Genomic DNA, 67802 nt, shown 5'->3' on the forward strand with positions numbered 1-67802 from the left:
TCTCAATAATACAACAGCCCATATTTCCTTTTCCAGCAGTTCCTGAAATTTTATTTTTGTAAGATAGTTTTCCATCAAACTATGTCTTACCAGGAGTAATATATTTGAATATTTGTATAAAGGCCTTGTATATGTCGTATGTCTTTTAAATTTAAAAAATTTAAGTTCAAGAGCATATTGAGAACACATCTATCAATGTCAAAATAAATTTGCACCCATCGTTGTCGTTTTCATGTGATCACAGGTGAATAATATATGTCTGCAACTAGTGATCTACGTGACTAACATAACTTCTTTTTAACGGAGCTCTTTTTTTTGTGGCTGGTTTGATTGCTTTTCATATAGGTGGACTATTCATGTAATTCTTTTCAATTAGCGTACTGAAAATTCGATGGATCACGTTAATTATTTCCCACAATTGATTCATATTTGTGTAAACAACTGAATTTGCATTTTCGTAGTAAAAGTGTGTTAAATATTATTCTGTGTATAGTGTGGTATATCTGATGGAAATGTGTATTTTGGTACATCATGCAAGCAGGATAAATACGTCCAGAGAGTACCTGTCTAGTTCAGGATCATTAGGTTATGACAATTTGCAACGATCATTCAATAAGCTTAAAAGCATGAATCATATCAGAATTGCCATTACTATCATTGATTTTAAACGTTTATTTCATTACTGAGTCACCTGATATATATATTTTTTGTCGAGACACTGTAATCTTGTAAAGTTTTCGAGACCTTCATCGTGTGATGTGTATTCTTGTAAAAGAGGATAATTATCTCTACTTCATACCTCACTATTGTCTATCTTGATGTTGTATTGACTAAATACGATATGTAAATCAGCATATCATCTTCCACATTGTTGTATATTTGTTTTCATGTTGAATAATAAATTATGTGAATAGTTTTTTCTTCTGTTATTTTGTAATGCTACACACTTTGGTTACGCTTCTAAACTGGTAAATAAAAATACACATTATCTCTTGATTCATTGTTGCCTTCACGCTGAACTAAAAATAAACTCTACTCTTCTAACAATTGCTGAAATCAACAATATGTAGCACTGCGTCATAATTTAAGTTGCATAAACAAATTAAACTATTGCTGTTTTTCTAACTGCTTTTATGTTCTGGGTTGTCCAGTATTTGTTCCTTATGTTTACAATATCCCCTAGTAGTGCTACTATTGTCATTTTAAGTTATAAGTGTTAATGTTTGTTTCAGTATCAGTACACGAGAGCACTGAAACTCAAAGAATGATTTCCCATCTCCTCTATGCCATACGATATGTCATTAGCCACAGATTCACGGAAATTGTACAGTAGACAAAGTGATGTGGAACATTAACTATTGGACCTGACATAAATAAGATTTTCATAGTGCATGTAAATTCTGTTGAAATCCTGTACAAAATCTTGTGGTGCTATTCCAAAAACGTTGTACAAATTAACGCAATGAACGTTTAACTTAAAAATTAAGTTAAAAATGCATAAAATGTTTAAGGTCCATCAAAACCTTAGCAAACACTGTTTGATATAATCTAATCAGTGAAATTGAATTTTGCCTTCGAAACGTTCTCTTCGAAATGGCAAACGGAACGATGTGCATATGGATGACTGCTTTTTTCAAAATTATTCAGCATTTGATGCAGATATACAAACTTAACGAAGCAGTTTTTAAATTTAAACAAAGAAAACATATAGACACAACCTAGAACGTTTCATAAATACCAGAAAATTGTGCAATTACTGAATCTTTGACTTTGACATTTGATCTGTCCTTTCAAATTATTTTTGTCTATGCTCAAGTATCATTGGAAAGACTAGACAAAGTAACTTCCAAGAAAGATCACAGAAAGCCACTTCCAAGAAACTCTGAAAATATACAAGGGTAACTTTGACCATGACCTTACAGTTCTAAATCTCAAGCGATATTTTACATCTCATGGTATGCGACTATGCAATGTATGATGAAAATTCATCCCTGGGGAAAATTATGCAATCTTAAACCATTTACCTCTTCTTCCACACCTCTATAATTTACACATTGAAACGATTGCCCACAGAACATGATATCCTTAATAAGTTCTGATAACAAAAGTTAACTCCTACGGGACCATGTCACGGCTATTTTGTGTTTTCTTCTTTTCCTTCCATCGTTTTAGTAGTTTTTCTTTTCTTAATTTCTTCTCTATTGGAATTATATTGTAGAAGAGAACGAATAATCAATTCTTCAAGAAATCCAATTCCACTGGGTTTTAACATAAATTGTTTCTTGACCCGGGAATCCATTCTCAGATCGGCGAATTATGTCAATGACACCTTGTACGTTTTAAAGCAATCAGTAAATAAACGTGTGTCAAACACGTGGCATCGTAACATGAGAATACATTTAAGACCACGGCAATCCCGGTTCATTTAACAACACTTGTACTTGAGACTATCTCTGAGACTTTGAACAACACCATATTATGGACTATGAAATTGATAGTGCGATTTGGTTTGATTTGGCAAAATAAATTTTGTCCAACAGTACATCGGTCATGTTTTCATGTTACTGTAATATGATGAATATTTCACCACGTTGACTGCTATTACAACATTAACTAAATAATTAACGTTATAACTCAACTTCCGAGGACACTAACAATTATTCAATCCATTTTTCAATTATATGAGAATATGTATTTATCAGTACATTCCTACACTGAAGCTGATCTTTATGTTCAAGAAGGACGTTTGTCATCATGTACCAATGAAATGGTGATGTTGTTGTTAAAGGGTTTAACGCCATTTTTCAGCACACGATAGGCTATACATGGCGGCCAGTATTAATGGTGGAGGAAGAACCCGGGAAATACCCGGAAAGAACCACCGACCCTCGAGAAGCTACTGGCAAGCTTTCTCACATACCCACATTGGCCGATTCTGAGACTCGAACCCACGCAGACAGAGGTGAGATGGCAGTGATCCGTAACGGTAAGCGCTTTAGACCATTCGGCCACTCGGGGCCCCATGAAAATGGTGAATAAACATTCTTTATATATATCAGAATTATTTTTTCAAACTCTGACGACAGTGCTAATCAGTCTAAATTAAACTGATTTTAAAGAAATGTCCATAAACCTATATATTGATTCATGACAAACGATTTTTTAATAGAAAGAATCCGTCCTCGTTCAACCACTAAATCAGACAATTGGAAGGAAGCAGTGAATGAACTCTACGAGGTTTTCGCGTTTAAGCTGCTTCAACAGATTACACTCGCTGTTTCAATTCACTTTCAGCTTATTCTTGAGTCAACTAATTTGTTTAACCTTATCTGTAAAACCATACAATTAGATAAACATAATAAGCATACAAATATCGTATTTCCCGCACAATAAATTGAAATCATCTAACACAAAAACCGAGACGAAAAGAAAGATTCACTGAATTATCTATTCCTTTTCCTCAGGCGGCTCTTTCACTTATTTGGGAGTTCAGTAGTGTATTATGCCTGATAATCTAAGGTTTGAAATCCAACGTCTCGTTTATATTGGTGTATTCACCAAAAATTGTCAACAAAGGTTTAACAACATGGTAGTCCAATTTCTGTATCGCTTCAGTAGCCTAAGAGGTTGGATTGTCCATCTCTGGTGCGGGAGGTCGCGAACATCAAGATAATTATTTGACAAGGAGCAAATTACACCGGATCAGGCTGATAGACAAATGAACAATACGGTGGCAATTGTCGTTAAAGACCACATGTGGCAACGAAGGAATGAGCGTCTCTAGAACAGAGATTGTTCTTTAATATTGGATTTTGAGCGTCTACACACAGGTATATATATATATATATATATATATATATATATATATATATATATATATATATATATATATATATATATATAAGAGCTACAAAGAGAGATCGATCGATTCAGTACTGCGATTAAAAAAATAAAACTGACAATATGTAGAACTTGTAAAGATATTTTATTCCAAAAATGAAAAGAAAAATAGCCTAAATGGCCTAATGCGTGTTTGTTTTATGCAAGTGAATCTAGTCATGTACATATATATATATATATACTAACTGGCCACTAACAATGATGTAGATCTATGATTGGCACAACTTATGTGTACTATAAGCCTCACCGAGAAACAGGAAGTAAAATTATCGTAAATGAAGAGTATACGAAATATAATGTTTCAGGGGGATAATAAATGCAATAATTCAAAGTACAATAAAATGGCAAGGAAAACAAATAATGAAAAATGGAGTCAGATTTAGATCAACTTACTGTCAACATAAAAAATTTATTTTGCTAATCTCATGCACCTTTTTAAAGTACATATATTCATGCATACACGAAAATTTCCAACTTCATTCCTGAACTAAAAATAAATACGCCTTTACATAAACATGATTATATACAAAACCGCATACCTCGTACCTGAACTGGTACATAAATATAAACACGCCGACATGTAAATATCGTACCTTATTCCTGACCTACGCATAAGCATGCCTACATGTAAATCACATATCTCATTCCTGACGTATACATGCCTACATGTAAATATGGTACCTCATTAATGAATAATCGTAGAAAATGTATCTGGCAGGTAAAAGAAAAACTTTGAGGTACAACTGAATACGCTAGTAACAAACATCTGTCAGGAGAAGGTGACATCATAGAAACGAGTAGCAGCAACCTCGCACTAATAAATCTACCAATTACAATCACAAAACTTGCTTTGGAAGTCAAAGGTTTGAATGGTAGGCATGCATTTCTACATTATATGATATAAATATGAAATATACACGTGCGTATCATCACTTTTGTACTTTTAAATCTTCAAGAGAATTATTATACTTATCAAAGCCATTTGGTATATATAGTAATTGACAATATGGAAATGTGTACTAAAGAATTAAGCATTATAAAGAAGCATTCAAATGCCCGCGGTACAAAAAAAATGCTTAAAGTGTTTAAAAATGTTATTGAATATTAGATATGTACTATAAATGCTTTAACACAAATATTGTTTCATCTGATGACTTTCTATTTTTGTCAAAATAGTGAATGCAGAGCATTCTAAATAGAGTTTGTTTTTAGCACATTTACTTGGTGCTTTGTGGGAGGCTGTGTTTACAACGGTATCGGGGTTTCAGACGATGGCAAATCTTACAATAGCATATCTCATCCAGCGCTTCTATCCTCCATCACAAAATGCCTCGTTTGCACCAAAAACAACACTGTATTCAAGATGATTACAACTCAATTAGCATTTTTCCAAGGCTTTAGAGCCTTCCGCCAATTTAAAATGTCTTTCTTGTATCTGTCTATTATTTCTGTTCCCACCAACTGCTCAAGGGTTGCCTGATAAAAGTGTAAGAAAAAAGTGTTATTCCTTGACCAATCAAATATCAGTCTAATGATTAGAATGTTTAACACAAATATTTACATGTAATTTAGTCTATGCAATACTTTTGAAGATGTCATTGTTTTCTGCCTCACATCTCAAATATGAAATATCAACTAACCAAATAAAGCAAAATACAATATTAACAAAAAAATATTACACTTCTCTCTCTCATCACAATACGATCCAAGCTGTTACAAATAATTTTCAAATTGTGTGTCTTCCATGCAATTATGAAATCCCTCAAACTACATAAAAACGATTACTGAGAGAGATATGAAACTCGTAAACATAAATGCTACATATGCCTTTCATATAAAGCATATGAAACCTTATTTCCAGACAGTGTAAATTAGAACAATTCATGACGTTGTAATTCTTGAAAGTATGCAACTCAGTCTTTCCTCCTACTTTACTTGCTGGAATAATGGAACATACTTATCTATTTATCGTATAGTTGGTGTCGTCGTCCTATGGACGACTATTAGAACTCTGCTTTGCAATGTTATCTTATGTGCAAAACCGTATAAAACAGAGATCCATTTTAGAAATTACATAGACACTCACGCAATGTATATGCATGTATGTAAGCATGATGTTTATGCATACTGAATAGATGGCTGAAATTCGTGTTCTCATATTCCGAAATTCCTCTGGATGTTACAATTATACATATTTAAATGGTCCCCCGTTTTCGTTAAAGTGCAAACACCTTCATGATTAGATTCTTCTTTCATTTCGACGAATGATTTATAATTGTGCAGGTGTCACACTTACCAAGAACTCATGATCAGGCGTATCAAGAGTTTGTCGCACGATATCGTTCATCTCGTCTGCCATCTTATCACCCAATTCATCAGTAAAATACCTGTGATTGAAAGAATGAATTAGGTAACAATTTATTTTAATGTTCACTTTATGCGAACTATTATAATCATTTTGGAAAGATAATACCTGCACGATGTTATTATTTACATATACACTTCATACTTCGTAATGTACAGTTTATATTGTAGGTTTATAATTTATACAATTTTGCAATTTGTTTCCTTTGAAAAGGGTCAGAGACCAGAATCTGTTTCATGGGCGGATGCTTCTAATCTACTATACTCAGTGGAAAAATGTTGTTTTGAATGAATGCTTTTATACAGGAATTAGATCATACGAATAATTCTCAAAAAAATTCTCCTTCCATACTACAAATGGCTCATGCCAAATAAATCAAATTCAGTCATTTTAGAAGGTGCATTTCGATTGACGCCGCTACATTACAATGCACGTTAAAAAAATCTGTGAAAATGTACGATATTGTATTTTCACATAACTGTAATTATTGCGTCATGTACAAAGAACTCGAGAGAATTTATTTAACAAAAGTTATTTTTTCCGTAAGACTTAGGAAAATTAAAGATAAATCATCAGAAAATGTTATTTATAGGGCTTTTTCAAATTCTAAAATTGTTCTAATATAATTCTGCCGACCACAAATTAGAACTTGTGTATGATGTTACTTTTGCCGGTCCGATCGTCTGTCTGTATGGATGCGTTTTGCGTTAAGTCATGTTTTCATGCACTATGGTCGAACATCTGAGCTTGACGAACGATTCCAGTTTTATACGGACATAAAATTGGCGTGAATTAGACACGCAAGAGGACCATGAAAATATATTTTCTTCTCTAAGCAAGGACTGTAAAAATGGTCTGCAAAAGTCGTCAACCCCTTAAGACTAAGATCTCTACTTATTGTTAGTAATATCTTTGCAACTACGAATATGCTGCCGGATTAGAATCTCATTTCAGATGATACGGCTGTAATTGGTGAATTTTTAAGTGTTTTTGTTGTTGTTTTGTTTGTTTGTTTGTTTTGTTGTTGTTGTTGTTGTTATTGTTGTTTTTGTTGTCAGGCTGATTTCTTTTCATTGATATAATACTTCCGTAGATGCTCATCAATACCACCTGAAGTGGGTACTGGGGCTGGCACTGTTTCTCTTCTTTGGACTCCTTACTCTTCTTCCTGCAATACACAATCGAAATTATTATTTAAGACCAAAGTAAAGATAAATGTCAAATTATTATGTCTATTCTTCCTTTTCTATGTGATAAGAGTTCAACAAATAATATTAGTACATAGTTAAAGCAGATGTAGCAACTATTATTAACCTTTTACATTTTCAATGTATTAAACAGTCCAAAGTATACTTTTTTCTAAGTAATGATAAACTTTGAAAATTTCTTCCTATCCAAATTGGTGATATAACTTCGACTGTCTAGTAGCATAGGTTGAAGATGAGTGACATGTCATTGAACTAGATTAATATTCTGTTCTTTTATAGAAATAGGACAAATTTAGGAAATTTAAAATACTAAATAAGTATGTCAAAAAGGTTCTTGAAATTCAAATAACAACGCTCTTGAAAACTGCACTACTAAATTACAGGTCGAGTCAAACTTGGGTATTTTACACAAAGGGAAAATATATACTGAACCATCAATTCAAATTAAATTATTACAAAGGCATTTTCCCTTCGGGAAAAGATTTGTTGTTTGAATCGATAATTTCATTTGTTACAATTCTGCGAGCAAATAAATGTTCATATTAATTAAGGCAGTGAGCTTCTGAGGTTCTACCTAAGTACAAAAGTACAGAGTATTCTAAATGAGTTCCATTGGTGTTCCGATTAAATCCACTCTAGTTTACTGATGTACCAATAACATTGAATAATATTGATATATATTGATGTATCACAATGATATAATCCAAAACTTCTTTACGTGAATTCACAGTAATTCCATAATAGTTTCTTATTCATGAAGTTTATAAGCATCTTGTAATTCCAATGAATAATTGAAACAAATAAATCCCTTTAAATTATAACTGAATATGACAATTCAGAACCAGTATGAAGGTCATAAGTTCTTTTCCAAAATCATTATAGCTTTTAAACAAGGCCATGTCCTTTTACAGCCAGCCACTCAAACGTCAGGCGACCTGATTGTTCAAAGGTGAGAAACTATTGACCTGAACTCAGATACAATGAAATTGGTCAGGTAGATCTAAATGTCACGTAAACATGTTTGTCATACAAAATGAACTTATCCGGCAGTAAAATCCGACATAGGACAACATAATCTATTTAATATATATATATATATATATATATATATATATATATATATATATATATATATATATATATATATATATATATATATATATATATATATATATATTTATTTATATTTCAATAGAGCACCTCTGTTTGCTCTGATTGAGTATTTGGTTCAAGTTTAACTGATTTATTGGGAAAATTGGGTCAAGTGGTTAGTTGTAAAGCAATGTATGAAATGGGTGCAAGGATATGAGAAAACATTATCTTTAGTAATATAATAATTCTGAAGTGATTCAGAGATATTAAAGTTGATTATTTCAGCTCGAAAGCAAATTCACCATATGAATTATGTCCAATTCATTTTATGTAGATTTGTCTTGTTACTTATAAATTTCTCCAGTAACTGAATATATCGTAACAGAGAATATTTTCCTTTGTTACGTTATTACTATAACCATAATCATTTTATCCTCAAGGGTAATTTCAGACATTCAAAACAAACTTGTATAAGGAAATCGACTGTGTATGGGTTCAAATTCGAAATTTGTTGGAATAATCTACATTGATAAAGTCATGAGATTTAACGCATTTCATCCCGTAAAATGTATACAGTGTCCATCATTTTCAGTCTAATGGGGCTGCAGGATATTTCTTTAAAATATACAAGAATATATAGAGATTGCCTTTACATACTCTTTACTCACGTACCTTACATATTTCTACAATGAGATTAACTTAATACTAGATGTCATATTGTTTAGTGTACACATTTATAAACAGCACATTTTCCTTAACAATTACCAGCAAAGCATTAAGCCGTTAAAACCATGGTGTCATTTTGTTCCAAGCTGTATTTATTTCTGTGTTCTCTTTTGTACTGTATCGTGAAATCCAACAAAAATAATTATATTCCATTTTTTTAAAGCGTCTTTTGTATCACCAAATTAGACATAATATTTTCTGTGCTAGCATAGTGTAGTCTCCCTTGTAAATTACGTCATCATCTGCACATTCCTTGTAAATTAGTATATAATTATTATACTGTTAAAAATATATCAAAAATTGGCTTGATTATAGCTTTTTAAAGGATTCGATCCGTGTTCAATTTGTCGAGCAAGATACATTAACAAACATGATCCTTGAGATTGTATTTGTGAATATACCTACTCTTCAAGTTCTCTTGTCAATGCTTAGCTTTAGCTGTCATTGATCTCCGATTTAATCTGGTAAATTGTAAGATATGATGTCACTCTGTTCAAAATGTTTTAATCAATACCGTGAGTAATTTGAGTGACTTTGAAATCATAAATTTGTGGTTTTAAGAAGAGCCGTTGAAACGGAGGTAAATGTTTTCAAAGTAGGCGATTTGCACGTCGCATATGGTTTCGGCTCATTGAAACATTTGCAAATATAAATCTCTATGGTTCTGATTAATCATTCAACTAAATACGTGTCTTTTGTCTAAGTACATTCAAAGTGTTCGGAACCTTTTATGTTCCATCAGATCCGTAATATACTTGTCATAAACTCTTTTTTTCTTCACCAAAGTATATCTTTTCAGGTTTTCTCTTCTTTTTTTTAAAAAAGAAGTGTCTCAAAAATTATCTGTATGTCCTCACTTTTTGTCATTTTCATATTTTCAGCGCTTACGAATTTTGAGAAGACATATAGCACTGTCAAATCAATTGTATTTCATATGCTCGCATGTCAACAATCTCTACCTTCCACTGGACATCCTGTGACTAAATAAGTCCTGCATGTAAACTTTTCTCACTTACTTTTGTAATATGTAGACAGTCTGTTAAGTTAACTGTTCTCAATTCTGCACATTAATTATTTTTTGATAGCGACTAACTTCTTCCCACAGTTGATTGATATTTGTGTAAGCAGCTCGACTCTTTTGATCTAAGAATAGATTCATATATACCACTCTTTGTCTTATTCTGTAAGATCTCCGACTTGAGGAATTTTAAATTGTATGACGACATCCAGAGAATAAATTATATGCGATAAAATTGTCTTCATGTGTTCTGGAAACCCAAACGAAAAGCGTCTAAACATGTACTTTTGTTGTCAACAATTTTCAAAGTTTCTTCCGTCCTCTTTCCAACTTGTTAGTGATTTTCAAATGTTATCAAATTGTACTATTCATATGTTTCAATCGAATACATTTATTTTATTTAGAGAGTGAACACGTGCCCTCTTAACTGAACTTTGCTTTCAAAAATTCTGTTTTTCTTTTTCATTTCCTTTTCTCTAAATCATTGCAAAAAAAATCCCCATGTGAAATATACGATATCTCCCACGGGTACTGTAAAGGAGATCTTCAAGTTGTACTGCTAATTTGGGCAACCACATGTTTGCATGTTTCCTCAGATCTAACAATAGTGCAGTTCTTCCTCAAACTGCATCATTTCTGAAACACTGATGAATAATCCAGAATCATTTTGATGCTCGAAAATAATAAATCAGGATTTATATCCTCCTCTATATTAATTTGTGACACAAGTAGCTTGGGTGACATTTTTTATCCCGTGCAAACATAGGAAAGTATCTATAGATACCTGCAGGCTTATTTTTTATACATAAAATTCATGAAATATATCACCTGTCTGAATAGTGTTGAATATATACAATGCACCTTTGTGCCATTATTTTATTTCAAAAGAATTCAAATCAGATGTGTTCGCAATACCGTTGCCCCAGTGCCGGTGGTGCACGTGGTGCCTCTTCTAACACGACACGGCGACAAGGCCTTGCTACAGTTCTAGTAGTAAATCTAAGTATGACTGCAGCAGTAATTTGGAACACACACACAGACACACACAGATATATATATATATATATATATATATATATATATATATATATATATATATATATATATATATATATATATATATATATATTGCATTTGCTGATATATCATATTTGTAGTAAGTCAGTATTTAAACTAATGTTAATTTACCTCCACAAAGGTTGCATGATTATGCTATACTTAATAATGTTAATTTTTTATAACGATAATGTAGTTGACCGTCCTGAATCTATCTTAAGCGACTTTTGTAAGCCTATTCATTCCTTCAAAATGAGTTAATGACTTACGGCAATAGCAACTAGTGTTCATTTCCCATAGATCCCATACTATCCCAAGCAATAATGTTCATATCATTACAATATTGAATCAACATACAAAATGTCTCCACAATGTAGTAGGATGCTGCTATGCTTGTATGTGAAATCTAAACCTGTATGTATAAAGACATAACATTCATCAATTCATGCACGAATTCATAGATACTTACAAATATGCATGTGCATTACTTACGTTGTTTCATTTTTCCCTGGTCACTTTCGTAACCACTTGTTTCACATTTGTCTTCATCAGTCTCCCACGTGGATGGCAAAGTCCGACTATTTTTGTCCAATTGTTTCGCGCATTGTGGTGTATTTGGGTCGTATGGATCTCTGGGAGGAACATGAGGAATATGCAGTGTTGCATTCGTCCTTTGCACGCTGTCTTGTCTTTGAGAGTTTTGCAGGGAGTTCCTAGTAGCTGCATCATCGCTTGCAGGAGCTGTTGTAAACTTCTTCTGAGGAACATTCTTAATCCAGAGAAGCATTTCGACTGGAGTGGGTCTTTGGATGCTTTCTTTACGAAGTAATTGTTTCAACAACGCTACTAATTCCTTCGAGTATGGTAAGTTACTTGTATCTGGTTCCTACATTGTACAAAACATTTCTTCAAGTGCCACAATGCATAGAAACTAACAGTATTTACCAAGTAGATCAAAACATGATGTACGATTCATTATTTTGAGTAGACTGAACGCTATACAAGACCGAGAGTACAATTTATAAACCGAAGAAAAAATTGTAATTTTTCTTTTTTAAGAATTTTTTAAAACCTTATTTTTAGGGCGTAGGGGTCGGTTATAACTCTTCCATGTGCATCCATGCTCCACTTTCATAGCCCCTTGCTATCTCTTAAAATGTTAAAATTCAAAATGTTGAGAAACTTAAAAGAATACCAGGCCTAGGATCAAATGCGTAGATCTAGCATTAAGAGTCAAATATTTGATATAAAGTATCTAACATTAAGAGTCAAATATTTGATATAAAGTATCTAGCATTAAGAATAAACTATTTGATCTAATGTATATTTCATCTTCCTTTCGTCATTAAGATAGGAAGCAGCTAGAACATACGAGATACAGAGCGTATTAACTAATCAATATTTGACATGCTTAATCGTTGTAATCTAAGCCATATTTAACAAAATCAGATGATTGTTTTTCGTACACAAATAATCGATTTTATTCATGTGTGAATAGTGGTCTTTATATGATAAGGTATCCTTCTGTGTGATGTTGTGCTTGATTATCATTAAGTCGTGAAGTCACAGGGTAAATTGTTTCATTTTTGGAAAGAACGATACCGTTATGTCGATATTTCAATATTCCTTTTTTCTGCCCTCAGAGTATGCTAGAGCGCAAATGAAACTACGAAAATGTACATGGTTACATACGGGATATTACGAGCTTTTAATTCGTAACACACATCATCCGAATGTAAATGAATATACAGGTTCCAATATATTAGGTTTGCTTTATTATATCTTCAGTTTAGAATATGAATTATTGAAAGCTCTATGCTTAATTTACCTTATACTTGATCATTTTTTCCTTAAGTTCTGGTAGAGACTGAACGTCAAACAATAATTTCTTTGTCATCATTTCGTACAGGCAAATGCCTATTCCCCACATGTCCAGCTGTAATATGGAGATGTAACAAAGAAGGATTACCGGCGTTTAACAAGACCACGGTGTAAATGAAATAAACAAGAAATACAATAACATGGTCAAGGAAGATGATTTTACCATACGCAAGACCTCTCGCAACTAACTACAAATATAGGATCATAACCTTCATGTTTTAAAAAGGTTTCAGATTCGTAAGAAGTATTTTATGTCCTTTCATCCTGTGTTAGTGAAAAAAGTCAATACAAGAGAAAAAGAAATGTAAAATCAGATGAATATGTTTTTTTTTATATTAAATCTTTGAGTAATATAGGGGTTTATGGGAATTTAGCATTGCAAAACATTTGAGACTGTAGGGCGTGTATAATAATTTGACATTACGGTAAAAATGTGCACGGTATGGGTGCCTAACATTAACGCATCATGGAATGGTGAGGGGTCTATGGGAAAATGACACTAGTGTGTAATGGTGTATGGAACCCATGTGAATTTAACAAAATTATTTAGACCAGTACGGGTATCTGTGACAATTGTACATTAACGGTTCATAACATTCTATAAAAAAAAAATAACGTTAGCAGTTTATAGCGTCCCTGTCCGCCTCTCATGAAAAGTTAAAATCACGAATATCAGTATAGTATAGTATAGACCCAATTTCGTTTTACGTTATGTCTGAGAGGGTATAGAACCCTATGTGAATTTAACAATAGTAATGCTATCGTGTCACTGCTCTGGGCCTAAACATGTAACAGAAAGAAGCGAAACCAGCAATTTAGGTATAATTCAACCAACAAATAATTTCCCTAAAATACAAAGTGAAAATTTCAAAGACACTTTAAATTATTGATAAACTAAATCCCAATATAATCCCAAATATCCTTTCGTAATGTCCAAGAATATAGAATATTCCTCAAGAATATAAAATTATCCAAAGGAATTCGAATGGTCTTGAATGTCCTGATGTGCCAGTAGTGTTGAACTTCTTGATATACCTATGATGTAATCCGAAATATCTTTGAATAAATTCACCATAATCCTAAATTAGCCTTTGAGTTCCAAAAGTCACTGATCACTTTGTAATTCCCACTAATAATTTAAATAAATAATTCCTCTAAAAATATCTCAAGACAACTATAAATATTTTCAGAGACAGATAATAAGACAGGAATGAATTATTGTTTACCAAATCAGCTATAAAAATATACACTTGACTTGCGACGCAAAAAATAATTTAGGAAAACCCAAATTTCCTATGGAAGCTTCCACCAAATGTAAACAAGTTATTTTCCAGAACATTCTAAGCTCATAAAAAGGTGCATCTTTGAATTCAAATCTCAGTAGCCAATATGACCAAAATCCCATAGGCAAAGGCTCAACCCTCAATCACGGACAAAAGTCAATCACACTCTATAAATTAACTATATATAACAGTTCACGTTACCCTTTCCAACTTTCGTACGAATCTTGTAACTTTTTGCTGCTAAAGGTATGTAGGCTTTGGAAACTTGCGCTCTATGGCAAGGAAGATAACAGAAACATAAATTGGTGGATCGTTTGGAATTTGTATCTCTTTAAAACATTTCAGAACAATTAAAATTGCCTTTGAAATTTGAATTGACTTTGTTTCGGAATTCTCATGTTCCGTGAAACTGATTTTTAATTCACACATTTGAGAAATATTTAGTGAAGTTAGCAGGCATTCACAAAGTCAACTAAAATCAAGAGCTTCTTATTGTAAATCTTACCAAGAGAAGATTAGATTCTATAAAAAAGGATGATATGGTTGACCTTGTCAGACTTAATGATCTTTCTGAAGCAAATACTCCTTTAACAAAGCAAGAGATAAAGAACGTTTTAATTCAGTATTTGTTAGAAAAGGAATTTTTTTTGATAAATGTGTTTTGAAATTGATTAGTAAGTCTGTATCAGCTTTTGATAGGAAATTATCGGAATAGCAGTTTCACCAACAAATATAAATAAAGTTTGGAAAGCTTCAGCTTCATAAAGAAATGATGGAACTGCGGATGCAGAGAGAGAGAGAGAGAGAGAGAGAGAGAGATTCAAATTCAGACAGAGGAAAAATAGCAGAAGAAAATAGTGAAATGCGCATTAAGAGAAAGTAAAAGGAAACGCTAATGCAGAGAGAATGATCGACGAGACAGAGTGAGAGAAGAAGAGGAAAGAGAAAATACATTAAAATTATAAATAATTAGAACTAGCTGGCGGAGTACTCTCTCCCACCAGTTACACACAGGTTCAGGTTTTCATATTACCAGAAATATTAGGTTTGTATTCCTTTTTCAGGAAAACGAAGTTGATAAATACTTTCTTCACTTTGAAATAATTGCTGAAAACATTAAATGGCTAAGAGAGCATTGGACTTTTCTGTTATAAGCATTGGACTTTACTGTTAAAAGCGTGCTTATTGGCAACGCTCATGAAGTCTACACTTCACTGTCAGTAGAATAAAGTGCTGAGTATGAAAATTAGCATGAGTGGCATCGTCATGCGCATAATTAACTTCTGGAGACACCAATTGCTCAGCCAACAGTTATACTTAGGATTAATGTCTTGTCACGTGTTTAGGCTCGAATAAACAGTAACATAAGAATGAATGAAAACAACAAGCTTTGAAAAATATAACAAATTATTTATTTCCCTGGAAAAGTACTGTAAAAATGAAAATATATGAACTTACGGTTTTAAGAATCAAATCCAAAAAATTCCAAGAATAATCCACGAATAAAATTTTAGAAGTCCTAATAATAAAATATTTCAATGAATTCAAGTTCGAGTCCCGACGAAGAATCCAAGATGGAAGGCGATGATGTATGATGTATCCTGTTCAATGCTGTTGTCTACAGTACTTTGTAGAAACACGAAATACTCGTCCGGTTTTGGAAATCCAAATAATTTTTTTAAGAAATGTCTTTGTTCAATAATTCTATATGAGCACACAAATATTTCCAGAGAAAGGAATTAATCTTTTATACTCAAAATAATCTGAAGAAAAATTAACATATAACTCGAAAATTGGCTTCAACAGAAGGAAACGACTTGACATAAAGGTTTTAAGCCCAGACTGAGATTATTTCTCTAAAACAATGGTTATAAAGTAATTTTGAGACGCAGAATGCGTACCCGTATAAGGGTCACGTAATCATGTTTACATCACATGCTCTTAGCATGACCCTGACAAAAACTAATCATTTTACTCTAAGAATAAAAGTTGTTTACTTCACTAAAACTATTTTCAAGCCTAGGGTCACTTATCCAGTACAGCCTCGATCTGACCCTTATTCTTTCCACAATAAAAATAAAATTAAAAAGAACTTGTTGAGGTGAATGTTACTAAATTTGAATTAAGTTCGAGAACCAGGTTATCCTTATGTGTTTACAAAAATGAATAGTCAAGGTCGAACAATTTTCTGAAAAAGTACGAGTTCCTAGTAAACAGAACTACATTATTTTGACATATAATGAAATTCAAAAAAATAGAAATTTTTTAAAACTTACAAACAATTAAATCAGATATAAATTAAATCAAATATACATAACAGTCTAGAACGTTGAACACCACTACATAATGCGCATTGAGACTGATTGCGACGCGCATTGAAATCAATTTCGAGTAATGTAAATGATACTGGAGGGTATGTATATTTGTCCTTGGACTGTCACGTAATGCAAATCACGTCGTTTGACTATTATCACAGTTCGACATGTGTCAAATTTACAAACGGACGGAGGGATCCTGACGCTATAATCCAATTTTTGACTCAAAACATTGTCAAATACTCTCTCCAGCTTGTACTTTGATGAGTTGTTGAATGTTCTTCATATGACGGTCACATGACAACTGTACAGATCCTTCAATCACATTACCATAAAAAAATAATTTTCGAATGAGTGAAATCGCATGTAATTTTTTCCTCAGTATTAGTGGAATAGCTGATTATAATCTGACATAGTGCAGTAAATCGAAAAGGGAACAGGAGACAGGGTTATATAATTCAGCATCGATTTACAAGTTGCTAAAACTTGAATTTGTTGTACAGATCACCAAAGACCCCTTAAAGACTTGCGAGAAATACAAAGTTTTTAGTGACGTATCTGATAAATCTGCAATGTTTCATAAGAAGGGAAGATAGGATCCTAAATAACGCAACATGCAAATACAGGTTTAGGGGTTGGGGGACTGATTCATCGTGCTCAATCCATATGATCTTGACCTAAGACGGTTATACCGTAAAGTGCAATTTGTTTATTTGTAAGAACAAGTATAATAACAAGTGCTTGTCTGGAGAGATAGAGAAAGAGAGAGAGAGAGAGAGAGAGAGATCCTACCACCAGCCATTGCTTTTCTTATTTTTATTGAATTCAAGGAAAGCAATGATTCTTTTCCTTCTTCATAAGTAAATTTAACTCCCAATTCATTTAATATAAAAGTACATAACACTATACACTCAATTTATAGGGTAGAAATTTGCATTTTTTATGGAATAAAGTCAGCTGTAATCAGGCTTTCCTTCTAAAGAGTATTTAACAGTGTGACCCATGGCAAACCACATCGTTAGCATCATGGGCATTATTGTTAGAAACGGTGTTAGTCGGTCATACTAGATCTTGTCAGTCGGAATAGGCGTTGCTCAATCAGAATAGGTATTGATCGACTACATAAGGTAAAGGCCAGTAAAACTAGTCTTTGTTTAGTCAGAATAGTTTTGATTAGTCAGAATAGGCTTCGGTCAGTCGGAATAGGTGCTGATCAGTCGCATAAGGTGTTGATCACGAAGAATAGGTGTTGATTAGTGGGGGTAAGTGATGGTGAGTCAAATATGTTTTGATCAGTAAGAATAGGTGATCGTCAGAGAAAACAGATGTTGGTCAGTCAGAATAGGTGTTGTCTGTGTTAGATAGGTAGTGAGTCAGAATTGGAAATTATCATTCGGAATGAGAGTTAATTAGTCCGAATAGGTAATTTCTTCACAAAAGACTTAGGTCAGTAATAATTATATAATATTTATCACCCAGAAATGGTGTCTGCCAGTAAGAATATGTGTTGGGCAGTCACAAAAGACGTTAGTCAATCAGTATAGGTTCTGGTCGGTCAGAATGTGTGATGGTCACTCTAAATAGGTCATGCACAGTGAAAATATTGTTGGCCAGTGAAAAATTGATGTTGGGCTCACAATATATATTGGTAAGTCACAGTAACTTCTTGATCAGTCACAGGAGGTGATCGTTAGTCAAAATATGTATTCCTCAATCAAAATGGGTGTTGGAGAGTAAAAACAGGTGCTAGTCCGTTTGGAACGCTATACTTGAATCATAGTAAGTGCTCACAATAAGAGTATGTTAAATGAGAACAAGTGTTGTTTGTCAGAATAGGTATCGGTCTGTCATACTGAGTCCTGAGTGACTGATTTTGTATTTGTAACGTATGAAACCACTCTGCCTCCATTCACAAGAACTAATGTCCTTGTTGGATCATGTGATATTTATCTAAACTAATACAGTACATCTCAACCTTGAAACTTATGAGTGAAGCAATTTACTTTTTGATACATTACACGTCTTACAGTATGAAACCATTATTACGATTTGTCATTAGAAATATCATTAACTAAACGACCCTTACAAAAGTTATTATTTTGAAAATAATGGATCTAATATAGATGTAAATAACACTATACAGAAAAATAATAAATTTTCACTGACTACCACACCAATCCAATTCTTATGTTAAATTCATTTAGACTTCATACCATCCCAAAATCTACTGTTAAATCTTCATAAATCCTAGCACCGTCCCAAATCGTCCAAAATGTTAAATTCCAATAAACACATGCAGGCCAAAACGTATACACCGTAAATTAAATGATCACCTTTAATTAGTGTGTGTGTGCGCGTGTGTGCATGCGTTTATGTATGATTGTGTGTATATTGGGTCGATCTCATATGTTCCTTTCGATTATCAATGACAAATTTAATAATTTAGATTTTAAAATTTGCTTGTCTGTTCGAGCATTACGGTCTCCACCAGTCATATGTTATACTGACATCACCTTTACCCCAACATCGGAGCCGAACCGAATAATTAATACTAACTGCTTGAACAGGGCCGTGCAGAGGCCGAGATACCCGAGCAATTTGCTCGGGGCCCAAGGGGGCCCCCACACGCAGTCAAACACGGCAAATTCTGCCGGCCGAAAACTTGCGTCTTTTTTTCCTCTTTTTTTTTAAATAAAAAAGAGAACCAGTTATAACATGCACTACAGCACGATGTAACTAATGACAATGTGAGACAGGAAAAGAAAGAAAATAAGGAAGTGGGATGACGGGTTGAATCATTCAGCTATATAGTTTCTACCGGTAATGAGACTCACTTGACTGACGTGAGTTTTATATGACTTCGTCAGTTCGTCACTTTCTCTTGGTCTGAAACGTCAGTCGTCAGGCATATATTTTGCATGAAAATGACCTGTGAGCGGTGATCTGCCGATGTCTTCCAAATTGAAAATAATTTACGTGTACCGTATTTAAAAACGGAAATATGGAAATACTGCTGAGAAATCGTTCTCAAAATGAATTCATTGGACTCTGTGCTGCTGAAGTTCGGAGACGAATCGTTGAAGAGTGAATCTGCAAAGTAGTTCTTAATTATGGTTGATGCCACCCCTGATGTGAGTCATACTGAACAAACTACTTTTGTCATACGATGCGTACATGAAGAACTTGGGAAATTTTCCATCGAAGAGCGGTTTTTGATCTTTGCAGATTGTGCAAAAAAGACTGGATCTGATATTGCTAGATTAGTCCTGGAGACTTTGGAAACTTTGAAAACTCGCTTTTAGGACTGCCGTGGCCAAGGCTATGACAATGGGGCCAACATGTCAGGAAAGTAAAAAGGTGTTCAAGCAATTTTCCTAAAGAAGAACCCATTTTCTATATTCTCACCATGTGGCTGTCATTCATTGAATTTGTGTGGTCTGAATGCTGCCTCAAGCTGCACAGATGCTGAGACCTTCTTTGGAATTGTTCAAACTGTGTATACCATCTTCTCTGCTAGTCTACAAAGCTGGGAAAGATTACAAAGGAAGCTGCATGGTGTGTCTCTGAATGGGCAATCTGGGACGCGATGGACTGAGAGACTTGATAGCATTCGCCCCTTCTCTAATCACTTGTGTGGAATCATTGCCTCTTTGGAAGAAGTTCAGAGCTTGAATCTGACTGCAAAAACACGAACTGATGTGAAAGGTGCCATAAAATATATGAACTCCTTCAAATGTGTTCTCATGGCAGGCATTTGGATGAAAGTCCTCACATTGACTGATCGCTGCAACCAGGTCATTCAGGCAAGAAAGGCAACTATTGATGTTCGGGTGAAAAATATTGAGGCATTGATCAGTCGCCTCAAATCTGTTCGGGATGACTGGCCAGCAATTTTGAAAGAAGCCAAAACAGTGGTAGTATCTGCACAAATCAGTTCTGAATTTCCAATCCATCGGAAAGTGAAGCGTAAACATCTTGCCGGAGAACAAGTTGATGGCGACGAACATATCGCGATTCAACGGAAATGGAATCAGAAAAAGACACAACTTTTCGGAGAAATGTTTTTTCATCACATTATTAATTCAGTTATTGGTGGACTTACAGTTCGTTTCGCAGCCAATCAAATAATCTTTGCTACATTCTCTTTCTCGTGGGAGTTTCAAAAACAGTCTAAAGATGAAATTAAGAGTGCCTGTTCTGAGTTTTCGAAGAAATATTCATGTGATGTAACTGAAACTGAACTGTGAAGAATTGCTTCATATGAAACAAATTCATGCAGCAAATTTTGGTAAGAAACCTCTTTCTCCATTTGACCTGTTGAGCAAGATTTCAGAACTGAAGATTGGTGAACTCTTCAGAAATGTAGTGATGGCGCTGCGTATTTTCTCTTCAATACCAGTAAGCCTCAAGTGAGCGTTCTTTCAGTAAATTGAAACTCATCAAGAATTTCTTGCGCTCAGCTATGGGACAAGAACGAACTAGTGATCTTGCCATTTTGAGTATTGAGTGTGAATTAGCCCGAAAACTTGATTTCCATTATATCATTGAGGAATTTGCAAAAACAAGTGCAAGAAAAATGACCTTGTAACAAAAGAAAGCTGGACTTCTTATAATTGGCTAATTTTTTTTTTTTATTTTTTTTTTTTTTGGGGTGGGGGATCTGAATGATGCTCGGGGCCCCCACATCCTCTACACGGCCCTGTGCTTGAACAAGCAGTAACGTTGAACTCGAAGTACAACCAAATATATAACATAAAAATTTTTAGGACTAAATATTGAATAAAGTAGACAATAGAGTATCGTCATGCATATCTGCGCAGACATACGACATTTGATGAGTTATGTTGTACATGGTAACATTGCGTCATATCGATGTTGATTTATGACAATTTGTTCTCATATATCAATAAGAAAAGTGGAAAAAATATTCCACGAGTGACCTAATTTGACATGAACACATCATAATGACAGTAAAAACAACCATATCAACGTTGAGCATTACACAAAATAAAACTAAATTAAGTTCAGTTTAAGGGAAGACTCAAGAACTAGAGTGATTCGTGAAACGATTTTAAATTCTCTCTCTCTCTCTCTCTCTCTCTCTCTCTCTCTCTCTCTCTCTATATATATATATATATATATATATATATATATATATATATATATATATATATATATATATATATATGTATATATATATATATATATATATATATATATGTATGCATGTATGTATGTAAGCACGCACAAACCTTGTAATCATAAAGCTGTACCAGAACCATCTCTGGACTCATGTAGTTTGGTGTTCCTAGAAAGTAAGTCAACTTCATCATTTCGGGGCAATCCATGAGCCTGTAAAAATAATAATAATAATAATAATAATAATAATAATAATAATAATAATAATAATTTATTATTATGATTATTATTATTTTAATTTTATTATTATTATTATTATTATTATTATTATTATTATTATTGTTGTTGTTGTTGTTGTTATTGTTTTGTTGTTGGTGTTGTTGCTATCATCATTCTTATTATATAAAAGAATTGCAGTGATATGGAACATTCATTTGTTATGCATGACCGACTTTTAGTTAACGGGTAAAACTATGCCTTATGTCATTTGGAAATAAACAGTTTAAAACTTGTGCATTGATTTTAATTTTAGAGGTCTACTTATCGACAGCTTATTCGTTGTTTTCATTCTAAGCGTTTTGTAAAATTTTGAACCGGCACAGTTATCTAGCTAAATATAGTGTCAATTCTTTCTTGTTCTGATGATACATATAAAAGAGTTATATAGCAAATTATATTTTCTTTTCAGCTTCTTATTCGTCTCATTAATGATACGTAAATCTGTCAAGAGTGAAAATAATAATTATGGATTAGCAAAATTTGTGGAAAAGAGGGATAAATTCATCAGTAATAAATAAAAAAACGTAAAGGTAGAAACATACTTAGCAACCCCAAAGTCAGCAAGTTTCACAGTTTTGTCTTGGGTTAAAAGCACATTTGTAGTCTTTATATCTCTATGAATGATGGCTTCCTGATATAAAAACTGAAGAAAAGAAATAAAATATAGAAATCTTTAAATACATACACACACACATGCATACATACATAACTACATACATACATACATACATACATACATACATACATACATGCATGCATGCATGCATACAGTCAGTCAGTCCGACAGTCACATTACGTGCATAGATACATTAATATTTGTTCCTTATATGATGTACTTTATATATACACGAGTTTACATTTTGTTCGAATCATATTAATTCACCAATCGTGGATCATTTATGTTATATTTTAATTGTCAAACTGCAACTTTAGTATCATAACTTGGCAAGTGGTATGCAAATGAAAAACAAAGAAATAAATTCAACACATGATTTTGTTTATTTGTTTGTTTATTTATATATCTGCATTGTTGCAAAAATTAGGGCAAAAAGAGTCTAACCTGCACTGCCGTACACATTTGCCGTAGGATGCACAGACACCTATCCTCTTTTATGGGTCCTTCCTTTCTGTCCAAGTACTGTTTTAAAGTGCCTCCGGCACAAAACTCCATTACAATACACATTTGATATTGGTCGTCGCTAAGAAAACAGTCAATCATCTCGACGATGTTTTCATGTTTAACCCTTTTCAACAGATTCAACTCTCTGTTTAAATTATCCTTCTCTTTCGGATTCAGCCCTCTGACTTTGATTAGCTTGACCGCGAACGTCTTCTGTAGAGTCAAGATAAGAAATTTTATGTTTACTTATATAATGAGATAAACAAAACAAGCATACCTATGTCTAATTTTTTCAGAAAAAAATAAAGATGATATAAGACAGAAATGGGACAGACCGGGACGAAAATTATTAGGACAGAATTTTTGAGTAAAAATAATAAGATTGAAATTTTCTCTAAATTGTACTAAAAATAATTTTTCATTAAATTATATTGAAAGTAGTTTTCCACTCAAATATATTGAGATTAATTTTATTTATTTCTGTATTACTACTATATACTATTTTAATAAAGATTGCGCCCTTACGAGCAAGTGCAAAACTCCCTTGTACTATACATTTCTCATGTATCGATAAGTCAGCAACCATTACACTCGGTAAGTTGTGTAAGTTGCTGAACCAGAGAATTCCTAAAATACCCTGTGATTGAGTAAGCTATAAGATTCACATGAAACGAACAAGCTGATGCGGCAGAATTGTTTGTCTGATGACGTACTCAAACACGGACGGTTTCAAAGGGAAGAGACGACAGCCTCGTTCTGATTCAAAGTGAACGAACACATGTATCTAGATGTGTGTCAATATTTGGCCATGAGATTACGTTCACAATTGCGTATAAATTGAGAACAAGCTTGCGCAAATCAGTTCGTTCTATGATAATCAGAAAGAGTTTGTCTCTATACAGTATATCCCAACGTACACCATTCCCCAAAGATGTAGCCGTATCTACACCGTCATGAGTGATAACCTTTTGTTAAGAGAGCCTGAACCCTCCCCCCCTCGCCACGGGCAAAACTATTTTTTAACTTATGAGTTATTCCTTCTCATAGCAAGAAATGAGAAGGTTTTGATCAAATCTTATCATAACAAAATCATGATTCATTAAATTATATAATTCCTCTGGCATTCTTTCCATATGGCAGCTGTTTAAAGTTACTTGCTGACTTTCAATCGTTGGTTATGCCTGTAAATCAGCGGCTGGTAATTCCAATGCCTCATATTTTCAATAACATTGAACGTTTGATATATAGACTTATATGTTTGACCATTCATCAAAAAGTGTGAACAAAGATTTAAGGAGTTAACACTTCCATTATTTAGCTCAAACCATTTTACAAAAGTTAGAAAACAGTATATGTTATCAGAGAGGTGTATATGAGTTTTATAAATACAACTATTGATTATCATTGCCTGTGGCCTAGATAATTTCGTATGTGATCATTTTTACGTGCACCTGTGCCGTTGACACCCACCCCACACCACCAAACCCACATACACATACATGCATGTATAGATCTATCCATACATACATATTAAAGTTGATGTCTTTATATTTACGACCATCGAGCGCTTTAATTGCTCCGATAAAACTATTGTTACGTCTGTGTCATCTTCCATGTCTTTCACGATGATATAGCGGATATAAATGGATAGTGTAAACTATCCGATTATAGTCAATCGCCTTGAGATTTATTCAACATAACACTGGTATTGATTTTCTACCTTCAGTGCTCCTCGTGTGCTTTATTCGGGAATACCAATACAGAAATGCGCTGTTCCACAACTAGGCCAACAGCTATATTTAGCACTATTTGTGGTTAATCCCACATGGAATTCCAATTATATATATATATATATATATATATATATATATATATATATATATATATATATATATATATATATATATATATATATATATATATATGTCTGATTTTAAAATTTAAAAGTTATCGGTAAACATTCATGGCCTGCTAATCTTTTGGATCCCGGATGTATTTTTATTCAGTTGCTTATCAGATAAAGCGTCGTAATATCGGAGTTAACGGTTCTTTTCTTGTATAAACAGCAACAACCAAAACAGAATTTACCTTATGTTGATAATATTGGTATATTAGAATTTACCTGTAACAAAGAATTTTTTTTCTTAATGCTAGAAATATCAGCGATAATAGTGGAAGAAAAGTCGTATCTTTAACACTGGTATTCCAAGCTGTAAAAAATAACTTCTCTCGTAAAGCATTCGATCCATGTAAGTGGTCAGGGACAAACCCGTATCGATATAATCATGTAACATATGTACACACACACACACACACACACACACACACACACACACTTATTTGTGATTTTTTAACAGTGCGACACAATAACTGATAAAGGCTCTCAAACAGGACAACATGTCATCGCTAAGAAATGGCAGGAAGTTTGAGTCGCCGATCCAATTTTATTTTCGCCATTCTTCTTTACTCGTGATTTTAAAAAATCAAGTACGCAATAAACATGTAATAACAGATATAGATTTGAAAGCTTCAGACTCACGTTAGAATAGCATAAATGACCATTCATATATAAAATCAAATACTCGTTGAATTTCCCTCTTTGACACAATGGACAAAAAATATTTTTCAAAGAATATCGCCAGTGCCATAAACACCTCCACCCAACATCAGCTTTTTTTCTTCTAAATCCCATATAATAATCAAAGCATGCAAGTTTACAAATCAGTAGAACAAATTTTATTATCTTTTTGTAAGGAACGTTGATTTTTATTCTTGGATATGGCAACAAGAAAATCCACTAGATATGGCAGACGGAACGCAGTTTTGACGTGTTAACAAAATCAGAGTAAACTCAAAAACAGTCCTTTTAGAAAGTATCGAATATAAAGGACACGATGTGGCAGCTTACAGGCAATCTTATGCTCCAAATATTCAACATAACATTTGAATGATTCACAAAAATTCGGAACAAAGAAGAATTTATACAAACAACAAAACGTACCCCATCTTTGCTGCCTACTATTTTGCACTTGTGGACAATTCCATACGTCCCTGTACCGAGGGTCTCCTGGAGTCTGTAGTTCCCATATACTGCCATCCTAAAGGTAAGCCTTTAAATCGTCATATGTTTTTAATGGGCTCAGTGCTTGGGTCGCCTTCATTTCTACTCTAATGTTCTGCAATAATGACCTGTTGCAATCTTACCTAGTCAATTGCGACGCCTCTGTATATAAATCGGGTTTGTACCTGGATATTACGGGAGAGATATACTGAGAAGGGAAGTACATACACGTCAATAGGCCTACGAGGCACTGGAAATTTGGAAGATCTGGAGGGTCAAATCTCAGCATTTAACTTCATACCCGTTATCAGAATTCAATTAGATGCGCATTATAAAGTAATAAATAAGGCTAGATCTATACACAGGTAAAATATTTAAGAGTAATGAATCGTATCCATGTCTGTTAAAGTTTAATGACAACGTTTACTAGAATATTTGCTTGGGTTTGGGCCGAGAGAAGGAAGTCCCTGTCGATTATTTAATTATTTTTCTCCCGTGAGTCTCTGCCGAGACGGGCGACATATAATGTTGCCCCTGGACTGATATTTATGTCTCAGAGCAAATCCCACAATAGATAGTTGTCCTGTCGCACTTTTCTTCCTTTCAACTTAAAATATCCATTCGTTTTCGAAATACTGTTTAGCACATTATATACATACAGTTTTCTTCAGGAAATGTTATATCCTCGTATTTCCCTATAGGCTATTCGGTCTTAGAACGTTTATAAAACCTAATTAAAAATATCATCATAATCACACTATGACTGACTGTGTTACACAAACGAACCCCTCCATCTCCCAAGAAAAATAGAGACTATTTAACAATTATAATTTTGACGTGTTGCTTCATTTCGGATTACATATACATGTACATTCTGGTTGTAGCTAAGTCTGCGGTAGTTTTTGAGTGAGTTAATGTTACTCTGGCAAGAAATGTAGAAATGTATTTATCAAATGTAAACAGAATGTTATTTAATCTTGTTCTTTAATAAACTTGTAAACTACCGAGAAAGAATCACTTAATTTGTTTGTGATGTCCAAATATTTCTGCCCTTATGAAAATCTGTGGTATAGTCTATACTTTTGAACCTCGTGTATGTTTTCCTTTCTGTTCTAACGGACCACTTTCCAGATAGAAAATTCAGTTGGAAATCCATATCAAAGATAAGTTTAAAAGGAGTGTCCAAGAATGGTAAGAATATATCTAGTTCATGGGTCCAGCGGTTTTACCAATATAGAATTGCAAACTTTACCAAGCCTTTGTAAATAATATTAGACTGGTTGAGGTCGCATTATGATACACAGAAAACCAGAAGTTATTACTTGGTAGGACAAGAAAGGAATTAATGATATATTCATGCGCTCTTCTTGTGTGTTTAGTCAGTATATTACACGCTTTGCTACCACTGCGTGTGATCGATTTTTAGGCTTCATTACTTTATGAATCCTACTGACTATGAAGTTCAATTCATAAGTAACTGTTGAATCCTCTGAAATGTTAGAGATAAGTTCAAATATTATATGAAAATCATTATTCAAGCAATTATCCACAAAATCAAGAACATTCCTTTGTGGTTAACGAAGGCGTGATTGGATATTGATATAATTGAAATTTCTCGCAGTGGATGGCTTCCTCCGTTTTGCCACTGCTCTTCACTTCTACGTCCTTTGACTGTAAAGCGGAGTAATTCCTGTCAACTTTGTTGACTTAGCAAAGATAAATGCCTGAATAAATAAATAAAAATAAATTTTTCACATGAAATCAGAAAATTTGTTTTAATACACTTGATAACAAATAAAAAAGATGATAGTATAAGCAGAAGATGAGAACTGAAATGTTTAACCTCCAACTTTGTGATCAAAATGATATTTTTCATCCCTTAAGAAAGATGAAACAACTGTTTATGCTTTCACTTAAATGGTTTCAACGGAATGAGTTAAATGATTTTAACCTTGTGCCGTTGTCATAAAATAGTGTGAAAAAATAATTTGATGAACGATATGACATCTCGCAAAATAAAAGTTGCATCGAATGCTTCTTATCGAATGTCATCAATATTATTTCATGTTCTATGAAAGTTTAATCGTATAGAAAAAGTCAGTCAGTAAAGTAACTATACATTTCACTATAATAATAATAATAATACTCTTAATATATAATATATAGCAATTGTACATTAATCTCTAAAGCAATATCAAATCTTAAAAAAAAAGTGGTGAAATTTTTTTGTCGCCTTCTAAAATGTTTTGACTACGTCCACAAGTGTAGCATTTTCAGTGAAATATAATCTTTTGTGAAAAGGTATTCAGCTTGGAGGAGAATAGAACTTTCAACCAAAACCTCTATATTGCTGTGTCACGGAAGAATTATAGAATACCGTTGATTAATATAAAACTTGTCTATTTAACATCCGGGTAAATTCTCTACGTCTAAATGCTGGCACGAATCATCACCCAGGCAAGGGTTATAACAAATATAATGAGTGTTTAGGTCACACCCTCAGGATTTAACAAAGGGGTCGGGGAATGTTACCATTTGACCATTAAATAGGGATACCCACCTTTAAACCATATATATATGTATTGGTTCCTTTGGGATGAAATTAGGCATATATCCAACACAGAACCTGGTTCACACCTCTGGGTCATAGTTTTGAAACTGTTTATATACCCATCCTATATAGGTTTGAAGGACTTGATGATAAAAAAATAAGGCATATGTCCAATACAAACCCTGACTTATATTCTTTTGGTACTGGACTTGAAAACTGTTATAAGATTCCCGCACTAATACCATGTACATATTTAAAGTGCACGAGGAGATAAATGCAAAACTGCACATAATAAAATAATCCATCAAGAATGATTTCGTGTAAGGGGAAATTGGGTGAATGTCACTGTTTCAGAGAGTTTCGGTTACAAGTTTAAAATCAGATATAAACACCGTATGTATATTTAATATGAAATTAGGCTATATGACTTGAATACATATCTACAAAATACAATTTGTGCTTATCACTTTGGAAAGTGTGTAATTCTGTTATAAATAGAATATCACGCAAATATCAAACATTTATTTCCTGTAAAAAATTATATATATATATATATATATATATATATATATATATATATATATATATATATATATATATATATATATATATTACAAATTGGAAATCTGTTTCTCTTCAGTGTCATCCAATTCATTGTCAAAACGAAATAACATGAGGAAAATAGACTTTGACCCACCCCCCGTCTTTTAAGTTTACATTTCCTTGACATATTTCATAAAATATTTAGTGCCTACTTTATTAAGAAGCCCAAACGAATGCCACTTGGGGTGCATAATCGTATATAAAAAGGTGCAAAACGTAAATATCCATATTAATATTTCTTTAGTTTTGTCGTGAATCGATCGACGATCCGTTTATGTACAGATATTGTGTAGGGGTCATTTTCGATTCACAAAAATTGTCGCAAGTGCAGTTTGAGCATAAAATCGATCATAATAGTTTATTTGATACAGGTCTATGCTTTTGCTGATTAGGAATTCGTGTGAGGTAAAACAGATCAATGGGCCTAAAATCAATAGGATGATGTGGTTAGAAGCAACGCTGAAAATGTCCAGATATTGCCAGCATGTGTAAAATATTCTAAATTGATTGGGTTTTATTTATACCCGATAATCAATATATGTTACTGATTTCTGAACAATGCTTGCTATCGTACGGGTTCAGGTACGTATGTTGATATGTCTTAAGAATGAGACGATACGTCTGAAATATGAACCATTACTGAGTCACTTAAGCCTCTTCTTGGAACGCTTTTAATGTGTGATCTGACATGTTTCACCAGTGTAGTATAATGTTGTTGTTGTTGTTGTTGTAGGGTTTAACGCCATTTTTCAGCACACGATAGGCTATGCATGGCGGCCAGTATTAACGGTGGAGGAAGAACCCGGGAAAACCCCGGGAAGAACCACCGACCCACGAGAAGCTACTGGCAAGTTTTCTCACGTACCCACATTGGCTGAATCCTAGACTCGAACCCACGCAGACAGAGGTGAGATGGCAGTGATCCGTAACGGAGAGCGCTTATCTAAATGCAATGTATTTATTATACAACACGGGACCCCGAGTGGCCGAGTGGTCTACACTCGGCCACTCGGGGCCTCGTGTAATATAATAAATACATTGCATAGAAAATACAGTAGTCATTCAAAACTTTTGTTAGAATCGTCTACTTACACATTTACAAATTTTAAAACATATTAGTTTGGTGCGTTTCTGACGCAATCATCCCATCTTTGACTTTTGTAATAGAATTGTGTTGATCTGACAGCAGCGCAGAATACACATTGTGTTTGCCCATTTTAAGACCATTTTCAGCGATTCTTTCTTCCATTTTTTAACTATTGTTGTAGATACCCCTGCCACTCAAAAAATATCAAGCACGTAAAATTCTAGATTTCCAGATTTCCATTCTTTTCTGTATATAATGTTTCTTTTGTAAATTAAAAGCTGTTTGTTCTCCTGACAAAGAGCTTACTTAGTTCCAACTGTTTGTGATTTTGTATTTGTCGTGTTATTCACTTGTGTGTTTGTAATGACACAGATGGACTGAAAAGGTTCGAAAGTTATTGAGTTGGAAAAAGGTCAAAACAATAACAGACTAGAACATAAGAATGATCTGAATGTTGTTCAGTTCTTAGGTAAATTTTCCCTGTCATTTCCCTGTCATTTAAAATAAATACTTAGATTTTCCCAGTGATTTCCCTGTCAATTAAAATAAATACTTAGATTTTCCCAGTCATTCCCCTGTCATTTAAAAAAATACTTAGATATTCCCTGTCATTTCCAGGCCATTTTAAATAAATACTTAGGTTTTTCTTGTCATTTCAAATAAATACTTAGATGTTCACTGTCATATTTCAAATAAATACTTAGATTTTCCCTGTCATTTCAAATAAATACTTAGATTTTCCCTGTCATTTCAAATATATACTTAGATTTTCACTGTCATTTTAAATAAATACTTAGATTTTCTCATTACTTTGGTGTTACTTCTTTTCTTGCCCCGGTGGCCGACTAGTCTAATTCACTCGCCTTTACAGATCACCTGCTGCGTGAGTTCGAACCTCAGGCTTGCGTATGTGAGAAAGTTTTCCATTAGCTTCCCATGTGGCGGTGGTTTTCCCCGGTTCTTTTTTCCGGGTCTTTCCTCCACCATATATACGGTCCGCTACGTATAGCCTATCATGTGCTGAAAAATGGGTTTAAACTCAAGCTTACAACATTGGGATACCTGTACGTCGCTCCCCCCCCCCCAATCCCCGCCACACACGTTAAATGAGAGGGGTGAGCCGAACAGAGACTTTGTAATTTATAATAGACTCTTGTTAAGAAGTATTGGAACTAAAGGTAGTGGTGTTGGAGGTATTTATGCATTTGGCGGGGGAGGGGGGATATGATACACATTATATGGGGTGATTTACGTGCATTGGGTGTCACGCGTAAATAAAACAAGACAGGTCAGAGTGGAAATATGTAACGGTACACATACCACGTATAACTAACTGATTTGGCATAACTAAATAGAAAAATGCCAGTGTTGCTAACAGAAAACCGGTGCACAATATAACCTTGTTATTCCTCGAAAGTCAAAACTTAATCCGAAAACACTGCACGTTGCCAAACAAGATAAAGTAAGCCTTGTTTTCAAACTTCCTTTCGTCGCGTAATATTATTACAGATTTTACACTCCAACAGATCAACAAGCTAAGGAAGCTATACGATGTCAGAAAACTTTGCTAGTATGACACTCGCTTGAAATAGTTATGAACTTCGCGGAATATTCGGTATCAGCAATATTACAATCTTTGATTTCTTTAAATCACTTTGTATTTCTTTCTTTCTTTCTTGCTTGTGCAGATTTTCTTTTTCATCCTCCAGTCTTTCAAGTCCCGAGTGGCCGGGTGGTCTAAAGCTCCGCTCACCGTTACGGATCACTGTCATCTCTCCTCTGTCTGCGTGGGTTCCAGTCTCGGGTTCGTCCACTGTGAGTATGTGAGAAAGCTCGCAAGTAGCTTCTCGTGGGTCGGTGGTTCTTTTCGGGGGTTTTTCCCGGGTTCTTCCTCCATCATTAATACTGGCCGCCATGTATAGTCAATCTTGTGCTGAAAAAATGCGTTAAACCCTACAACAGCAACAGCAACTTTCAAGTTCATTTATTTGTATGACAGTGAGGTACTTAAGAATGTTTTCAGTATGACTTTTTCCCAGCAATATATAATTATATTGCATATAAGGGATGTTGTACAAAATAAAACCGAGATTTCTAGTTCAATCAACATCGCCTCCAGGACACAGTGTGAGATTTTCAAATCCCATTTTTACGAGACGTTTCCTATTTTGAGGTCTTTCCATATAGCGAGTGGCTTCATTAAAGGCAGATCATACTAGCAAGAGGAAATCCTTAACGTACCTTAATATTTTAATTGTAAGGAGCCAGAGTAAATCAATTGGGTCAGAGAGTTAAGTGGCCTAGACATACCTAACACAATATTTTTCTTCTTAGCTTTAAAATAAATCACATGTTCTCTTATTCTTGAAGATTGTAAAGTGTTTACGTGATGATTGATTATGGGTATATATTAGTAGCAAGTGATTTCCATGATGTGTTCATTTCCTTATGTCAAAAGAAAACGTTCATTAAATAGGTACAACGAATTGATGAACGTCATTGGATAGTTTATTTTATGCCGGGGGTCCTACGTTACCTTGCACTCAAAATAAAGAATACAATAATTTCCGGCCGAATATAAATTACTCCAAGCTGTTTGATCGAAAAATACACATAGCGACCAATGAATAATTTTATCGTTTCTTAAATAGCATTGCCGAGTAAAGCGTCTGATTTGCAACAATTTTAGTGAGCCCTTATACACAGTCGGTTGACAATTAAATCTACCAATTGAAATAAAAAGAAAACTGAGCAGCTACGAAGGCAACGTTGTACGTTGAAAAGCTTTAGAAATGGGACACACTATACTACAAAGCTTCAATATTTTAAATTACCATTACTATTTGGCAAGTACCACATATAAAAGCAACATAAAAGATAGTATTAGGTGAGTGTGGTTCCAATCCTGATAGGGTTTGAAACAGTTTTTACGCTATGTTACAAGATAGGTGTAACGAAATAAGTTCATCAAACTGTATTTTAAGGGACACGCAATGCGTAAAAACATGTTTTATTGAACTGCTGGAGTGAAGAGGAATTTACTCTCGATGAAGCCTAAATCTTATTAAATATAATCGCAAAAACAATAACAATTTTCAGGTTAATCATTGTTAACTATTTTAAAATATATGTGACAAAGGTGCTCATCATATGAAAATTTGTAGAAAAAGCCACAAAAACCGGTTGCTTAAAAATTTGTAAAGTCACAAAAACTGGTTGTAAATTAAAGGGAAAGTAATGATGATGATCAAATGAATGACGGATGAACTGACCGGCAACGGAAGTAATCAGCTTTAAGTCCTACCATCTGTAATCACATTCTGTTTTGAATCAGTGAAAGGAATTTGAAAATAGTATTTACTTTTGTCAGAAGTTTCTTCCTTTCCATTCGAACTAATTATGACTATTTGATAATTCAAGTGACTGTTTCTACAGCAATTGGTCGAGTTTTAACTAAAACTAAAACATTTTTGGTTGTTAATTATTGTATCAGTTGTCCCCAGTTTGAAGACAAATCTTTAATTTAATCATTCATTTTGCAGGCAGTGTTTACAAATCTTACGTATGAGGGCTTTATTCAACAACGTGTTCTGATGCGCGTCGCCTGTGCCATGAAAAGGTATTACAAAATAACGTGGGCGAAATGCATGCATGGATATATACATACTGTAAAATAAAAATTATTAGTGGGGATACAGTGTGTGTGTGTGTGTGTGATTTTGATTTTTAACGTAGCTTTAACAATTTTTCAGTCATATCGCTACGATGTCTGCAGTGTGACAATTTATAGTGATATCTAGCACTGGGGCATCATGCCACAGACATGTAGCATGATGTCCCAACCAGTCACATTATCCTGACACCAGGCCGACCAGTCCTAACACTAACCTCTTAATGCTGAGCACCAAGCCAGGCAGATGTTAGTATCATTTTTGTAAGTCTTTGGTACGACCTCCCGCATCTGAGGCGGACGCTCTAACCACTAGGCCACCGGAGAGGTCACTGGGGATACATTTTGAGATCTTGGGTGTAAAAGTCGATTTTGTGGGGATACCATTTCATAAGGGTCACACTGATTGTCCTGATGTTCACTATAACTCTTTCTCGTTCTGCATTTAATCTCTTTGGCATTTTCGTTTTTACGTACGGTAAAAAATAGTTGACTTCTCCACGGTTATTTCTGATGTTACTGTAAATAGATAGATAGGTACACCTATTTATTTATATCGATCGATCGATCAAGATAGAGACTACACTAATGATTAACATATTGGTCATTTAAATTCCCGAATCTTGTGATCTTGCATTTAATCCGTTGTTTGTTTTGATTGGTCGGTATGTTCTACACGTGTCATACATTACTTGTGTCTCAGTCACTGAGGTATATAGATTGCATTTCTTAGGGTAATACATTTTTTGTAAGTGCTTAGATCGATGGATCGATATCTACATTAATACATAGAAAGAAAACCAAATAGACGAATATATTCTTAGATGATAGATACATGTATATTCATTTTAAGGCTGGTTACTTCTCCCATACATAATTATTTCTTTCATATGTCATTGAATGTCTTTTCTTCTCAGAGGACACAAACTGACAATGCACACAATGTGTTTCACGAGGGCAGAGGACATTTTTCGCTTTCAGCTGAGTTCCGTTTTCCTTTTAGTAGCCGTGAATGACCCTGTAGTAAATAATGCGATGCTTTATTACATATTAAAAACGAAATTTTCTTTAATCAACATCGTCCCCTCCCCGTTCCTTATCCTAGTATAACATATATATTAAAGTATAGCTTATCCTAAGCGAGCACAGTTTGTACAATTTTAATACGATTATCGTAATAAATGTTTCTTGAAACAAATGGAAAAGATTAGGACGGAAATTTTGTAAGGTATTAAACTATATGATTGTCACGTAAAACTTACTCGACCTCCTTATTACTTTAAAATTGCAAGTGCCGTTCTTCTCTGTCTTACTACTATAAGAAAACATATTTTGTTATTACAATTTGTTCCTAAATGTATGTTCGCTGAATAAATCACTACCTAAAACAGACGCATGAAATAGGCAATTAAGACACCAATGCAAAGAAATACATTAATAAAGGGGGCCCCGAGTGGCCGAGTGGTCTAAAGCGCTCGCCGTTACGGATCACTGCCATCTCACCTCTGTCTGCGTGAGTTCGAGTCTCAGCCTCGGCTAACGTTGGTACGTGAGAAAGCCTGCCAGTAGCTTCTCGTGGGTTGGTGGTTCTTCCCGGGGTTTTCCAGGGTTCTTCCTCCACCAATTATACTGTCCGCCATGTATAGCCTATCTTGTGCTGGAAAATGGCGTTAAACCCGACAACAACAACTACATTAATAAAGCTAAATTTAATCTATCTATCTGTATTACGAAACGCCTTGCTATAAAATATATTTGTAATACAAAGCGCCTTGCTATAAAATAATCCAGTAAGCCGAAGCGACTGACAATGGCTGGAGGCAAGGGCAGGATAAACTGGGCCGTGTACTCCACGACAGAACAATTTTAAGGATATTTTCGCCCTTGAAAATCTGGAAACAAACCATGTGAAGACAAAAATATCCATGTGCAATCAGTTTTGTCAAAGGACATCTTAAAAAGCATAGTATAAATGGTGGAGGAAGAGCCCGGTAAAACCCCTGAAAGAACCACTGACCTACGAGAAGCTAATGGCAAGCTTTATCACAAACCCACATTGGCCAAGACCGAGACTCGAAACCATTTTATAAATGGAAACAATGAAGTAGATTCAGTCCTCTTTGATAAAACGCACATAAATACACAAAGGATAATACTTATATATATATATATATATATATATATATATATATATATATATATATATATATATATATATATATATATATATATATATATATATATATATATATATATTGATTTAAAAAAAGTGTAATAAATATATTGCATCAACTGGATAAAAGCTTGCACAAATGTTGTCTGAAAAACGTTTAGAAACTAGACATGGGTTTAAGCCTAGAAGACGAATCTGAAGATGATAATGTATATGTACTTAATGTATATCACCAATATGATGATCAGTCCTCGGCCGTAAACATTTATTTTGCGTACTGAAAAACGGAGATTCCAGAATTATACAGATTAACAGCATTATAATGCATCAGTTGTTTGTTATGCTTACTCTCGTCATAACATATTAAAGAAACAAATTTCAATGGATTTAAGAAAGGATACAAGCTTAAAATGATACAATTTGCTGTATAGAACTTACATTGGAATTTTACTGAATTTACTCTTTCGGTAAAGTTTAAAAGTTTTTATTAAAGCCTTTGAAAATTCCTGTGTTATTTAGCCTAGTTACTTTTATGTGATAGCAAATTTTCCTACTCCGCGCTTACTGTTAAACAGTGTCCGTGATAAAATATTTAGTTTTGCTGAAACTTATCCATCATTCCTGTTAACTGTCAGTGAAAGCACTGAAACCAATAATTACTCTTAATGATATCTTACATTGGAATGGTTAGAAAATAAAATTTAAAAAACCCCAACAACAAATGAATAGATAAACAATACTTCCAGATGCGCAGTACACACATACCGGATTCAAAATTTTCAACGTTTCAAGTAATTGATGATGATTCTCAATAATGAATACGATAGTTCATAATGCTACAGCATTAGTATATTTTCAGCAAATACCAAAATAATTTTTTTCTCACTGTTTGATTGCAAATGTTTTCTAAGCTAATTAGATTTTAACAGACGCAAATTACACAGTCTTTTAAAGACTCAAATGGTAAAATCTATTAGATGAGTAGATCACAATTTGCAATCGTCTTTCACAAACTAAATTGTGTATTAAACAGCACGCAATGAAACAGGTGTGTTAATATTTAGGAAACATTCACTGAAAATGACGAAAATCATTACATGATAGATAATGGTTCCCATTTTGAACTTTGTGTCAAATCCATCGTAATTTACATATGTATATCTGAAGACTGTACACGTAATAGATCCAATGCGATATTCATGATAATCGTGACGGTTTATTTCATTTACCAGTACAGGATTTAGTAAGTTTTCTTGTCCTTCTTTATTGCCTAATTTGGTAGCTTCAAGGTTAATCCTTGGTGGTTTTTGTAACCATGGTGATTTGTTCTTGTCTGTATTGTTTGTAACCTGTTTTTTAGTAGAGGTATCTTTTCTCTTAGTTCAAGGATTACTTTGCCACTTGGTTTGGTGGGTATGATTTTGGGTTTGAAGACAACTTTACACTTGTTTATAGCTATTTTGGTGGGATGGTTGTCTGGGTGGGTATCTAATCGAATGGAGTATCGGGGGTGCAGTTCTTGCCTACATAATTTTAAGGGTAGTTCTCCTGTTAGTGTTTGTAGTTCTTCTAATGATGTTGAGGGGATTGTTCCTGTGCATAATAGTAAGGCTTTTTCTCTGGATAGTGTCAAGTTTTTGTAGTACAGGTTGCTTAGCCGAGTTATATGCTTGGCAACCGTAATCCAGTTTTGATCTAATTAGGGTTTTATATATCGTGAGGAGGGTTTCCTGGTTGGATCCCCAGTCAGTCCCTGTGATGTTCCTTAGTAAATTGAGATCTTTGTTACAATTCTGGGTGAGTTGTTCAATGTGCTGTTTCCATGTGAGGTGGTTGTCAAAGAACATTCCTAGGAATGTTACTACTGTTACGCATTTGATTAATTGATTTTGTATATAGAAGTTTGGATAGACTAGGTTGTTATTTCGTTTGGGGGTGAATATGATTGCCACGGGTTTTTTTTCATGAGATATTTTGAAACCCCATTTGTCCGCCCATCTCCCTATGTTGTCTAGGCTCTGGTGGATTTCTTTAACTACTGTTTTACTGTCAGGATTTCCATTCCTCCATATGCCACTATCATCTGCAAATTGTGACAAGTTTATTTTTGTCGAGGTTGTATTTAGGACAAGGTCGTTTACCATTAGTTTAAATAGTAAGGGACTTATTACACTGCCTTGCGGAGTTCCATTTTCAAGTGAAAATTCTTTCGAATGGGTGTTGCCTAATCTTGTGGTAATTTTCCGGCCTGTGAGGAAATCGCCAATCCACTTGAGCAAGCGTCCAGTTATTCCAAATTGGTTTAATTTGACCATTAGTCCATTGGTCCATACTTGGTCGAACGCTTTTTCTAGGTCTAGAAAAACCGCTATGAGGTTGCGATCGGTTTTCCTATGAGCGTTAAAAGCGAGTTTGATATCTGTTTCCAACCTGAGAAGTTGGTCAGTGGTGGGCCGTTTGTTCCGAAAGCCACATTGCTTTATGGAGAGTAGGTAATTGGTTTCTAGATGGTGTTTTAACCTATTTGCGATTATTGTCTCCATTATTTTGCAAATATTGTTTGTAAGGGAGATGGGTCGGTACGAATTTATGTTGTTGGGATCTTTACCTAGCTTGGGGATTGGTATTACTATGGCCTGTTTCCATTTGGTGGGTAGTTGGCATTTATCCCATATCCTATTAAAGAGTTTGATTATGGCTATCGTTATATGTATAGGTATTTTTTAAAATAGATAATGTAACCTAAGTAGTAAATGGGGATACCCTACTTACAATGGGAATTAGCATTACAAACCACCCTGGGACACTCTACGTACAATGGGAATTTAACATGGCGAAAAATCGTGGGTCAGATTACGTACAATGGGAATTAACATGGGAATAAATCGTGGGTTACTTTACGTACAAGGGAAATTTAACATGGCGAAAAATCGTGGGTCACTCTACGTACAAGGGGAATTTAACATGGGGAATAGAGTTTGGGCTTGTTTAGGGACAAGGGGAATTGAATATGGGATTTTTTTTTTTAAAAAAAGAAATTTTTAAAAAGGGGTAGGCAATGGAAAGGCTATCTCTTTTCGAGAAATATGGCTGGCCCTGAAAAGGGCCTTTGGGTTTTCTTCTTCTTCTGCTTCTAATTTCTTCTTTTTCTCCACCAAGTTCTTATTTTATCTCCAACACTCTTTCTCTTCTTCTCTTTCTTTTTCTCCTGCTCTTCTTTCTTCTTCTCTTCCTCCTCTTCTTTCTTCCTCTTCTCATTTTCTTCTTCTTTTTCAATCTTTTCGTTCCATTTGCTTATTCTTATTCTTTCCTCTTCATCCTCCTTCTCCTCCTTTATCTCTTTCATGACACCACTAATCTTGTCCTTTACCTTTTTTAAGTTATTAATTTCCATCTTTACACGATGGGGACTATAGGAATAATGGTCTTCAACCAGTCTTATCAACATCTGCTCCATCATTCCTAAGTTGTCTAAAACGTCTTGTAATGTTTGTATTTTGTCCATTTGGTTAGAAGCCATCTTCTTTTTTTATTCTTTGCAGAATGGTTTGAACGACGAATACTGTGGGTTCTTATACTTAAAGCGCGTACGTGAAGGAAAACATCCCCCTAAAACGTAAAATTGATCTTACCTAGATCATGACCAAACAACGCGCGGACGTGAAGGAAAACATCCCCTACTTTTTCATTTCATATAATAAAACCCAAACTATACTTTCTCATTTCATATAATAAAAACCCAAACTATACTCTCCACATACGCTAAGAAACAATAAACAAAATCCATAATCTACTATCCTCACAATCGTACGTGAGCGCTTACAAAACCCAAACTATACTCTCCACATACGCTAAGAAACAATAAACAAATCCATAATCTACTATTTACACAATCGTACGTGAGCAGGTACAAACACAAACACACAAACACGAACACACAAACACATACGCTAAGAAACAATAAACAAAATCCATAATCTACTATCCACACAATCGTACGTGAGCGCTTACAAAACCCTAACTATACTCTCCACATACGCTAAGAAACAATAAACAAAATCCACATTCTACTATCCACACAATCGTACGTGAGCGCTTACAGAACCCTAACTATACTCTTCACCTACGCTAAGAAACAATAAAGAAACCCATAATCTACTATTCCCACAAACATACCTTAGCTCTTACAAGCACCAACACACAAACACATACCCTCACACTATCTTAAAAAAGAGTTAGTGTTTATATTCACACTACTCTACCTACACATTGGCAAATTGATGGTTATTTCTTTTCTAGAGTATTGGGTAGCCCTGAAAAGGGCTGTTTTTTTTTTGTTTGGAACTTCATGGACACCTGGTTAATGGTGGCACCTTCCAGGCCTGGCGCCGCATACACATCTTGTCCCCCAGTTACTTTTTACCTTTTTGGGGGAGAGAGCAGAGGCAGGATATGTCGCTTCAGAATCCCAATTTTCGCTCTCTGGGATTCTGAAATTTCTTCTTCTTCTCTCCTTTTCCTCCTCCTCCTCTTCTTTGTATCTTCTCTCCTCCTCTTTGTATCTTCTTTCCTCTTCTTCTTTATATCTTCTCTCCTCCTCTTCTTTGTTTCTTCTTTCCTCCTCCTCTCTTATCCTTCCCTCCTCCACAATGGCTTCCGCGGCCAGTTCATTTAATATGCGCCTGGCATATTCCAGATGCACATGAAGTTCCAACAGTTTCTCCAGTCTCGTGTTCATTTTTGGTGTTGATCAATCAACAAGGGTAGCTGGACTGCCGAACGAGTTTCAATTTATAGTGAAAGCGCGGACGTGATGGAAAGCATCCCCCTAAAAACATAAAATTGATCTTACCTAGATCATAACCAAAAAAAAACAACAACGCGCGGACCTAAAAGAAACACTCACTCACTTTTTTATGCTACCCATCACTATTTTAAAATTTTTTATAAATCACTTCAATAGACTATCCACATACGCAAAGCAATCCAATCTAACCCCTAAATCTACACCTCAAACACCAAAAAAAAGACATCATTTTAATCTACTATCCATACCAACTTACTTAACCACTTACAAACACAAACACACAAACACATACCCTCACATTTTTTTAAAAAAGAGTTAGTGTTTATTTTCACACTACTCTACCTACACACATTGGCAAATCGATTGTTATTTCTTTTCTAGAGTATTGGGTAGCCCTGAAAAGGGCTGTTTTTTTTTGTTTTGCTATGGCATTCTTTTTTAGTTTCTAAGAATGCGATGTCCTCTGAGGATAGACTTTCTGGCGATAGGTCTGCTTCTTCGGAAAGAGAAGAAGAACTCTTTGGTGTCGATACGACAATCGACAAAGCCTCTGTCAGCTTCAGGTTGCTGCTGCTGCTCTTGTTGTTGTTGTTGCTGCTGTCTCTGAAGTCTGTACTTCTCTGTCCATTCTTCTTTTTCTCTGAAGAGCTCTTCTATCAGGTCTTCAGTGATTTTTAACATTCTCACATTCTCTATTTCTTCTGGCTTCGGTATCAGACTGTGTCTGACCCTATGCAAATTCACGTAGGCTTCGTTGAGTTTAGCTAGTTTGGAGCACATCTTCTTAGGAGGATGAGTCGACAATGGATGGTTAGACTGGAAACAACTCCGGTTCTTAAAGTCAAAGCGCGGACGTGAAGGAAAACATCCCCCACACGGTTTTTGAGTCACAACGTTTAGTGAGTGTCATGAGAGGGATAGTAAGAAATGAAAGAGCATCAATCCAACATTCTTATAGCTAAACAAAAGACAAAGGCATTTTTTTCAAAACACAACATTTTTTATTCAAAAATCACTTAATACTAAACAACAACTCTAACATTTTTTAACAATAATCCAACAATATAACATCAAACAATTTTTTCAAAACACAACATTTTTTATTCAAAAATCACTTAACACTAAACAACAACTCTAACATTTTTTAACAACAATGCAACACTAAAAGTTTCTCCACTAGGTAAAGAGGGATAACAGTCTTCCATGGTTTCTAGTAATCTAGGATGACTTCTCTCAAACTGTTGATTTCTATGGTATTATCGAATTCTGTATACAGGATGACGTTCACCGTTTCATCAGGGTCTCGGTCTTTAAACTGAATTTCCACACGAATCTGGCCGGATTTTATAGGGTGGAAATGTCCCTCGTCGCTGCCTTGGTCTGGAGTGAAATCGAAAGCCCACAAAGCATAGCCTCCTGCATAATCCTCGTACGTAATACCGTGACTGGTATTGGTTCCTAACTGTCCGGTGGCTTCGTACAAGGACAAGTACGATCTGAAGTAATTCTTCTTTTTAAAGTCAGGTTCGAAAGGTCGGGTACACAAGGTCTTGCCATCGCGACTGACTTCGATTTTGGACACGCCAAGTGTTGAAAGTAGAAAGGATTTTTTTCGGCAGCTCCGTTGAAGGCTGTATTCTCGACGATACCAACGATCAAACGTTTGGGTAACTGTCCTTGGAACAGATGATCTTCGATCATGGATCGCTGTCCCTTGGGAATGGTGAAGGTTTTCACTTCCACGCGTCGTATGGGATACTTGGCAGTCGTTCTGCTCAACGTCTGACTGATGTCGTTTCCCACTTTAGGTAACACTTCCACACGGCGTACGTAGAGTCTGGCTTCTAGGATTTTGGTTTTGTAACCGTCACTATCAGCCATCAAATGGAAAGCGGCACTGCTACGATTCAGTCTCAGGCGGACATCCACCCCGTTCAGCAAATACTTTTCTTGCAACCACATGTCCAAATGCAAACGATCCATCAGTTCTAAACTTGTGTCGGCTCCCGTGATTCTCTTTCTTCGTTCTACAAATCCATCATTGTTGTCTTTCTTTTCATCAGTTTCCAATATTTCAAACTTGGTAGGTTCGTCAGCTTTCCATACCACACAGGCATTGAGATGAGTGTTCTTGGCATCTATTCCGTACGTCAAGAGATTTTCCAGGTAGGCACGATAAGGGTAAGTATCCATGCTGCTACTGACCAGTTTGTTATTCAAGTACAAGTCCACTCCACTGAACAAGGAATGCATGAAATTGTTGACGGGAGCTACTGCTTCATCGTCTATAGCACCTCCAGTCTTATCTAGAATTTTGACTTTCAGGTACAAGTAACTGCTATTCAGATCGATGTAATCTTCGGGCTGTCCTTTGATTTCAAACTCGATGGGAGCGGAATCGGTCAGTGAGGAGACGGGGTGAAATTCCACCCACTGGGATTCTTGCATCGTCATCATCGTGGGGGGGGGGGCATGGCAAACAGATCCAGTTCCGTCTTGGAACAAGCGCAAGATTCTCGGTGCATCATTTTTTTGTCTCTTTTCTCAATAATCGAAAACGTCTAAGTCTCGAACGGTTCTTCTTTTCTTGGCCTTTCTCGCTTGAAGTCTGGTGAAAGGGTGTTTTCTTCGTCGTCTCTTTCTGCCTTGTCCTTGCTGAATGCCTGACTCGGTAGCGTGCAGGGCATTTATAGGTGTTTCTCGTTGGCCTAAAATGTCTTTGCCCGTTTGCAGCAAGACATTTTTGCCTGCCCTCATGAAGGCTTCTCTAGGGTTTTGTTTGTCGATGATGACATTTTGGAGAAATTCTTTGCCTTGCGTCAGTGCCGCATCTTTCAAGGCGTGCAATCCGCGTGTCACCATCGGTTTCAACACTGGGGCCACCGAACGAAAGGCCGATTTTAACATGTCTCCTAAACCGTGTCCTCGCTGTCGAGCAACCCCTCGGTACACTGGATACATGACTTACTTACGAGTCGTGAGAGAACCGTTTTCGAAAATGGAGTTTCACCGTGACTTTTCCTTTGGTGAATGGAATATTTTGTCCCAGATCTCCTTTTATAGCAATGTTGACCGTGTCCAAATACGACTTACTGACCGGCAAATAGTGAGGATGGACAAATTCGCGGTGGACGTGGTAAGTGTTTCCACCTTCCTCGTCAGCATCTGTGGCAGAATCCACTTTGAAAGGAATGACACGCAGTAACGGTACGGAGGTGTGTCCCACCACGTTGTACTCCACCACATCGGAATACACGAACATCAAATTCAGTCCTTGGTTCAGTTCTACCGGGCCACGAAATAACTTGCTAAAAGACTCGTTGTCGTAAACGATGGGTAATTCGTTTTTCTTGATCATCGTCTTTCTCATGTCCATGTCTCCGCCCAACATGTCATACAATTCAGGACAAAATAAAATGGACACGATTTTACTCCGTTCAAATTTCATCAAGAAGCGATGAGCTGCTTTGTGGTACTCCATGGTGACATTTTTGTTGACATGCTCCAAAGCTTTCAGAAACACGACATTAAACCTGGAGGCTATGGTGCTGACCAAATGTTGACCACTAAAATAATAGCCTGGGGGAATGAACAAGTGATAGGTGGTGTACTTTTGTGTACGGGTTTTCTTGTCATATTTGACATTGCTATCCATCCACTGTTGCATTTGCTCGTCATGAACTTCCACATCAAAAAAATTTTGATTGGGAAGGACATTGAGGACTTGGGTCGGGTGAATCATTTCTACTAAAGCCACTTCCCAATGGGCTTCGTGATCTAACTGGATGGCCTGAGGTAATTTGGCCGTGTAACAGCACAACGTGTTCTTGGGAAACACCTCCATGGAACTGTCACTGGGTAAAGTTAAGTAAAATTAGTTTTGGTGACTCATAATTCCAGAGTTCTGTGGCTGTCCGAGGGTTACTGGACGTCAGAGGCGTGTCTCCGTCTAAAATGGGGTTCTGGTTGTGATTGAAGTGGTGACTGGCACTGACACTGGACACAAGGTTCCCGGGGTTCCCGTTCGAGGTGAATTTCAGGGAGGGATTAGGAAGCAGGTAACCGATGCAACTGCTCAATAAAATGGTCCACAATTGTTTGTCTCCTTGTTCCAAACTCAAATTGGCGATGGCTGCCCCGATGACACAATACACCACGAAGATTTGGCAGAAAAAGACGATTTGCGTTTTAGGCACACGTTCTCCACACCACACCCACAAGGGTTGTTTTTGTAAATCTTGCACAGAAGAACTAGGTGAAGGAGGAGTGGTCGACGTAGCTGCGTCTGCTGTGTGAAAGGGCATGATGGTCACTTCTTTTTATAGTCGATGACTTGCGAAGCGTCGATCCAAGAATCAAAACTGGGTGGATATCCTTTCCAACGTACTTTGACTTCTTTGACACGTCGTTTGCCCACTTTACGGGTTCTGCGTTCGAGAATGCTTTCGATGTCGTACACGTCGTCTTCTTTTTTGGTGACACGTTGTAACTCGGGCAAATAAAACGTTCCTTTGAGCACTTCTCCGTTCATGTCTTCCAATTTATAGACGGCAGGATGACGGCCATGCACTCGTCCAGTGACGCGAAACAATTCGGTCGTCCAGTTAGGTAAGTAACCTTTGTCGAAAGTGCGTTTGGTTTTGCCAATGCGCTCCCAATCTCCTAGGGCCAACTCTCCACTTTTCTTGGGGAGAGCCCTCGTCGGGGACGTACCAAACAGGCGCTCAAACACCAACACTTCGTTGTCGGGAGTCACGTCTTGCGGGGCACGTCCGATGCTTCGATAGTAAGATTGGTTGTACGCTTGCACCAGGTGCGGTAAGATGTCGATGTACTTCAGAGTGTGGTGATGCGTAAAATATTTCCACATGCGTTCTTTCAAAGTGCGTTGAAAACGTTCCACGATGCTGGCTTTGGTTTCGGGATTCTCGGTGGTAAAAAAATGAATGTCACGTTTCTTTAATTCTTTTTGGAAAGCTTGGTTGAGAAATTCGGTGCCTTTGTCCGTTTGCCATCGAAGAGGGTGACGACCGCTTTGTTTCAACACCCGTTGCAGGGCTCGCACTAACTCGCTGCTCGATTTGGAAGTCAAGGGTACGACCCAGGCAAATTTGGAAAAGACGTCGATGACACAAAACAAATATTTGTAGCCACGATTGTAGCTGGCCAAATGAGAGACATCGGCTAAATCGGCTTGCCATTGATGATCGATGCCTTCCACTCGGGTGCGACTTCTGGCAAACTTGCGTCGAATGGGTTTGTGTAAAGTGTAGGTAGCTTGTTCTTGTAACCATCGTTGCACTTGAGGTAAACGGAGACTTTTCAGTCGCGTTTTGGCAGCACGATACAATTTTTGAACTCCTGCGTAACCTGCAGGATGGGAGGGATCGTAGTAAATGCTGGCTAAGACTTTTTCCATTTTTTTTGTGTTGGTTGGTGTGTTAATAAGACACCCACTCTTGGAGGATGCTACTCTTTTTCTCTTGGGGTATTTTCTTGGATTGCAATGCTTTGCGTGTGCGGCCAGCAATAGGTGTCGAAGAGGAGAAGGATGTCTGAGCGGGGGATATCGGTTCTTGTTTCATTTCTGTCTTCACTTCTGTCTTCACTTTCTTTTTCTCTTGTGAGGAAGAAGGGGTGGCCATCATCTTTTTAATCCATCCAATTCTGGAGGTAGGTGGTGTTGTTAACTTGCGTACTTTTTCTGGTGGAGTTTGAAACCCTTCCTCCTCTTCTCCTTTTTTTGTCTTGGTCACGGGTACTGGTGGTACTGGTACTGGTACTGGTGATGGTGCTGGACTTTTCATCAAGGTCTTAAAATCTTTCAGAGTGGGTAGAGCTGTTTCGTCTAAAGCTTTCTGGTGAAAGAGTTGCAGTCGTTGCAAGAGTTGACCGTACTTTTGCGATTTTTCTGTTTCGGACAAATCTTGGCGATCCATCAAGGACTGCAATTCGTGTTGTAACTGGGACATCTCGCTCAAATTGGGATTGGGAGGTAAATGCGGGGTGTGTTGTTCTTGCCACCGATGGTATTCCATCCATCGTTTGTAAGGCACTAAAGCTAGTTTTCGTCCTTCCATGGGGTTGTCAGGGGTCGATTCTGAGATCTTGGAACTTCCGAGGCCTTTTTATCTTGCTCCCACCAGTCCTCCCAACATGGTTCCCAAGACTCCTTTCAGTATGGGGCCTAACAAGAGAGGTAAAATACCTCCACGTTGCACTAACATCTTCTTTTTTTGACGAATGGGAATTTTCTTTTGAACCATTTGGCGAAGAACGTGACGATGTTTGCCTAAGCATTGTTTCTGGTGTTTGGACAAAGGGATCGTGCCTTTCAAAACGTTCAAACAACATTCGCACACGGTATCGATGACCTCTTTGGAGGCTGTTTGAATGAGTTTTTTTCGTAGGGGTGGAGAAGCTTTGGACAGGACAGATAACATGTCCCCATGTTTGGCTAAACGTGGTGGCAGTCCTTTCCTTTTCTTTCCTTGGGGTTTTCTGGAGGGTGACATCTTTGAGTCTTCAGGAGCACCAAAAAACATTGATACCCGACTTGGTCACAGGCCTTTTTTATACTGGAACGCGTCGCCACTGATTGTCTTTACGTCGTATTAGTTTGAGGACAGGCATGACACGTCGTGCAGGGGTACGTAACGGACTAAATCGAGCCAGTTCTTGCTTGGACAAATCCAGTAAACTTTGTAACATGCCCGATCTTTCTTGAACTTTGATTTTGGGAGAAGGTACTTTGTGAGCAGCAGCCACTGCCACTAAATTGGAGGGTCCTGCCACTGGGGAAGTTCTTTTGGGGGTCATCAACGGAGAAGTTCTTGGTGTGATCAACGTCTCCAAGTACTCTTCAGTTCTGGGTGTCATTAACGGAGAAGTGGACAAACGTGAAGCTGCCGGAGACGCAGTCACCGCCGTGGCAGGTCGTGGTTTGCGAGTGTAAGGTTGCGTCCTGGCCGAAGTGCCTCTCTTGCGACTAGTTTTCTGTGGACTTTTCTTTTTCTGGGGGCTTCTTTTCTTTTTCCGGGGTGGTGGTGGTGTCTGGTCAGAGGAGGGTCCTGCCACTGGAGAAGTTCTCCTTGGGGACCTGGTCTTTTTCTTCTTGGGGCTTCGTTGGACTTTTGTCTTGGGTATAACTTTGGGGGCATTAGGATCCCATCTTAAGAGTGAGCGAATGATGACCCCTCCTAGAGTACCGCTCCCTCCAGGTTTCAAAATGATTTGTTTTTTGGTTTGAGTGTCGATGCGGGGATCGGCCAGTTGGACCAAAGCGACTTTGTTTCGATCGAAAAAGCGTTTGGTTTGATGAGGAATCTGAATGATTCCTTGGAGTAATTGACATGCCGTCACCGTGAACCATCGTAAGACTTCTTTGAGACTAGCTTCTAAGACACGAGCTCGTGTTTGTGGATCTTTTTCTCGACTGATGCCATACAAGGCACGAATCAATTTGACGGGAAGATGCGACTGAAGGGACGTCATGTTCGCACTGAGAGTGAGACAGACGAAAAAGGGTCTGAGGTTTTTATAGATTTTTTTATGGGGAGTGAAATGAAGTCGAGGACGGAGACGTGTACAGGACAGGCCCTCCGTCTTGGCACCAGTGGTGAAACAAGTGGGTACGAAATCGCAAATCCTCGAGAGTCGTAGGTTTCAAATCGACGAGTAAATAGGCGCGTGGCGTTTGAGTGGCATCGTCGTACGCCTGAGTCAGCCAAGGCGTTCCTAACTGTTTGGCTAAGACTTGCACTTGCGATTTATCTCGAGGGCTTTTAAACAAGACCACGTAATGCGCATTGAGACTGATGGTGCGATGGGCTTTACTTTGTTGAAACAAATTTTGGGTGATGTAAACGACACTGGCATTACGATGATGCCCTTTGCGCGTGAACCACAGTTTAATTTCTTCTTCGTCTTCTCCTAACATGTCGTCGAAAATGACCAAATGGGTTTGACGGGAGTCAGAGACGATGCCGTCGTCTTCTTTAGGAATGCCTTCCACAAACACGATGGAATCGCCTTGACTTTCTCGCAAGAGGCTGTACGCCGATTGCCACTCTTTGTAACACCACACGATCCGTTGAGGGGGCCGATCGATCAAATGATGTTTATGTTCGATCAAACGTTTGACGAATTCGGTTTTGCCAGAACCGCTAGGTCCAGCAATCAGCATGTTAAAGGGATGGCGAAGATACAAAGCCTCCCAACTGGCACGATGTAAGTGTTCGTCGATGACTTTGACAGTAGAGGAAGAGGGAGCAGAGACAGTAGAGGTAGCCATGGTGTGAGGAATGTCACTTGTGACACGAAAAAACAAACAAGACAAAAGTTTATATACTTTTTCAGAACACGTTTATTGAATGTTTTTTTTCAAACATGAATACGAAAGACAAAAATACATAAAAGCCAAAGGCTTAAGTACAAGAATAAAAGGCACATGAACGTGGAATAAAAAACAAGTGTCTGTACAACATGTTTTGGGTAAAGTTCTAACCAGTTCTATAGTAGGGGGTAAGGTCACACAAGTGTCCTCCCGAAAGGGTCTTTCAGGCCTGTCCACGACAGTCCTGTCCTGGGTGACGGGTTCTTCTGGCACCGTCACTAACACAGGTTGAAAAGTAACTTTTTTCCTTGAATAACTCTCGTGCATACTGGGCCACCTCTTGTGTCCAAGCCTCAAAACCCTGGTCTCGGTGATGTCCAACATTTGACTCCTAACCAATCTGGTTTCTTCTTCGTCAACGACATGGTAAGTTACTTCAATGAACAATGAACTATTGGTCTTGGACGTTGTCCCTTTTTATATGCTGACCAATATCGATGTGACCGTACGGCAACGTAAAGTGATTGGGAAGTCTCACTCGCTTCTGGTACACGATTTGATAGATTTTTTCCAGGGGCCGACTGACGATGTGGTGAGTGGGTAAACGTACAATCTTGTTCGGTTGATAAGTGGTCACTTTAAAGTTGCCATCCTCTCCCGATTGCAAGGCTTCTTTCAATACCCCAAAGTTGACCACTCGACTGGTACGATGATTCAGAGTCAGTCCTTTCACTTTGCACGTCGTGTGCACTTCTCCTTGTTTGTCCCGGTATTCGTAGCCGTAATTTTTGGGGCCACCACTGACGAAACTTAGAATCTTGTCGTCGGGATGCTCGTCTGTCCAGGCTCCTAAACGGTCTCCTTCGATGTCAGGGTGCTGTTGAATCGGGTGATGGATGTAAATGTAACTGTCCGTGTCAAAGTACAGGACGCGTTCTTCTAACAGTTCTAAAGCTTCGTACAATTTTAAGCGAGCATAAGCTGTCACGTAAGCCGCAATGATGACATTTCCAAAAGGGTCGTCTTGTACAAAGTCCAAATCTTCTTCGTAATTGACCAAGATCAAATCCTCTCGAACGACGTCCACGTGTTTCATGTATTTGGTTTTGTCGTGAATCATCTGGAAGTAGCGGGAAGGTTCTGTCAAATATTCCGTCTTGGATAAACACGGTCGTTGTGCCATTTTACCCCACAAGCAATTTAACATCACTTTGGCAAACGATCGCCTGCCTTCGTTTTTTTCGATGTGGTCTAAAGAGATGCCTTCTTGTTCGTAGTATTTCTCTTTGAATTGTATTTGGTCTTCGGGAGTGTGACACCAGGAAGGATAGCCGCTGGCTTCTTGTTTCAGTTTCAAAAAGGCATCCACGTAGTCGGCGAAAATGCCTTTCTGAGTAGGGTCACCCTTGTGGTACTGTTGTGTCTTGGGAAAGTGGCAAATTTCGTACACTTCTAACAGTTGGTATCCCATGTCCAGAACTTTGAACAATTCCACGCTGACCCAGGTTCCTGTCAAGGCACGTTCTTCCTGGCTGTGATGGCAAGGTTGGTCCTGGTTGCACGTTTCGGCACAAGTACGGCACAAGGGAAACATCAGTTTGCCTTGACAATGGTGAGGTAAGACGGGATGGTATAGGTTCGTGGGAGGCAAAACTTTGCACTTGATCAAGCCTTCGTATTGTCGAATGTTTTTCAGGTCGATGTGTTCCGTCAGCAATTGCGGGTGCCCTACAGGAAAGCGACAATATTTGCACACGTAGGGATACAACGAACACACGTCCAAGTATTTGATTTCTTCTCCTTTCTCTTCGTCGGCTTGGTACAGCAAACAGGTGGCATTGGTCCTTCCTCCGTACAAACTATCCCTCGGGTTCAGCGGGTCCATGAACTGGTAACTTTCCACGAGGCGTTTAAACTCGGGATCGGTTTTCATACGGTGATCGTACTCGTGTTCCCACATTTCCACCACTTGGTATCCTTGCTGTTCTAACTTTAGGCGTCGCTGACAAGTGTCCTGGTACAGGTCTTCCATGGTCCGTTGTAAAAACTGATTTTTAGTGTCACGGTCAGGGTAGCAGACGGGACATCCGTGAAATAAGCAACCGTTAAACTCGTACACGATCTTGGGGTTTTCTAAGTCCCAGCCATCGACCGAATACGTTCCGATGGTCTTTTCGCCTCCTCCGTTGCGGGCATGCTGAATCCATTTGTCTTCCTTGTCGCACAAGTAATGTAACCAGCGTAGGGCTTTGACCGAGTATTGACGTTTGACAAAGTGGGTCGTTTGAGGACTGATGACAGCCACGGTGTTTTCAGGCATGAATCGTTGGCGGTACACTAAGGAACACGCTTTGGCAATGGTGCAAGCTTCTTTCAAAGGATCGATCCCTCCGTGTTCCATGAACAGTTCTCGAAATTTTCCACAGCAACGTCGTAAAATGTCCACGTCGGAACGACAATACTTTAACATTTCTTCCTGAAAGTCGAAAGGGTCCAGGGCGTGAGCCTGGTACCAAGCGTAGAAATCTTCTCGTTGTTCGGTACGCATGTTGTCGGGGTCGTAATAGTGAGCCTCAGGCAAATGGGGTAGAACGGCATGTTGATTGGCTTCCGTATTGAAAAAGTGTGGAAAGTACCCTTTAGCCATTTCTGTCATTCCAAACGTTTTAGGCATTCGGCTCAAAGGCATGGCCAAGTAACTCATCGAATCTTTAAACTGTACTTGTCCCACTTGCATGAAAATGATTTTGGCTCCGTTCAAAGTCACTTTAGGACGTTCGGTGCCTTGTTCCGTATAGTATCTGAGAAGAAACTGTCCATCGTATCCGGAGAAATTGTGAGCCATCACCGTGGCATGACGATGACAATCTCCGTAACGTTCGATGTCCTCTTGGCTCCACGTCTTGTCGATGGGGTCTAAGACCCATTGGGCAAAATCGGCTAACGTGTTTGGTCCCCGAAAGATTTTTTCACGTCCTCCAGGAATCTTGCTGCAGTGAGGGCAATGACTGAAGATAGGTTCTTGAATGCACTTCTCGCACGCTCGATGAGCCACGCAGAAATTAGGAATGTGAATGCCGGTCTCTTGCATGCATTCGAAATCGAAAAAGATGAAATTGCCTTTCTTCTTGTGACCGTCCTCTTTCTCTGGTTGGGGTTGGTATTTTTGCACGTAGCATTGGTGTTCCAAGTCCACGATGTGATGACAAATGTGACATTTTTTTTTTCCCTGAACATACGTGTGCCTTGGTACTATTGGTACGTATGCCTTGTCTACACGTAGGGCACAATCTCAAGAGTTGACAAGCACATTTCTGCTGTGAACCTTGCGTCTTCAGATGTTGCTGGTAACAGGTAGGACTGACAAACGTGCGCAAACAAGTGGAACAAGGCACTGGTCCTTCGCTCAGACAGGGTGGAGAGGCCAAACATCCTGGGCATTTCATTCCACAATGCTTGTGTTGCTCTCGATTGTTATAACCATAGTCACATTTCTCACAATAATAACCGTATCCCAGGAATCCAGTGATACTGGTAATGGTATCGAAATGGTCATCGTGATGATAGACATGAATGTATTTTCCGTCCTTGAAATCTTGGCCTCGAAACAACAGAGTTCCACGCATTTCTTGAGGGTGCACTTTCAAGGTGTAGCGTGGAGCTAGGGCATCTTGCAATTTTTGCATCTCAGGAATGCCACAGGGTGTGTCTGTGGACAGTCCGGCTTGTTGTAACAGGAGTTCTGCTTCGTTTCGTTGTTTGGCTCGATAGGAGCGTTGAATAGTGTTCCAGGTTCTTTTCCATTCTACCGTGTCGTTCTTGTTGGCATAGGTTCGTCCCACCACGATGGCTCGAGCTAAACACATCTGGTCTTGAGGGTTGTTAATTCGGACGAGACTTGTTTTGGTGTTGAGAAGGTCGTCCACCAATAACATCTTTTTGCGTCGTGTCCCTTGAGGAAGAGAGACGTGAGCCATTTTCAGTGTTGCTTTACCATCGGTGATGTCAAACTGGTCATTAGATTGTTGTACGTGTTGAATCTTGTCCATGATTTTGGAAGGGGTTAGTTCTGCGGGTCTGCTAAACTCGATCCAAACAGGGGATTTCAAACCGTCGTGATCTATGGATAGTGTCAAGCGATCGTCTTCTTTGGGTTGACATTGTCGCTTGAGTGCGGTGAGCAAAGAATCCCACATCTCGGTGATAAACCCTTCTGCTTTCTCCAAGGGTACGTCGGTCTTGAAATCTTTATACTTCACCGTGTAGGTGTAAGCCGTGGTTCTAAATTTTCTAGAGGAGCGCTTTTCCGTCTCTCGAATGGAATAGTATTTTTCAGGGTTGACTAAGGGTGGTGAACTTGGTTTAGAGGGTTCGGATTCTGGTTCACTCATGTCCTCTTCAAAATCACTGGCATGAATTTGTGCCAAGATTTCAGCCCTGGTACGAGGCGATAGATCACGTTTCTGCCTCTTACTTTCTTCTTCTTCTTCTTTCTTCTCGAATGAATAGGATCGTTTCATCTTGAGTGCAAAACGTCAAATGACTCAAGTTCAAACACCATAGACTAATTTATAGTCATGGCAAACCAGCGTATATAAAAAGGGTGTGTCTTGTCCTTTCACTATTCATTTCACTCTCAAACCGAGGAGAACGATGGAAGAGACTACCCAGATGGAACGTTTCGTCAGAGCTTTGCGAGGGGTCATTAGAAAATTCTCTTCAGACCAGCCGACGGACTACTCTCCTTCCTTTCGAGATAAGAGTCAGGATACTTGCTATATCTGTCAGAAGAAAGGGCATTGGTCTTCAGAGTGTCCAGACCGTCAAAAAAGAAAAAAAACAGGGGCTAAAAAAGACAAAAGTCAAGATACCTGTTATTATTGTAAAGAAAAAGGACATTGGTCTCCAGATTGCCCAAAAAAGAAACAAGAGGAGTCAGAAGAAAAGAAGGATTCTTCAGAAGAAGAGAGGGATTCTTCGAAAGAAGAGAGGGATTCTTCGGAAGAAGAGAGGGATTCTTCGAAAGAAGAGAGGGATTCTTCAGAGGAAGAAGAGGAAGAAAGAAGACAATTCTATTTAAAAGAAGCAAAGAAACAGGAAAAGAAAAGAAGAAGGGAAGAAAATGAGGAAAAAACGGTGAAGAAATTCAAAAAACAGAGAGACTAAACAAGGAGAAAGAAGAAGTCAATGAACTTTTAATTAAAGTGTTCTGTGGTGAATTGTGAATTGGATTGTAAAAAATGGAGAAAAGAATACATGAATGATATAAGGTAAGTGTCTTTGAGTTTTGATTTTAAAATAAGAAGCTACACTCACGCACTCATACACAGACACGTACTATAAGGGTAAAATGGGTGGGGTTCATTTTTGAGTTATTGGCAAATTGAAATTGTATTTCTTTTCGAGAAATGTGGGTGGCCCTGAAAAGGGCCTTTTTATTTTGGTGTAGGGGTGAGTTTAACCAATCAACTTTAACTGCCTTAAGCCTTTGCCACGGCCAAGGCCTACTTCTGATGATTGGGTTGAAATCACTAAGGGTGGTACGACAGGCTTAGTCACAGGGTTGGCGTGTTTAGCTCGGGAAGGTCGTATTCTCTTCGGTCGTGATACAGAAGTCTGATACATTTGTTTCAGACTTCTTAACTCCGCTGAAATGTCCAACAGTACCGTAGCCGTTTGATTTTCACCCTCTTGTTTCTTTGCTGCTACTTCTTCTTGCTGTTGTTGCTGTTGTTTTTTTCTTACCTCTTCTTGTTGCTGTAGGAGAAAAGCTTGTTCCGCTTCCTTTTGTCGTTGCATAAATTTCTCCAATTCTTCTTTCTGTCTCTGTCTAAAATTCTCCACTTGCGGTAATGAAGAAGGTAACGAAGGTTCCGGAACAAATTCTTGCGAGGTAAGAAAATCCACAAAATCCCAATGTACCTCTTCTGAAAGTAAGTCCGGGTTCCCTTGGGCGGTCTCCCCTGCTGGTGCACCCCAATGGATCGTTTTCTGAGTTTCCGTCATGTTGAATCACTGTCGCATAGATTGATTGCACACAAGCGCTAACGAATCTATATAGACTACGTGACGTCACAGCCTGCTCTCTTCGGATTGGATGCGAGCTGACTGAATTTTGTAACGCGTGTTCGGATTGGTGAATGAATTCAATCCGTTTCAATCCTTCCTGTACCTATAAATAAGCGCAGTTCACTGCATTTATTCACCTATTCTCGTCGCTTCAAGATGAGGACCACAGTTGAGTCATCCACCCTTGTGTCTTCCATGATGTTTAGGACGGACATGCTCATGTATGTCAGGTCCAAGTGGACTGTTGTTGATAGGACAGATACTAGTCAATGGATGAGGAGAGTTTACATAGAAAGACAAGGATGTCTCAAGAGGGCACTTGTGTATGGACCGACAGTTAGAAGGAGTTTAAGAAGAAGAAGAAGATGTGACAGATGCCATCTATGTTAATATTAGTATTAACATAAACCCAAAGGCCCTTTTCAGGGCCAGCCATATTTCTCGAAAAGAGATAGCCTTTCCATTGCCTACCCCTTTTAAAAAAAATTTAAAAAAAATAAATAAAATCCCATATTCAATTCCCCTTGTCCCTAAACAAGCCCAAACTCTATTCCCCATGTTAAATTCCCCTTGTACGTAGAGTGACCCACGATTTTTCGCCATGTTAAATTTCCCTTGTACGTAAAGTAACCCACGATTTATTCCCATGTTAATTCCCATTGTACGTAATCTGACCCACGATTTTTCGCCATGTTAAATTCCCATTGTACGTAGAGTGTCCCAGGGTGGTTTGTAATGCTAATTCCCATTGTACGTAGGGTATCCCCATTTACTACTAACCTAACTGATCCTTACCAGAGGATGCTTCGTTTTTGGATCGTAGGGCTATCTTCCATTCATGTACTGTGATGTCGCTATTTAGGAGAGATTCTTTTGTTCCTTTGTTTTGAAACATTTGAGGTTGGGTTTCCTCCATTAGCTTTTTGTGTTCTTGAAAGTTTCTGGTGTGGTTATTGTTGCTAGTCATGTTCGAAAAATGCTTCGCTAGGAGGTCTGCCTTATCTTTATTTGTTATGGCATTTTTAATTTTTGGGGCTGAGGTAGTTGCTTTCCCTTTCATGGCTTTTATCTTGTCCCATATTTGTTTTGAGTTGATTTTAGACTCAGTTTAGATCAAAAGGTTGGCCATAGATTAATTTTAGCAGTTTTTATAGTTTGTTTAAGTGCTTTTTCTTTATTTGTATATTGCTGGAAGTAGATAGATACCAAACATACTCGGACTATGTTAAAATATATACCGATGGATCAAAAACAAACAACCCAACAAGAACAGCAGCAGCAATAGTCATCCCTGAATTCAATATGCAAACGGGATCCAGATTACCTGACTATTGCTCCATTTACACCACTGAATTATGGGCTATACTTGAATCACTACAATGGATCAAAGACAACCAAATACCTAAAGCGGGCATTATAAGCGATTCCCTAAGCGTTATCAAATCGATCCAAAATCGCAATACACACTCTAGGGAACAATTCCCGACAGAGCATGCCAATTAATCGACGATATCACCACAGCACATAAATTAGCCGAGCTCATGTGGATACCGTCGCACATTGGAATCTCTGGCAACGAAACAGCAGACAAAGTTGCACAAAACAAACTAGGAGATCAAAACTCTATCAAGCTTAACTATAGCTCTACAGAAGCACTAAGCTTCGCACAAACATATATAGACCAAAAATGGCAAGATTTTTGGAACTCCTTCACAAAAGGTAAAAAGCACCATGAAACCCCAAAAACCGTAGATAGGAACATACAGCAACCTAAAGGTACCTATTTAGAACAGAAAACCATAAACAGAATAAAAACTGGAAAAACTAAACTAGCAAGCAGTTTTGGAAGGTTTATAGGACCCAGACCAGCAACCATTAACTGCTTTAACTGCCACACCACCGAAGATCTACACCACGTATTCAATATATGCCCAAAATATCAACCCGCTAGGAAAATATTTATCAAAAACCAAAGAGAGATTGGATTACCACACACATACCCAGAGTTACTTATGGACTCTAATAAAAATAAACAATCAGCATATAAAAATATAAATAAATTCATAGACTCAGCAGGACTTAGGAACAAAATATAATTACTATCCCCACAAAACCAAAAGACCCAGTAACTAGCTAAATAAATTTAGAAGCCCCCACATAAAAACCCATAACATATCATTCAATTTTATAAAAATATTAATAAATAATTCACTTATGAAGTACCTATCAAAAACTAAGGAAACCGCAAAATCGGATGTCCTAGATGTCCTTAACGAACCGTGTAATCGGCTAGGACTCCGGTCTCTTGCTAAATAAAGTATAAATAACATTCAATCGATAAAAAACATTAATAAATAAATAACTTAAAGAGGAATATCTAAAAACATAAATAACATAACGTAGGAAGCACACCCTAAACACATCGACTAGTAATACCATAATAACCTTGAAAATCTCTCTTCCTACATGATTTCTACTAACAACCTCTATAAACAGCATAAGACCCCCCCCCCCGCCTTTTTAGAACATTTTTAAGATGAAGGAACAAAAAAAAAAAAAAAAAAAACCTACGCAAGAAACACCAGGCAAATGCAACAAGAAACCAGCGATGTAAAGCAACCAGGACCGTTCCCGAGCTCTCCTTCAAACTAATGATAGCCAACCATTCAACTGTAAGGGACCTTTATGAACCACAGATTGAGGCCAAACTATCAGGGTTCCTTGAACCCATAAAAGCCTGGGGGAGGTGGCACCATTCCCTTCCCCAGGAACAACTAGCAGGCTGCGGTGCAGTCAGAAAAAAGTGGCACATGCACAGCTGTGCGCACGCCACTATAATTAAAATCAACAACAACAACAATCGTGACGGTTTCAATTTTATACAAACAAATGACTTGGATGGTAAAAGTGCTTTAATCTTCATTCATACTCACCAAATGTTGCAAGCTGAAAAAATAAGTTATTTAAAATATTACATTTTTTTATATCTACGTTTGAAAATAATTATGAATTATTTGAGACGAGAATCGTTCTTTCTGTAAGCCTTTATATCACATTTAGACTTTGTTTGGCATGTTATTTTTTTAAGACGTCAGTGATCACGACCAAGTGCCAACTTTTAACAGTGAGGTTTCCCAACAACAAATTATATGCTTGCAATTAAATAAAAACTTCAGATTGACAATTCCATTATTTAATGTGATTTTAAAGAAAAAAATTAATAAAGAAAACGTTACACACATGCACGTACTGATTTGTTTTCGGAAGAAGAGATCGAACTTATGACAAAGTACAATGTCACTTGCATGTAGACAAAAATGAATTAAATATGGATAACAGATCTGAAAGAATTTCTTATTTTCAGTTCCACTTTTCACTTCATGTACACAAAATATTAAAGCTACTATACCTTTGAGAGTCGTGTTTAACTGAGCTATAGTTCACTATTAATCTGTAGCAGTCGAGTTTGAACTGCACTTAACGGGTACCGGGAAGGCAGTCAAAAATAAGTTTTGAAAGATTTAGAGCAAAGAAATGAAAACGATTAGGTAAAGAAAACTATGTGACTAAAGAAACTATGTACAGGAAAGGCGCATATTGCTATATTTCAAGTCGAAGGACTTAAACAGAATTAGAAGTACTAATGGTGACCACGGCCTCCAATCAAAACGCATATGTAGCCTTTTAATCTTAATTTACATAAATAAATCTTAAAGGGAATAATATTTTTTAAAAGGAAAACAAATACCGATAAGTCAAGGAGCGTTCAATACAAATTATTTGACATACATATTGACATTTTAATTCTAATTCATGTGTGAATTGGATCTTTTTATGTGAAAAAGTCTTTCCATTTGCTGGAAGCCTTTTCAGATTCATGATAAAATAGATTCAACGGCACCTAAGAAACTGTCTCAATAAACTTAATGGTTTTCATCTAAAGTATTATTGTATCTTTACCATTAAAGAAAACGTTTTCCAAAACAAAAACCATTTTAGCTGTTTCGAGGAAGGTACATATCTCATACGCACATATATCAATCTGCATTTACTCTATTTCATGAGACAATTAATTATGACAAATATATAAGATATCTAAGTACGTGAAATATGTGGCCCTTCATGTCCCCCCCCCCCCATCCCACCCCAATATGTACAGCAAAACTGTACAACCATGGTTCTCTTCCGAAACTGACAGCTTTTAAAAGAGAAATTACATCAAAATGGCTAGAGCATTCTGTCTACCCATATAAACACAACACGGAAGTATTTGTCCACATTCATAAGCTTATGCATATCATGCCGCTTGACACTTAAGAACCATTTAGAAAAACGCGGAAACCAATTTCCTCTCTATACTCTCTGGATAAATATATCCATATTATACTATATATTATTGTACCATCTCGCTAGTTTTCTCAGAGTTTACAATACAATAAATAAGTCACAGAACTGCTTTGATATTTTATATTGTTGAGACTTTCGAATTTGTTCATTCTTCATTTCTGTTTATATATATAGTAACGGCCGAGCTAGGTCCTGATGATACTACGTTGGAGTATGGCACCAAGGATGAGTATGCTTCTTATCAGCTGACTAAGGAGGGGGAGAATGGAGTAAACTCGATCTCTTGATTTCTTTTCGACCATAACCCAAGATGATTCATTTATTAAGAAACATTGAATAAAGTCAGTTCATACCCATGACAGTCTTGTTGTTTTTGTACTAAGCCGAAATACTATCATTTTCTTGAGGTAAAATATGGTCTATGATTATATGATAATTTCACACAAGGTTAGGGTACACATTAGTACTAATTCTATTAGTTCATTATATTATTACTTTTTTTTTTTGATGATTGAAAATTAATAAGATTTACCATATTTGAATTTAGTTGCAATAAAGTTTACTACAGAAGTAAAAAAAGTATGACTTGATTGTACTTTACACTTCAACTATAACATAATAGTTATTTGAAGTGAATTGATATAGATGGAAGTAAATTGGCTGTCAAGTCGGTGAGGAAAACACTCACAATGACTTAGACAACTAGTAAATTATAAAATAGACACATAACTTATGTTATATAGATTGCTAGAATAATCAAGTATTGTTGAATTGAATTCAAAATGTCAAGTCGGTGAGGAAAACACTCACAATGACTTAGACATTCCATTTCCCTTCTCTGTATGTCTTTAGCTTCATAAAACTAATTAAATAAAGAAAATAAATAAAGAAATAAATAAAAGTATTGGCCTTTGATGAAAACAGTCACTTGACCATATAATTGAGTTTCAAATAACAAATGATATAACAGTATCTAGTTTGCTTGTAAAAATGGATTAGAAATGACTAGAATGCCTAGAATGACTAAAATGCATATAATTTGGAAGAGAGAAAAGGAATTAAAAATAACAAAACTAAATAACTTAAATAAAAAAAATTTGTACTTAAATAAACTTTAACAAAAATTGACTGTCCAAAATATTGCCTAAAGTTACATAACTCTATAATAAACTAAACAAAAATAAATAAAAATAAATAAATAATAAAACTCACAATAACTGATGTACCTAGTTTGATGGCTGCTAGCTGACTGAACCCCCTCAAATATGCTACAAAGCCTTATATACTCCTGACAAAACCTACAACCAACAAAGCCCACAAAACCCACAGTTCTAACAAAACTCATAACCAACAGCCCACAAAACCCACGTATATATATATATATATATATATATATATATATATATATATATATATATATATATATATATATAGAGAGAGAGAGAGAGAGAGAGAGAGAGAGAGAGAGAGAGAGAGAGATAGATAATTAATTATAAATATACACTAGAGAGAACGGAAAGTACTATCTCTGGATTCTATAGAAGAATGCTTGATGATAGTAGGCAGAATTAATACTTTAATACAAATAATACTATCATACAGGTTAGAGAATTTTTGATAGTACTCTATGGAGGTTCGAACCTAGGTCAGCGGGTAAACAGCACCCATCGCCTTGCCTGCATGCGAGTGTGTCTGTTACACACGAGTGCATGTAACACCGATTGAGTAACATCATTTTTGGTGATGTATGCTTAGTCATGAGGGAATATGGACTCGTGTGTGCAGGCAAGGCGATGGGTTCCGTTTACCCGCGGACATGGGTTCGAATCTCTGAATACCGTATGATAGTATTATTTGTACATATAATCGTGATAATGGAAAGAACAGGGACAAAGGTGTATTTGGACAAAATCTGGTGTTATATGCATTATCAAGCATTGTTTAATGGTTCACTTACAGCCTAAGATAAAATTGGATAATTTCAGACCATGTAAATAAGAGTAAACAACCGAGAACGACCGTATTGGTCCATGTTACATTTAAATACGATAAATCAAAAGGCTTATTCAAAACTAAAAATTAACACATCCGGCGTACCAGAACATTTATGAATGACATTATATAAAAGTTTGATCCGAAAACTAACCAAACGACTTTTATCCTCTATGTTAGAGGGATACTTAAATGTGTACATATGCAACATTGAAATAAAACGCTTTATTGAAATTACATACCATGAACTATAATCCCAGAAAACAAAATTATCTACGGGACTCTTTCTGGTATGGACTAGTATGAGGACTCCTAATTTGTGTATTGTAAATCAAATCACACAGCTTCAAATATACCTCCAGGACTGTCGCTTGTAAATATATTATAGACAGCAACTGCACTGCATTAAAATATATGTTAGTCTTTTACATGATAAGTAAAAACTATGCACTCTCTCTCTCTTGGGGCCCCGAGTGGCCGAGTGGTCTAAAGCGCTCTCCGTTACGGATCACTGCCATCTCACCTCTGTCTGCGTGAGTTCGAGTCTCGTCTTCGGCCAGTGTGGGTATGTGAGAAAGCTTGCCATTAGCTTCTCGTGGGTCGGTGGTTCTTTCCGGGGTTTTCCCGGGTTCTTCCTCCACCATTAATACTGGCCGCCATGTATAGCCTATCGTGTGCTGAAAAATGGCGTTAAACCCTACAACAACAACTATCTCTCTCTCTCTCTCTCTCTCTCTCTCTCTCTCTCTCTCTCTCTATATATATATATATATATATATATATATATATATATATATATATATATATATATATATATATATATATATATATATATATACTTGTAGACGGTACAGACAAGAGCGCGATTTTGCATTTTCTTATTCTTTTGAAAATTTTCTTCTCACTTATTTTTATAAAACAGGTATCAGATTGTCAGGGGTTTTAATTCAACATAAGACAGCATAAAACGGTCATAAAGAGTCTTCAAAGATGAACTTTAACTACACCGAAATTTATAATGGCAAACATATATGGTTTGTTTTAACATCGTGCCAAATTAAAAAATAACATGTATAAGCGTCTCTAATGCAATTATCTGATGAAACAAAAATAGTATATTGTTGTAAGACTAAACATGCTGCAACAAATCTACAGGCACTGAATGAACATGTTGCTGCATTCTTCCTTTGGGAATGTGTTTTTAAATGCTTTCCTGAATTATCTTAGTCTATTGCCACATAAACTGACTTGTTACAATCTTACTGACATGTCAGTCTTGCCTATTATCATAAACGCTTAAGTCTCCACTAGTCAAAATAGTGCATTGTCGTAAGAGGAATTGAGAAAGGTACTAAGAGGGTTTCCTTTCTGAAGTTTAAAGAAAAACATTGTGGCGATTGAGGAGAGGGGGCAGTAACCAGGCGGACAAGCTACGGCGCATGAAAAGAAAAGCGAGAAGGTGATTTAGGAAGGTCCTTTGGGAGCTCCAGAGCATAGCACAGCTTACCGCATGGCGACTAAATACCCCGAACTCATCTGTGAGAGTGGCATTTCATCAATCACACACGCTATTAGCAAACCTGAGTGATACACTCGAGGTCGACAGCGAGTGCGAGTGAAAATAGCCGTTACCACCCTTTGTTTTGCACGCAAGCGGACACACTTTTCTCTTAAATAAACGTTGTGCACCACATCATATTTTGCCCTCCTAAAGTGATACACGCTAGGGACCATAATGCCAAGCATCGATCGAATGATTGACATCCAGAAAACCCCCAACCAATCATCGGCAGCCAGTACTATGCCAACTTGAGCCAATACCAAAATACTCAATGGGGTCAAGAAAAGCAGCCAGGATAGCTAAAGACCTTCATCAAGGGGCCACGCCGCCACCAATCCCAACCATATTATCCCTTCCCAGGAAAACAAGCCATGCTGGCACCAATCGTTACAAAGGCGCGCCTAACCGGGAAATCCGGAAGTAGCGAAACCGTGGAGGACTAACTAGTCAGGATCCCGAATGACTACACCTGGAAGCGGACCTATCATTTCTGCTTAAAGTCATGAGCTCCCCCACCATGGCGTAATATACCTCCTTAAACGGGTGACTAGATGGGGGGGGGGGGGGGGGCGGGCAAATATAACTTCATTCTTAGAACCATGCCAAAGAAGGCCACGGCAGGAAAAAAGTCATGTTGATGCTCGTGTTTCTTTGGAACAAGGAAGCCATGGTGGTGAATCATCTGACAGTCTAGAGGGTCTGGTCGTGACTGCCGCGGCCGAGTGGAGAAGTTAAGGGGCGAGGATTCACGTCATAATACCTTCTGGTTGTTGTTGTTGTTGTTGTTGTTGTTCTAGGGTTTAATGCCATTTTTCAGCACAAGATAGGCTATACATGGCGGCCAGTATAACTGGTGGAGGAAGAACCCTGGAAGACCCCGGGAAGAACCACCGACCCACGAGAAGCTACTGGCAGGCTTTCCCACGTACCCACGCTAGCAATAACTTCTGGAGATCGTCACAAAGTACAGCAGGTACCAGGGCAAGCTACAAATTGGTAAGCTTAAGTTTCATCTCCAGATTTTTGACAACCATATTGGAAAACCTCAACCCTACCATACCCCCTAAAATGTTTGATTGGGACAGGGAGCTGTTCCGTATCCACGCTTCTGAAAAGGCCTTTAGTAATGTCGTCAAAATAATGCTACTAACCGACATCAAACGGAAGTACTATGTGCGGATTAAAGACCTTTTCCAAAACGTGCATTGCTTCTGCAAGTGTAAGCATCTAAAGCAAGTTTGCTACTGATACCCCAACGCCTACTCCAAGACCGACCTGCTCGAGTCCCACACGCTAAACGTTTGAGGCTTAGACGTGAAACCGCAAAAGACCTAGAGCCCCGAAAGAACAAACTGTACTTTAAATATCTTTCTTCCAGATGCTAGTGCCATGCGTAATCTACGTGGACTTCGAGGCCTAAACGTGTATGTGGAAATGCCCGACAGCGACCATCCGGAGATTGACACCCAGAAAAACCTCAAACAGTCACCGGCAGCCAGTACTATGTCATATGCTGCGAAAATGTCATACTGAGGAAAAGGTGCATTAGCCAATTTCATCCTGAACCAAGATGATAAGATGGTAGACACCCGTTAAGTGTTAGCAAATCCGCGCAAGATGACCATAATACCCAAAACCACCAAGGAGTTTCACAACTCGAGGGCATGCCAAATCTGCCAAAAAACTCTTAGGAAACGACCAGTTGAGAGATCACTGCTGTATTACTGGTCAATACCGAGGGGCCGCTCACAACATCTCTAACCGCTGGCTTTCAATATTTCTGGAAGACAACATGGTGAAAGTTTTATTACATAAAAGGCGAGGTTACAATGGCCACCTGTTGACAAAGGCTCTAGGAACAGCAACATCAACACCATCTCCAACTACATGGAAAAGTATATAACGTTCTCCTATACCACCTCTAGTTCATCATCAAGCATCCAGTCCACAACAGCAAATGAAAAATGGTTGTGAACTTCCCACAGGAGACCATCCGGTACACCGAACACGATGTGTCCCTATTGACCGCTCAGACCGGTTCGATGAGCCACATCTGCCCCCAATCAAAGCTTTTTATGGAAGCCTATCACAAACGTGCATCTCAGCCAAAGATTACCAGCACGCTCAGCATATATGGATTATTGTCGGCTGTAAAACCGGGGGGGGGGGGGGGGAGAGTACACGAACCTCTATCCAAAAGGACATTTTCCTTCTGGCCGACGTCTTTGAGGCTCTCTGCGTCACTGCGATGAAAACATGTGGCCCTCTCCTGCCCAATACAATAGCCCACCTGGCATATAAATGGTCAGTAGGCAGCACAAGAAGGCCAGCCAACTTCATCAGCAAGATCACCTACTTCGATGCCTACAAGCTGTATGGATCGGACATGATAGCCAACTTCATTCTGAACCAAGATGATAAGATGGTAGACATATGACATAGTACTGGCTGCCAACAGGTGGATTCCGCTGGACTGACCCAGAACTGGCAGAAGAACAACTTGGCTGTCTGAATAACAACGAGCCAAAGGGGCTACTTTTTCCATGTTGACCTAGAATAACCAGAAGAGCTGCACTACTCAAAGGCATAATCAGTTTGCATCATTGCCAAGAGTAAGCTAATTCTATCGCAGGCCTGGTCTCACTCACCCTCAAGAATGCCTTCCGGTCGAAGGACGAGTTCTCTCTCGTTTTCGATGCAATGAATAATTACACGACCCCAGACAATGACATGCGGGTACCAGCCAGATTGGTGCATGCCGGGGTGAGCATCAATGATGCAAAACAAAAAAATAGCTCTGCTGGTACAGGGCCAGTCCGATGGCCACGCAGAACTCGTCAATAGGCTCACAGAGTGGCTGGTGGGCATGGCCCAGAAGTGGTTTAATAGCAGTTTGACTCCACCTTGAATCAATGTTTTGCGACTAGCAACAGGGGCTATGAAAAGGTGGGACAGGAGTCATAGTCACCTCCCTTGCTGTTTTGCTCGCCCCTCGTCCAGGAAGCCCTATTGCCGTCTGCTCTTTCATGCATCACCCGTTGGCTGCAGCTCACTGTATATCCTAGCATTCCTCTTCCATGCTCGCACCCAGACATCTCGAACGCCATAACCCGGATAGAAGTCGTCTATGATTCAAACTCGTACTCCTCAAAGAGCTCCTCATGACACTACCCATTTGATGAGCACCCTGTGCTCCTACAGCATTGACTCGGGTACCACCGTGTATGCCCACTGCAAGGTTCGCGGCATTGAACCCCATTGCATCATCGCCACCTAGCTCCCTCTGTAGTCCTGCTATCCTGCCAGTGTCAGGTAGTGGTTCACCGCCCGATAAAAGTAGGCCTTTAACAACAGATCCTGGCCCTCTGTCAATGTCGACATGTACTGCATGGCAGTTTCCCATTACCCCCTACCCTGCGCCTTTAATTGGGATTGTCTGGCATATGGGGAAGGGCGTTGGGACATTCCTTTTGCTGCTCGCTTTTTGACATGTGATCGAAAAAAAAAACGATCTGTTTTTGGATACTGCCTCTGTTCGCTGTTGCTAGTCACTGAAAGTTGATGCAGGCGACAGTCATACCGCTATTCTACCACTACTTTATATTAGATGGACACCAAATTATTTTAGTTGTATTACCTGTATAGATATGTTAAAAAGTCATGGTGTGTCCCTTCAGTAGCTGAGACAGCAATGAGTGTGCCAGGATTGTGCAAAGGGAACTTGTAGTGGGGTTCACATATTTTAGCAGCACCATGTTTATTGTGATAAATTTATTTTCTCAAATTGTTTTGGGGTACAGTTCTCTGATCACTACAATTAAACAGAACTGTTATAATCCCATACTAGCACAAGTAGCAAAGCCTGTGAAGAATGTAGTTATTGGCATTTTTTTTTAACACTACATCTTCTGGCATTACAGTCCTACACCAGTCTTTGCAAATGACTATAATTAACGAAGTTCTCGACCTCTTACCTTGACTGACTTTGGAGAAGGGCTTGTTTCTGTGATATGGGAAGCGTCAAAGATCCAGGTTTTTTGTGTCTAAAAGACTAAGGGGTTTCCAGAAAAACTGTCTTTAGAACAAGTCCCTTGACGAAGCTATAAGGATGGCTTATATCTAGGTTAAAAAAGAAGCCTATGGATTCTGAGCTCCAGAGGTCAG

At 37.3% G+C, this 67802-nt stretch overlaps 1 protein-coding gene and 1 long non-coding RNA gene across 3 annotated transcripts; one reads left to right on the forward strand and one right to left on the reverse strand.

Moving 5' to 3' along the window:
- Positions 1-3966: 3966 nt before the first annotated feature.
- On the reverse strand, positions 3967-26598 carry LOC149789304 (serine/threonine-protein kinase nekl-2-like). 2 transcript variants are annotated; one of them, XR_016424351.1, is made up of 10 exons: positions 26384-26598; positions 23323-23595; positions 22805-22905; positions 22097-22196; positions 13194-13301; positions 11858-12251; positions 7376-7433; positions 6197-6287; positions 4553-5376; positions 3967-4505 (listed from the first exon to the last, which is right to left on the reverse strand). XR_016424351.1 is itself a non-coding variant. In XM_089975508.1 (9 exons), the coding sequence occupies exons 1-9, from the start codon at positions 26477-26479 to the stop codon at positions 5275-5277; spliced, it is 1323 nt and encodes a 440-aa protein (XP_089831634.1). In that variant the 5' UTR covers positions 26480-26598; the 3' UTR covers positions 3967-5274. The 2 variants fall into 2 exon arrangements, 1 of the variants encoding a protein (XP_089831634.1); XM_089975508.1 differs by having other exon boundaries at positions 3967-5376.
- A 3441-nt stretch (positions 26599-30039) lies between these two features.
- LOC149789305 (uncharacterized) lies at positions 30040-60421 on the forward strand. The gene is made up of 3 exons (XR_016424479.1): positions 30040-30179; positions 34227-34303; positions 60260-60421. It is a non-coding gene; the product is annotated as an uncharacterized LOC149789305 (long non-coding RNA).
- Positions 60422-67802: the final 7381 nt, after the last annotated feature.

This window comes from Sinohyriopsis cumingii, chromosome 11 (genome assembly GCF_028554795.1).
Source record: "Sinohyriopsis cumingii isolate HCF-2022 chromosome 11, ASM2855479v2, whole genome shotgun sequence".
Classification (NCBI taxonomy): Eukaryota; Metazoa; Mollusca; class Bivalvia; order Unionida; family Unionidae; genus Sinohyriopsis; species Sinohyriopsis cumingii.

Coding starts and splice junctions, on each gene's coding strand:
- LOC149789304 (XM_089975508.1), bottom strand. CDS start 26,479: ATGGCAGTATATGGGAACTACAGACTCCAGGAGACCCTCGGTACAGGG. Junction 22,197..22,804: donor GCTGACTTTGGGGTTGCTAA/GTATGTTTCTAC, acceptor TTATTTTTACAG/GCTCATGGATTGCCCCGAAA. Junction 5,377..6,196: donor CGCCTGATCATGAGTTCTTG/GTAAGTGTGACA, acceptor CACTTTTATCAG/GCAACCCTTGAGCAGTTGGT.